This window comes from Pongo abelii, chromosome 12, assembly GCF_028885655.2.
Source record: "Pongo abelii isolate AG06213 chromosome 12, NHGRI_mPonAbe1-v2.0_pri, whole genome shotgun sequence".
NCBI classification, from domain to species: domain Eukaryota; kingdom Metazoa; phylum Chordata; class Mammalia; order Primates; family Hominidae; genus Pongo; species Pongo abelii.
This window is the reverse complement of record NC_071997.2, coordinates 66605066-66670728: the sequence shown is the minus strand read 5'-3', so window position 1 is coordinate 66670728 and position 65663 is coordinate 66605066. Positions and strand designations below refer to the sequence as shown.

At 40.7% G+C, this 65663-nt stretch overlaps 1 long non-coding RNA gene across 1 annotated transcript; it reads left to right on the top strand.

Moving 5' to 3' along the window:
• Window positions 1–23373: 23373 nt before the first annotated feature.
• On the top strand, window positions 23374–37748 carry LOC103889833 (uncharacterized). The gene is made up of 4 exons (XR_010136283.1): window positions 23374–23516; window positions 24435–24503; window positions 36769–36832; window positions 37362–37748. It is a non-coding gene; the product is annotated as an uncharacterized LOC103889833 (long non-coding RNA).
• Window positions 37749–65663: the final 27915 nt, after the last annotated feature.

Genomic DNA, 65663 nt, shown 5'->3' with positions numbered 1-65663 from the left:
GAAGCTCTTGTCTGTCATTTCTGAGCAAAGAGGTACAGCTCTTGGTACCTCCTGAGGGCCTCTGCTTCCAGGCCTGTCACATCACTTTGAGGGCACAGCTCCAGGCCAGACCACAGCGGAGTGCCTTTGTGGGTTTAAGGACAAACCTCATGCTTGCAGGACACGGGCAGGGCCTTGAACTGGGTTGTCTTGCAGGTTGGAATGTTGGTATCAAAGAACAAGAGTCATTAGCAGTTTGCTAATGTGGTTAAGAATATTGTCAGCATCATTTACGGATGATGGGAACAGTAGTCACTGGGGACTCCAAAAGGAGGGAGGGAGGGAGAGAGGAGGGGCAAGGGTTAAAAACTACGTGTCAGGTACTATGCTCACTACTTAGGTGACAGGATCATTCATACCCCAAATTTCAGCATCATGCAAGATACCCATGCAACAAACCTGCATATGTATTCTCTGCATCTAAAATAAAAAAATTGAAAAAGAATATTGTCAGCTTCATTTCAGAGTTATTCCCAATTGAATACCATAAGGGAGGGGTAGGTTAATCATGAAGGTGCATCTAAATGGTGCCTTCTGCCTCTTAGAATTCTGGGATAAGTAGTTTGTGGGTTATTAGACATCCTGCTTATCAGTTGAAGTTGTAGAAGGTCTTACCTGTTTTCCTAAAATCACTGCCCCTAGACATCACCTTGCCTAATGACTCTTCAACAGGCATTTCTGCCCCTGACCAGGGCTAATGAGACGTCAGATGAGACTCATTTAGAATGATTTTAGAATATCCAGAGAATACACCTCAAAAATATCTTCCTCAATGTTTTGTTGCTATGACAGAAATCATCCCAGTAGCAATCCTTTAGGTTATGTTAGAAGTTATGAACACCTTTAAGATGAATAACAGTATGGCCCAGAAGGTGTTCCTTGACCCTATCATAGGAGTGCTAGGCCATCAAGGATCAGATAAAATTAAATAAGACCCTCACATGTCCTTCCAGGTCCTGGATCCTGACACTTCTTGAGCTTCTTGGCTGGTTTCTGACTTCATTGTTGATTGAGACTCTGACTATTGGCTATTCCATTTGGCTTTTGACCTCTCCCAGCCTACTGGTTGGAATTAATTTTGGCTTTGCTTGATTGACTCATCTGCTGTCTCCTGGACTGACTTTGATGTGTGGCTGCATCTCTTCTGGCACCTACCTTCAGCAAGTCTCAGCCTTGGGTTTTACCACATCTTGCCTGTGCTCAGGGCCTTGGTGTAAAGTGCCAATAATCCTCAAGGGAGTCGCTCCCCTACTTTAAACCCTTTAAAGGGATTGGCTTCCAAAAGGCAAAGTATTAGATCATTGGGTAGAGAGTGGGACTGGGATGATAGATGGGGGAGAGGATATTGAATAGTTGGGGACTTCAACATTTCACTTTCAGCAATTGATAGAACTAGTAGACAGAAGATCAGCAAGGATACAGAAGAATTGAAAAATATCATCAAACAATAGGGTTGAATTGACATTTATAAAATAGCTCACCCAACAAGAGTAGAATTTGCATTCTTTTTAAGTACCCACAAAACAGTCACCAAGATAGACTATATCCTGGATCATAAAACCAGCTAAAATGTTTTAAAGGATTGAAATTGTACAGAATATATTCTTGGAGCATAATGAAATCAAACTAGAAATTGATAGTGGAAAGACAATGGGAATCTGTAGATCAGAGAAGAAACCTTAAAGGAAAAAAAAATACAACCAAATAAAAAGAAAAAAAAACAACATAATCAATATTTGTGAGATGCAGTGTTGAGAGGAAATTTATAACACCAACTATTTATATAAAAAAGATAAAGATTTCAAATCAATAACCTAAGTTCTCATTCCAAGAAACTGGAAAAAGAAGAGCAAAACAAGCCCAAAGCAAATCGAAGGAATGAAATAATAAAGAACAGAAATCAGTAACACTGAAAACTGGAAAACAATACAAAAAAGTAGTGAAACAAAAAACTAGTTATTCTAAAGAAATTAATAAAATTGATAAATCTCAAGCAAGATTGACAAAGATTATAAAAGAGAAAATATACAAATAACCAATATCAGGCATGAAACAGAGGCTATCACAACAGATCCTGTAGCTGTTGAAGGGATAATAGGGGAATATTATGAACAAATTTATGCTCAGAAATGAGAAACTTAGAAGAAATAGACCAATTCCTTAAAAACCACAAGTTACTGAAACTCAGCCAAGATTAAATGGGTAACATAAATTGTTGTATAACTATTTAAAAATTAAATTTGTAATTAAATAGCTACTGAAAAAAATTTCCAGGCCTAGATGGAAGGATTTTACTGAGGATTTTTATCAAATGTTCAAGGAAGAATTAATACCAATTTTATACAGTTCCCCACAGAAAATAGAAGAGGGGGGAACATCATTCAACTCATTTTATGAGGTGAGTATTACTGTTGTTCCAAAACCAGGCAAACACAACAGAGAAAAAGAAAACTATAGACTAATATCTCTCAGAAACTTAAATGCAAAAATATTCAAAATATTCAACATAATTTTAGCAAATCAAATCCAGCAATGATTAAAAATAGTAATAGACTATGACCAAGTGGGATTTATTCCAGGTATACAAGGTTGATTCAATATTTAAAAATGAATCAACATAATTTACTATTTCAACATCATTGATAATGTCACTTGGGGCAGAAAACAAATTTAACACAATTTTATTCCTATTTGTAACAAAGACTCTCAGTACATTATGAATAGATGAGAACTTCCTCAAGCTCATAAATGGCATCTAGAAAAAATGCAGCTAACATTGTATTTAATGGTGAAGAACTAAATGCTTTTCCTCTGAGACTGGGAACAAAGCAAGAATGTCTGCACTCACTGGTCTTATTAACATAGTATTAGTACTTCTAGCCACTGGAACAAGGCAAGAAAAAGAAAGAAAAGGCATTCAGATTGGAAAAGAAGAGAGAAAACTGTACACACACACACACACACACCCACAGACACAGACACATACAATGCAGGTATAACTGGCAAAATCTGAATAAGCTCTATGATTTGTGTTGTGTCAATTTCCTGGTTTTGATATTGCACTGTAGTACAATAGTTCAGGAAGATGTTAACATTGGAATGGCGGCATGGGGGCTAGGTGAAGGGTGCCCAAGACCTGCTTGTACATTTCTTCTATTTTCAGAAAACATAATTGTGTATATAGAAAAATCCCCCCAAATCTATGAAAACACTTCTAGAAATAAATTAGTTTAACAACGTTGAAGGATACAAGATCAACACACAAAACTCAATTGCATTGCTGTATACTGACAATGAACTAAAATTTTAAAAAGCTATTTACAAATGTTGCAAAAACAGAAATACTTAGGCACAAAATATGGGCAAGATCTGTACGCTGAAAATGACAAAATGCTGATGAAAGAAATGAAAGACCTAAATATTTGCAGAGACATGTCACAGATTAGAAGACTCAACATAGTAAAGATGTCAATTCTCTCTAAATTGATCTATAGGTATAATGTTATTTCTATTAAAGCCTGATAAAATTCACATGAAAAAGGAGAGGCACTGTAATAGCCAGAATAAATTTGAGACAGAAGAAGAAAGTGGGAGAAATTATAATTTTAATGTTAAGTTTTATTATATAGTTATAATAATCAAGGCAGTGTGGTATTTACAGAAGGATAGACACATGAATCAATGAAACAGAATAGGGAACTCACAAACAAATCCACACAAATACACCCAGTTAATTGCTGACAAAGGAGCCGAAGCAATTTAATGGAGGAGGAATAGCCTTTTCAGTAAATGGTGCTCGGGCAATTGGATATCCATAGGCAAAAAACTGGATGTCAACTAAAATCTCACACCTTGTGCAAAATTAACTCAAAATGGATCATGGATTTAAATGTGATACTCTGAACTATACAATTTCTAGAAAAAAAGAGGAAATCCTTCTGAACTCAGAGTAGACAAAAGGTTTATAGACTTGACACCAAAAGCATAGTCTATAAAATAAAATATTAATAAATTGAACCTCATTGAAATTTAAAACTTTTTGCTTCGCAAAAGACCATATTAAGAGGATAAAAAGGCAAATTACAGACTGGGAAGACCTTTGCAAATCATGTAAGTGACAAAGGGCTTGTATCTAGAATATATAAAGAACTCTCAAAATTGAACATTAAAAAACCAACAATCCATTTAGAAAATGGGGAAAAGGCATGAACAGACATTTTTGAAGAGGATGTACAGATGATAAGCCCATGAAAAAATGTTCGTCATCATTAGGCATTAGAGAAATGCAATTTTAAACCACAATGAGATACACCTCTCAGATGTCTAAAATAAAAAATAGTAATAACTTCAAATGCTGGCCAAGTTGTGGAGAAATGTAATCATTCATACATTGTTAATGGGAATGTAAGATTATACAATCATTCTGGAAAATAGTTTGGCAGTGGCTTAAGAAACTAAACATGCAACTACCATGCAACTCAGCAATTCTTCTCCTTGGGCATTTATCCCAGGGAAAGGAAACTTATGTTCGCTCAGAAACTTGTATAGTAATGTTCAAAGCAGCTTTATTAATAGCCCCAAATGGGAAACCACACAAATGTCCTTCAATAGGTGGTTGGTAAAACAAACTGTGGTACATTATACCATAGAATTCAACTTAAAAAGGAAAGAGCTATTGACACATGCCACAACTTGGATGAATCTCAAGGAAATTATGCTCAAGGAAAAAAGCCATTTGCAAAAGGATACATACTGCATAATTCCATTTATAAAACATTTGTGAAATAACATAATTATAGAGATGGAGTGGTTGCCAAGAATTAGAGATATAGTAGGGTCGGGGGGTGCAGTAGACACGGATATAAAGGGGTAGCACAAGGGAGTCTTGTGGTGATGCAATAATTCTGTATCTTCATTGCGTTGGTGGTTATATAAAGCTACCATGTGATAAAATTGCACAGAGCTACACACACACACACACACAGACACAGACAGACACAGACACATACAATGCAGGTATAACTGGTGAAATCTGAATAAGCTCTATGATTTGTGTTGTGTCAATTTCCTGGTTTTGATATTGCACTGTAGTACAATAGTTCAGCAAGGTGTTAACATTGGAATGGAGGCATGGGGGGCTAGGTGAAGGGTGGCCAAGACCTGCTTGTACATTTCTCTGCAACTTCCTGTGAATCTATAATTATCTCAAAATAAAAAATCATAAAAAAATCTAATAATCCTTGAAGGAGTGACTTCTAAGCCCTAGATGGGAAAGTACTGATTCTTGGGTGGAGGGTAAGGCTGTCATGGTAGGTAGGGGAGATAATATTGAAAAAGGAGAAGGCAGCAGAAGGGTTTCAAAGAAAAATCACATTTCCCATTTATTTGGGGGCCAGGGATTGCCAGGATGTTATACTGAAATAGTTTTGGGGTTGGGGTGGGTGGGAACAGAGCTTTGAAAGGCATAGGGCATGTTTTAAATCTGTATTTAAAAAATTATTTTTTGAACAACTGAAAAATACAGGAGACTAAAATGAAGAAAATTAAAGGCTATTCATATTCTTAGTACCCAGAATGATCCATTGTTAACAGATGGCATCTTCGTTTGTAGTCTTTTGTTTTTTTTCTGTTTGCATTTTAAAGAAAAATCACTCTTGTTTTTTCCAGGGAAGTTATATTTTATGGTGAGAAGCAAGGAAATGGGCTAGAGAGATGGGAGGAAGGAAAGAGATAACAAAAGCCAAAGAGACTTCTTGCATCTTCTTACTTTGTTTCTTCACGTTGATCTTTTCTTTTCTGCCTGAATAAGGGAGGCTGAATTACTTGAAGTGTTGAAGGGCTCCTTAACTGCACTCGGTATTCAAGGGGATGTTTTATGGCACCACGATGATCTGGTTTACTGCTAAGGAGCAGATGCCCATGGCACAAAACTCAGGTAATAACTGAGTTTGGAGGCTCAGGAAAGACAGATAATTTTGAATGAATGTAGTATTTAGAAATGATTAACCACCAGAAAGTCGGGAAATCGTTCATTGTGAGTATAGTCTGGGAGGTTAATTTTTCTCTGTTTTCTTCCTGGCTATTTAGATATTTTCCACTTCAGTAATTACTTTTTAATTCCAGTTAAGTGAATTTGGAATTCCAAACATTCCTGGAAATATAAACTTTTAGTATCTGAAAATCAAGTAAGAGTGAGTGTTGTACATTCTTTGTGCAACATACATTCCATCTGCGGCTGGGACATCTCTCTGTCTGGAACAAAAGTTGTAAGACGAAAGTTTGATCTCTAACCTTTTCATCCTGGTCCTTTTGGAAGCAGAATTGCTATCTATCCTTAAGATACTGTAATTTATAAAGGAAAGAGGTTTAATTGATTCACAGTTCCACATGACTGGGGAGGCCTCACAATCATGGTGGAAGGTGAGCAAGGAGCAAAGTCACGTCTTACATGGCTGCAGGTAAGAGAGCATGTGCAGGGGAACTCCCCTTTATAAAACCATCAGATTTCATGAGACTTATTCACTATCACAAGACCAGCATGGGAAAGACCCATCCCCATGATTCAATTACCTCCCACTGGGTCCCTCCCACTACACCTGGGAGTAATGAGAACTACAATTCAAGATGAGATTTGGGTGTGGACACAGCCAAACCATATCAGATACCAAAAAGTGATCTTGGAAAAAATGATGGAATTCTGGAAAATAAAATGTGTCTTAATGAGGAATGTTAGGGAGAACTGTGCATATACAGGGAATTTGAAAGACCAAAGGCACAAGGTTGCTGATGTGAGCTTGACCTGGAGGGTCAGACAGAGTTCTTTCTTGAAGGGAGAAGTGAATTCTTTCTTGAAAACGCACATTTCCGGGTCTGTCACTGACTCTTTGTCCACAGAACAAAGGTCACCTGTTAATGCCCCAGGCATGATGCTAGTTTCAGAAGGTGCTCACTCTATGGGAAGAGAGAGAGAGTAGAATAGACACATTGGATTTGGGAGGTATACCTGTGGTTGTTGGGATGGGGGTATTTTTGAGTGCATCGTGATAAATCTGAGTTCCTTCAGATGAATGTCAGAGACTTTGGGGAAAGAGAGCATAATGAATGGAGAGCAAATTAGAAATTACAGTACTAGGTGAAACTTGAGTCTTGAGAAAAAGCCAGGCTGTAAAAGACCAGGGGAAGAGTGTTCTAGGAAGAGGAAACAGTGTGTACAAAGCTCTTGAGGCAGAAATGAACTTTGTGTGTTCAAGGAACAGAAAGAATGTCAGTGTGCTGGAGAACAGTGAGCAAGGGGGATAACAACATACAATTAATTCAAAGACTGTAGTTGTTCATACTGTCTACTCTACGACCTACCAATTTTACTCTTAGGTATTTATCTAAGAGAGATGAGTGAATATGCCCATGAAAAGACCTGTACAAAAATGTTCACATCATTTTATTTATAATACCCCCAAGCTGGAAACTACCCAAATGTCCATTAACAATGGAATGAAAAAAATTAATGTGGTACATTCATACGATGGATACTATCTAGTACTGAAAAAGACTGAACTCATGCTATATGCAGTGATATGGATGAATCCCACAGGTATAATACTAAGAAAGAAGAGTCAGACATAAAAGACTACATACTGTGTAATTTCATTTATACGAAGTCCAAGGACAGGTAAAGTACTCTATAGTGATAGAAAGAATCATGGTATCTGTGGGGAGGTATTATCTGAGAAAGGACACCAGAGAGCCTTTTGGCATACAAAAAGTGTTTTATATCTTGATCTGGGTGGTGGTTATATAAGTGTATACATATAGATAAAAATTCAGCACGCTGAATACTTAAGACTTGTGCATTTTAAAAATGTATGTTATTCTTCAATTAAAAAAAGTAGAAAACATTTAAGTCATTGGTTAGGCAGACACCAGACTGTGTAGGACCTTGTAAGCCATGGCAAGAATTTGGGATTTCACTCTAAGTACAATGGGAATTCATTGGACGGTTTCAGCAGCGTAGGAACATGGCTGGATTGCGTTTTTAAAAGATACTCTGCTGCCATGTCCGGAGTGATAGCATGAAGAAAAGTTAGAGACCTTTGTGAAGTTCAGGCAAGAGAGGATGACATTGTGAACTAGCATCTCAGCACTAGAAATGGAAAGGAGTAGACAGATTTGAGATTTGATTTAAAGGTAGAGCTGACAGACCCACTGCTGGATTGTGGGTAGACAGAGGTGCTGAGTCCAATGTGACATGATGCTGGCAGCAATGGAAGGAGTCTGCTGGTGAGGAGCACAGACTGTTGCTTGGCTCCCAGCATCTGCTGTCCTGGGAAGCACATGGCATCTCTGGTAATGAGGACTGTACAGCATTTCTCTGACTTCCTTACAGCTAGGTACGAGCATGTGACTAAATTCTTGTTTGATCATGCCTTTAAAGGATAAGGGCATGGCTGTCCCTTCCTGGTGGCTGGAATGCTGCTCCATGGTAATGAGCCATCTGCAACAGGTGGACAAGGACGACACCTTAGGGATGATGATGCAGCAACATAGAAGGAGTCTGTACCCTTGACTTTACAGAGCTGAGCTCCCAAACAAGCTCAGACTTTTATGTGAGCAAGAAACAAATCTTGGCTAAGCCACTACAATTTTGGGTTTCTTTTGCATGCAGCCAAACCGACGGCAGATCAGGCATTCTCCCCAGGCCTGTAAGACATTGAAGTCTTTCAGCAGTTGGATAGGTGAGTCAGAGCCCAGGAAAGGGGGTGGAGATGGAAATCTGAGAATCATTAGCATGTGGTACCTAAAGTTCACCTACTTATCTACCTGCTTCTACAAACTTGACTTATTGCCTAGCGTTAGCTATTGGTGCCAGCATTTGTATCAAACTCATTGCTCTCAGGTCTCAGGCCCTTGAGGTCCACTGTAAAAACAGCTTGTGAAGAGTTTCTAGGTCCCCATGTTCCTCTCTCCTGTACTGAATGCCCTGTGCTCTACTGCCAGCTGGTCACACTCATGTTGGCTCTTAACTATGAACAGCTTCGAGTTGTTGTGAAATTGTTCCAAGTACCTATGCCTGTCTCCACCTAGTACAGAACTAGTCCCAAGAGGCAGGGAGGCATTTTTTGCTTTATTGTGTTCCTTCTGCAGACACCACACTATGCCTGTAGGCACAGCTCAAGAAACATCCCTAATTACGAAACAGATCTTAAAAAGTGCTTGCAGATAGATGAAAATATTTTCAAGGAATCTAGGCTAGGGAGCATCAAAATGATTTCTCTGCTTAATCTACCAACGCTAACCTCAGGAGACGTTAGTGGAAGCGTATTTGCTAGAGTGCAATTAGAGTAAGAGCTATTAAGGGCATAGATGAATACGGTAATGGGGTTATGGATTGGCGTGTGTGCAGGCCTGCACATGGGTGTGCACATGGGTGTGCTGGGAAAGAAGGGCAAAACATTAAAATATGTGGTATGAATGTCAGTTGCCTTCAGAGAGACAAATGCAACCCACCCATTTCTCCTCATGGGGGACACTCACTGATGGGGAGCAAGGATGCATTTAGTTAGGAATCCAAGTGTATGGCATAATTTCATCTTGGAGAAGCTGATTGGGTTGGGGTATCTGTACAACCAATTAACAGCTCGCCTAGCATCCAGCACCCAAGAAAACCACCTCGGAGGGAAGGAAGTCACTAGACAAACATGTGCTCTCAAAATATTTCCGGTTGTAAGTCCAGTTGAAAACATTTCATCTTATTGGTTCTATTGCCCCTGGATTTCAGCTTGTCTCTTTTCATGTGCCAGGCCCTTTGCTCAGACTCAACAACCCTCGAAATTCTAAGAGAGAGAGAAATAGCTACAAAACATTGGATTCTAGCCTGAACTTCCGAATAGAGAACAGAGGGAATAAATTTCAGAACCAGTATATCTCTCTGAGATAGAGACACTTGATTTTCTCCCAGATATTTATGTTTTTTATACTTTCTATGTTTTCTTTCTTTCTTTTTCCTTCCCCCTTCCTTCCTTCCTTCCTTCCTTCTTTCCCTTCACCTTTTTCCCCTTTCTCCCTTCCCTTCCCTTCCCTTCCCTTCCCTCCCCTCCCCTCCCCTCCCCTCCCCTCCTCTCCCCCTCCCCTCCCCTCCCCTCCCCCTCCCCCTCCCCCTTTTCTTTTTCTTTTTCTTTTCCTTTCCTTTCCTTTCTTTTCTTTTCTTTTCTCTTCTTTTCTTTTCTTTTCTTTTCTTTTCTTTCCTTTCCTTTCCTTTTCTTTTCTTCTTTTTCAGAGCCTCACCCTGTCACCCAGGCTGGAGTGCAATGGTGGAGTCTCAGCTCACTGCAACCTCTGCTTCCCGGGTTCAAGCTATTCTTGTGTCTCAGCCTCCTGAGTAGCTGGGATTACAGGTGTGCACCACCATGCCTGGCTAATTTTTGTATTTTTAGTAGAGACGGGGTTTCGCCATATTGACCAGGCTGGTCTGAAACTCCTAACCTCATGTGATCCGCCTTCCTTGACTTTCTATGTTTTCTTGAATAATAGCTTGGCCTCTCTTAACAGGCAAGGAACCAATGTTTTCGTATAATAGAGCAAACAGGGAATCTGGGGCAATAATGTGGGAGGAAGAGCTGATGGAACAAGCATGGAGGCTGCGTCCCCATTCTGCATTGTCACAGTTGGCAGTGTGACTTGAGTCACTATAACAATAGTGACGATGCTATTTTTCTAGAGCTTCCATAATAAAATTCTAGATGGCTTAAACAGCAGAAATTTATTTTCTCACAGTTCTGGAGGCTGCAAGTTCAAGATCAAGGTGTTGGCAGATTTGGTTTCTCCTGAAGCATTTCTCCTTGGCTCGTCTTTTTGCTGTGTCCTCACATGGCCTTTTCTCTGTGCACCAGCTTCCCTGGTGTCTCCTCCTCTTCTTGCAAGGACACCAGTCATTTTGGATTGGGGCTCTATCCTTATGACTTCACTTAACCTCAATTACCTCTTTAAAGGCCCTATCTCTAAATACAGTCACATTCTGAGGTATACTCGGGGTTAGGACTTTAACATATGAATTTTGGGGGACACAATTCAGTCCATAATGGTGACAGTAATAATAATAATATAATATTAATAGAAGGCTGCTGGAAATTCCAAGACATAAAAATGATAACTAATAATAACTAATAACTAGTAATAATAATATAATGACAGAAGCCTTCATTTATTGAGTTCTTACTTAGCTCAGACACTATTATAATTGCTGTCTATGAATTTTCTCACTTAATTCTGAAAGCAACCTATGAAATAGTTACTATTATTATCTTTCACAGGAGCACAAAAGCTGTCTGAAGAAACACATCCAGTGAATTATAGGGTTGGGATTTTGACTCCAGAGTCTCAGGTCTTATCTCCTAAGCTGTACTAACTCCAAACATCTGGGGGCTTCATGTTATCTGTGTGTACAATGGAATAGATATTGCTTAGAATCTTTTTCAGTTCTAACATTCAAGGCTTTATTTGACTACATTTTTCTTGTTTATTGAACATGCTACTTTGAAGGAAGGCCCGGTTTTAGGTGTTTTGGAAGATGATGAAGCAGGACTGGTTTTGTTCTAAATTTTCAAGGACTCGCCCTTTGCTTGGCCTCTTGCATTATTGCTTATGATCAGATCACCTGCTTGGATCCTGGTCTGTGTTTGGGCGTGACATTCCCCTTGCCTGAGTTTTGTTTTGTTTCCTTGTCTCACCATATACAATGTTTTCTAAGGGATTCGAGTTCTGTGTTGCTTTCAGCAGAGTTTCCAGGAACAGGGGACCTGTCCTTGCACCCAAGTCCCTAGTCCTAGTTCCAGGGTCTCTGTTGCCACCTGTCTGCCTGTGCCTCTACCATTCACTTGCCTTAGGCCCCAGAACCCCACTTTCTCAGATGGGGTACTAGTTGGTGACCTGCTTTTCTCTAGGAAGCCTATGCAATGCCTGACCCCCATTTCTCCTGGCCTGAGCCCTTCTTGGCAGCTGTATTGCCCCTTCCTGAGGCTTGTAAGAAATGAGAAAGAGAAACTTGGTAAGATGGGGACCAAATACTTAGCTTTAAACCCACAATACCCTGGGTCATGAAAGTAATGGTATTGTAATCTAACTTTCAGCTTGTTGCAGGATTACATTTCAGGAGGTGTCCCAGTTGCCTGCCAGTTACCATTTTTGTCTTGGGATTTCTAGCAGCCTTCAAGCACATGCTGGCATTTCAGATTCACTTGGTGCAATTAAAGAAATTGCATGACTGCTAGTTTCTCCTCTTTTTTTTCTCCCCTCAGATAAATTGTAGAATTCAACTTGATTAAAACATTTATTAAGTGAGATTTAATAGATTCCAGTAATGCTCTGTGTGTGTGTGTGTGTGTGCCCTCATTATCCATTTCTTCCACGTGTGCCAAGAATGGCCATGTGCATAGAGAATTGTTCATGGAACTCGCTTTATTCTGCAATTTACCAGCAATGTCAAATTACGGGGTTTAATGGATTCCTGCACAAAAATTCCTAGTGTGGTTGTATTAGCAGCAAGTTTCATTAAAAAGGGCTATTTTTCTCTACCGGGATTTCAGTAAAGAGACAATGTTTATTTTTTCAGTGGAAAATTGATTGTAACTAAGAGGATACTTGGCTTGAAAGTGGGGAATTATCATATCATATGATTAAATGAAAGCTTACCTTGTTATAAGGTAACTAGACATATCCCAGTAGAATTGAGACAATGTTTGATTAAGCCAGATTTTCCTACTTTATATTCAAGGAACAAATTAAAGAATAATTGAGATCCTTTTCAGATCTTTTATAAGCTGCATATATAAAGCTTCAGCTCCAGGTGGCAAAGCAATTAGCTGATGAATAAAATCAACCCCACTGTCATTTGTCAGATGTTTAAATTCTATAAACCAGATAAATTAATGTGTTCCTTAAGCCAAATAAACGGTCATGCTCTCCATGTTACCACTCAATTCCCTTGGGGAAAGGTTGGATGCATGCTCATGGAGAGGCTAGAATCTACTTAATCAGAAAGGTTGAAATTAAGTTGCCCATTTGATTTTCTGAAATAATGTCCATCTGGCACAAAATGTATTTTCCAGGCAAAGTTGTTAGACATGGTGGTTTGGTTTGTTTAGTAAACTAAGGATAAAGCTGGACTCAGTGCTGCATGCCGCTGGCTTCGTTAAAGATCTTTTCATTTCCTTATATTTGGCATTGAAGTTATTTATAAGCAACTGAAAGTGCTCTGGTTTCATTTATTCCTTGCTCCTGCATATTAATACAGAGAATTAGAATTTCTGTTGCCTTTCTGCTTCCAGATTTGTTTCTCTGAGGTGAGTTTCCTGGACAAGTACAACATACTGCCATTGCATGTTGACATGAGCTTTTCTGATGTTGACATCTAGATAAGGTAGACTTAAGTCTCAGAGGACATTATTTAATTAGCTGGTGACTAATTTTTGTTGGCTAGTTTTGCCCTGCTATTTTCATTATAAGCATTGCTTTTAGGGGCTGTTGACTGGGCTTTTACTCCTAGCCACCTGCTTTGGTTTGCGTGGCTTTGATATTTTGGTCACTGTGAATGGTCCTTTAGAGTCTTTCTACTCAAAGTGTGGTCCTGTGACAAGCAGCATTAGAATCACCTGGGAGCTTATTGGAAATGCAGAATCTCTGCTCCACTCTGACCTATTTAATGATTGCATGCATTTTGTCAGTGATATGGTTTGGCTCTGCCCCACCCAAATCTCACTTTAAACTGTAATTCCCATAATCCCTATGGGTCAAGAGCCAGACCAGGTGGAGGTAATTGAATCATGGGGGTGGTTTCCTCCATGCTGTTCTTGCGATAATGAGTGAGTCTCATGAGATCTGATGGTTTTATAAGCGTCTGGCATTTCCCCTACTTGCACTCATTCTCTCTCCTGCCGCCCTGGGAAGAGGTGCTTTCTGCCATGATTGTAAGTTTCCTGAGGCCTCCCCAGCCATGTGGAACTGTGAGTCAATTAAACCTCTTTTCTTTATAAATTACCCAGTCTCAGGCATTTCTTAATAGCAGCATGAGAACAGACTAATGCAGTCGCATTCATATAATAATCAAGTTTGAGAAGCACTGTGTTAGACTTTGACTGTGGCTAAGGTTGGAGTTACGAAGTAAAAGCATGTAGCCAGTGGGAATATCCAGTTTGTAGATTTTCTAAACCTCAAGGCGTCTTTTCTTTTTCATATTTTATTCCCGTTAGCCACTAGCACTTTAAAAAAGGATAACGAAAAAGAAGAGCTAGAACTCATTCATTATAATATTGATTATTGGAGCACAGCATTCTTTAGGAACTGTAACAAAAATTGGCAATTATTTATAGAAATTGAATTTAGATCTTGAAGTCATTATCAAGATGACTCTAGATGAATTTTCGTGTTGAACTGACAGCTTGCTATCTATTAAGTGCAAAATATTGGTCCCCTTGTAGCATAGTAGAGAGACAACTGGACTCAAGCACCAACTCATCATCTGATTATGGGCAAGCAGTTTCACTTTGAGCTTGATTCCTGTGTTTGTAAAATGAGGAATTTGGAAACAGATGATTCTAGGGTCTCCTCAAGATCTGAATGTTTATAATTTGATGTGACTATGCGGAAGTCTGAGCAAGACATTCTGAATACACCGACTAAGAACTATTCCAGTGTCTGGAAACCAACCTCACACATAGGTTCTCCTGATGCTGTTTGACTAGTATCATCCCTAGTATTCATTTTACAGCAGTTTGGAAATTAGCTCATCACATGAGTTCCCGGGGATCAAGAGGCTGATCTTTGGGTGTGATGCAGGCATGTGCGTGAATGCACATTTGTTGCCTATAGTCTAAGTTTTTATTCATGCTACACAGGGACTGGAGAGAATGAAGCAGCAGCATAAATAGTTTTTAATGTAAGGAAGAATATGAAACTCATGAATAGCAGAATGAAGCAAAACTCAACACAATCTTTGCTATAAATGAATATTTGAAATTTTTCCAACCCCTGGTGTGTTGTATGCTGTTATTGTTTTTTTTTTTTTTTTAAAACCACAATCTGTCTTTGATTTATTTCTTTTTCTTCCTCAGTGTGTTTTATTCTGGTTTTCATTCGAAGGTTCACTCTGGGTTGTATGTGTGTACTGAAAATGTTAACGTGATTATTTTTTGATGCAAATAGGCATGGTTTCAAGATTTAAAGAAGTGCTACTGAGAGAAGTCAGGCAGTTAAAGAAAAGCCTTTTCTGTTCTCTTATATTTGGAAAGCAATCCTGTTCAAGGGCTGTGTGGGGAAGAGATGGCCTGGGAAGCTCCTTCTTATTGGGCAAATAAATGATTTGCTCACTAATTCCTTCAAAGTTTCCTTTCCTGTTTTCTTCTTTCTTAACACAAAACTGGATTTATTACCTACAATAGGTTCAAAACTAGAGATACAGAGAGGAAAAAAGATATCATCCCAGCCCTTAAAGGCTCAGATCTAGCCAAGGAATGTGTAGTCTATAATTTCTGTCTCTACTGATAGCTCTCACTCCAAATGTTATTGTAATGTGAGCATATAAGAAAAGTCAGAATGGTTATTTGAGAGCAATTTCATTTTCTGGTTACACAGTGTTTACTCAAATTCTTGTAGGGATGTGTGTGTGCAGGAGCATGTGTGTTGAGGGCTTTGAGTAACAGCTTAAGTGATATTAATAAAGCAGATTTCCCGTCTCCCGAGGAAGGCAAATTCTCAAGGCAAAGTATGACATATTCTGGTAAGGAGTTTATGTCTAAAATTGAATACGTTAAATATCCAGGGATCTTTTAGGGACCTTCCTGGGAATCTTCTGGCTCTTAAAGTCGATCTTTGTAGTTTCTCTGTGTTGTAATTTTGGGGAGGCAAATTTTCTCTTGTCAAATTTTGCAGGCATAAGGCTGTGCTTTGTGGATACAAAAGTGTGCCAATTCTAAGGAAGTAGTTCTCAAGCCTTGGTGGGGAAAAAATCACCCAGGGAACTTGTTCACAATTCAGATGAGCCCCCTGGCTGCTTCTTCACACCCCAAATTCTGACATGGTAGGTATGAGATGGGACCCAGGAACCTGCATTTAGAAAAGCTTCCCTCAAGTGTGTTTGATTTAGGAGGGCTGAAGACACACTTTGAGAACACTGGCATGGAATTTCTTCATTTGAGTCACAGCTAGGCATAAGCCTGTATACGATATACTTTAAAAAGCATTTTAAAGTTCTTTTTTTAAAAAAAATTATTTATTTATTATTATTATACTTTAAGTTCTAGGGTACATGTGCACAAAGCGCAGGTTTGTTACATATGTATACATGTGCCGTGTTGGTGTGCTGCATCCATTAACTCATCATTTACATTAGGTATATCTCCTAATGCTATCCCTCCCCCTGCCCCCACCCCACGACAGGCCCTGGTGTGTGACGTTCCCCTTCTTGTGTCCAAGTGTTCTCATTGTTCAATTCCCACCTATGAGTGAGAATAAAAGCATTTTAAAATTCTTGATTGAAAGAATGTTATGCAAATTTATTCATTTCACGATCTGACAAATGAATAGAAGACCCATGAGGCTATCTTACATAATGTTCAAGAATTTAGGCACTGCTGTCATGCATTTTATTTCCCATTCCTGTGCTTGCTGGAAGCATGGCCTTGGGTAAGTCACTTAACCTGTCTAAGCCTCAGTTTCCTCAGCTGTAAAATCAGGATAATAACAACAATCTAATCAGGCTGTTGTGAGGATTAAATGAAATAATTTATATAAAATGCTTAGCGCAGGACCTGGCACAGAGTAAGTGCTCAATAAACTTTGGCTGACACTGCTATTAGTTTGTAACGGGAATAAAAAATTACGGTAAATAAGAGTGTATCCTTTTATTGCACAACTTTCTTCTTAGGTAACTGTGAGCACTTTACAGAGTCCCAAGTTAATCAGCACAGAATCCCCAGGAAACATTCCAGGATTCTGTAGTTACTTTACACTGGCCCCTTTGAACTGCTTATGCCATTTTTGTGTTTAAGTCCGGTTGGTAGTGGCTTTGCTTCATTGGTTAGATGTCTAAGCCTCTTCCAAGCCTCAGCACATAGACTGATTTTACTCAGAAATGAGTCTAAGAAAGTGTATCTTCGTCTTCCCAGGAGTGCACACATTTTCTTTTGATGTGATTGTCATTTACTTGATAAACTGTCATTTACTTGATAATCCTCTCCAACAAGATGGTCTCTTGCTGGAAAGGATTAATGCAATTGACAGTCATGGTTTGGAGACCATGGCTGGCATGGTCTCAGGTCAATAACTGCAGAGAACAGACGATTCTCGGGAGGAAAGGTGGTGCCTCCTCCAGAGACACTTAGCGTTTTGATTTTGTTTAGGTGTCCATATGCTCATATAATTCTCCGGGAAGTGCATCTAGGTTTCACTTCAACCTAAAGCTTGAGATTTGCCTGATTTAACATCGTGTGTTTCCCAGTGCTTTGCAAAATCCTAGCACAGTCTGGGCTTTTGGTTTTCTTATTGATTGAAATGCTAAAGTATTATCAGAATCATAAGAGAAAAACAGACTTATTGTTACTTCTCTCTCACACTAAGCTCTCCTGCAGTGGCCTGCAAACTGCTGCATACTGGAATCACCTGGAGAACTCTGCTCAAGCCCTAAGGTTCTAATTCAATTGGTCAGGGGGTTCACTTTGAGAATGGGACTTTGAAAGGCTCCTCAGGTGATTCTAAAACTCAGCCGAGATTGAGAACTTCTGCTTTGCAGGGTGATTTCACACGCTCTCATCTTTGGATTTTTTATATACATGTTCTCTGATACGTCAAATGCATCCCTCCAACTTCTGCATAATTTGTGAATTTTCACAAATAGAATTTCAGAATAACCCTTGAGTAGTGGTTCTCAACTAGGGGTGATTTTGCCCCTTCAAGGACATTTGGCAGTGTGTGGAGACATTTTTGATTGCCTCAGCCAGGGGTGTGCTACTGGCATCTAGTGGGTAGGGGCCAGGGATGCTGCTAAATATCCTACAACATATAGGATAACCCCTACAACAAGGAAGCATTCTACCGCAAATGTCAATAGCACTGAGGTTGAGAAGCACTGCCTTAGCTTAGCCACTCTCATTTTACAAGTGGGAAAATGTGGTCCAGAGATGATAGCTTGATTTGCTCAAGGATTCATGTGTAATTATCAGCAGAATAAAATTTCAAACAATTGTAACATTATAGTGGAACCCCGCCCTTATTCTCCAATCCTCTCCCTTTTAACCTACTGCCCTAGGGACATAGTTATTCATCTTGTTTCCTTTCCCTCCTCAAATATCCCTAGGCTCTCAACAGTAGTGATTTGTTTTCTGTATTTTAGTATTTCAAATTTCTTGACTAAAAAACAGAAGCCATGTCTACTTAAGCTAAATTGCATAGCCTAATAAGGATCACTTTTCTTTGCTCTAGGATGGCATTGTTGCAACTTGTTGCTAGGCCTGGTTTGTTTTGTGCTGATCAGCACCTCTGATTGGAAGTTATATAAATCTTTGGTTAATTTAAAAAATGGGCAAATGAGGTAAGTGTTACTTCATAAATCTAGTTTGGCGAGCAAAATGTTTCTAATTTAAGGACCCACAAAATTAAATCATAAAGGGGCTTCTTGCTGATGAAAGGAACGTCAGAGTCTCCCCAGGCCTTCTCTAGTGCAGTGTGTGTGTGTGTGTGTGTGTGTCCAAGCCCCAGCTGCATGGACAGGGTTTAGGAAGGTGATGGAGATTTTGAATTAAAGACCTGTGAGTCCACCTTTCTTCATTTACATGTTCACTGAATACCTCTCATCTTAACCCCAGGAAAGTAATTAACTGGTTATTTCTGGAAGGTAGGATTTGGGATCATGCATGGCTAAAATGTATTTTTTTTTTTAACTTCTTTATTCTCTGTGTTTTTTTTTTTCCTGTGAACACATTTTTGTAATAAAATGAAGCCATTTAATCAAATAATATAATTTTATTCTCAACATTTCGTGCACCATAATCTCTTGGGAGCTTAACAAATCGCTTGGGTACCATCTCCAGAGACTGATTGAGTTGGTTTGGGGGTGGGGTGGGGGCATGGGGATGGGTAGCGTTTAGTGACTTCCCAGCTGATTCTTACGTGTGGCTAGAATTAAAAACTCCCGTCTCAGAGAGCAGTTCTCAAACTTGTCTGCATATTGCAATGCCCCGAAGAACTTCAGAACACCTGTGCCTGGGACCACCATCGAGGTTCTGATTTAATTGGTCTGGGGGTGCTGACTGGGTTTTGGGAGTGTTAAGATTTCCCCAGGTGATTCTGAAATTGGAAGGGCTGGGTAGTATCTCTGAAGAGTCTTTTTGGGGAGTTCTTAATGTTGCTGTCTTACTAAGGAGGTGTACCAACCTGTCCCTGCTTTCTGTTAAATGAGAGTTAATAAGGTGGGATTGCTCTAAACCTTAAGCACAACTGATCATAATGCTAGAAACAATAGTCCCTCTTCAGGGTGAAATAACAATGTTACAGGAACACCAATTATAAAGATAGGTTGTGCTTTTAATTGTTGAGAAAATGATGAGCTTGAAGGAGATTTTGCTTATTAAGACTGCTTTACCTTTATAAATGACTGTAAGTAGATTCATCAAGAATTGGGAGCTGCCTTGAGCTACAAACAAGCCTGTGCAATAGGTACTAATAATTGTTTTTAGCCTCCAGTTATTTTTGTCTTTTCTTTTTGCCTTTTTAAAAAGAGGGTGGGAGTGAAGAGGGCTCCCTATACTTCTGTCTTAACAGACTCTTACTATGATGATGTCCAAGTTGAATTCTGAATTTTCTTTGGTTAGACTAGCCCTGTAGCTTTTTAGAATTATTTAAAAGGGCTGCCTTCTTTGTTACAACAAAAAGTCTTCTTGGAGGTGTGAGCGGTTGAGCTCCCCCAGCGTGGTGGGCGCTAGGAAGGGCCTCTGGGGCGAGGTCTGCAGGTGGGCTTCTTAGCAGTGAGGCTGCAGCGAGACAGGACCCTGGGTCTGGAGAGCATTCCAGCTCCAGCCATGTCTGGCTTCCTACTTCTCCACAGAAGCCACTTGGGAGCAGTGTGGCCTTGCCTATGAGGGAGGCTCAGGGAACCTTCCTGGAACTGACCGGCACAGCCGGGGAGCCTGGAGCCCCTGGCTGATGACAAGTGAAATATTTCACAGAATATAAATCTTTCCTCTTGCAAATGCTCCTTTGGTGAGAAATCAGACAGCGGGTAAGAATTGGGCAGAATCCTTGTCCCAGCAAATAAAATGAAAGGATAGAGCCTCCCATCTTTGTTCTGTGATATGATAGTATGAAGTTTGTGGAAAAGAAGATTTCCTGCTTATGATGGGTCCACTGACATAATGGGCTCCTGAATGGGAGACAATGGTGTCTCCCTTTATCTCACTGACAATAGAGGTGCAGGGAGAGGGGGAAGGACAGAGAGAGAGAGAGAGAGAGGCTCCCATCAGCCTGATGTGATGATATTTCACCCTGTGACTGTTTCCAGGTTGTAAGCTCTTCTGACAAAAGTCAAACAGAAGAACAAATGACTAAGGGCTTTTCAGTCTAGTTCTTGTAAGCAACTGTATGGACTTTGCAATGTTATGCTTATTCTGGGTCTTTGAATTAGACCCTTTACCATGCACACTTCTCACATCAAAGAAGACCATATATAAAGTATTATTTTGCAGTATTATTATGACATGTCTGTGACTGTGCGATTAGCATTGTATCCACATTTTTGGCCCTCTTTACTTTTTCAGGCTTTTAAGATTTACTTAGGGAGAGAAGAAAGGATATACAGGGAGCTGGGGGTAAAAGTCAAGGGAGCAGTTGGGAAGAGACGCAGGAAAGGGAGAAGAATGAGATGACTAGAGGATTCTCCTCCAATTTGCCAAGGTCATAGGGAAGCAGGAGTTGAAGTGTAAGCCTTGTAACTTGATTTTTTGGCTAGCTGTGAGCTACCTCTTGGGTAACACCCTTTTCCAGCTATTATCTAATGACAACATTTGCTCATTTCCATTGCAGTCATCAATCCCTTGCTGAGAATAAACTCAACTTTGGGAGGAGAGTAGGAGGAGTTGTCAGATGGGAGAACAAACAGATCCCACTGGAAGCTTCAGCTTCTCCCTAAAAGCAGGAGGAGGTAAGGACCCCTCACTGCCATTTTTACTGTCCTGCATCTGGGGTGGATTTCCAGAGTTTTTGAGATGCACCCAGATCCTGGCAATTCGAGGCTCATGGCCAGCTTGGACCCAGCACACAAGCTTGCCTATCTCCTCTGCTGTCCCTCCCTCTGAAGATTAGAACCAGCCAGTGCCAGGTGTGCCAACTGAGATGTGTCCTTTCTTGGTGCTCTTGGGAGCTTCCCACACCCCAGGCTAGAGGGTACCCTTTTGGTCCTAGGGGTGATATGGTATCTCTCTTGCTTTTGGGATTCTGAGGGGTCCTGACCTCTCTGGGGCAAAATGGAGATTTCTAATCATGTGCTATCTGAATTTAACCTAAAAGTCAGTAAGCCACCACCCCAGCTGTTTCTTCAATGAATCCCTAGGGAGACATGGAAGCAAACAAACTTGGGCTCCATAACTTTGACTAATAAAGGTCAAAAGTCAACTGAAACCAGACTTACAAGAAAGCGCTTCATCATAGGGGTGAGGTTCAGGACTTCCATGACAAACTGTTAGGGGCTCTACAAAAACCATGAAACAAGAGCTTGTCCTGGGAACACAGGTTATACATAAATAACCTATTATATATTATGACACAGAAAGTTCTTCAGGTAAACAGACGGAAGCCAGTAGTGTTGGCACAGTGTCTTTGTCCATCGCTTGGTATGGCAGGATTTATAGCGATTCCATCCTTGAGCATGGAGTGATAACGGAGCCCATGATAAATATGCAAGGCACAGTGCTAAGTGCCTTAGGTATATTTTCCCATTTAATCCTCACAACAACCTTATGAAGTAGGCACTATTACAACTCTATTACGCAGAAAACACTTTGCTCAGAGAGGTTAAGTCATGTGTGCAGGCTCGGCCGGATGGAAGGTAGAGGAGCCTCTAGAGCTCATATTCTTACTGTTCTCCCCTTTAGAGGTTCTTTGCTGCTACTGTGGGGGTGGAGGGGATGTTCCAAGGTGTTGAGCCTCATGGATTTTCCTACTACAGGTTAATGGATGTGAGAATAAAATCCTCCCTTTCATTTAGATTAACTGTGCCAACAAATTAATTATGAGACCATGAGGCTGAGAGACTCCAGCTCTTCAAATGTGCTAGGTGAAATGAACGACTCCTTCTTGACTTCATTGTAGTTGCTTTAAATAGCAATGTTGAATCTTCACGTAGGACTTTCAGTCATGGCTTTGGACCAACTTCCTCTTGAAAGTAAGTTGAGAAATCTACAATTCCTAGGTAGATGAACAAACAAAATATCCCCTGTACTCTGACAAACAATCATTTACAAAACCAACAAAACTGCAGTAGGGTTTTCTCATTTTGTAGGGGAATATTTTAAGGACTGTTTCTCTACTTACCTTGAAAATTATGGGCATCTTCACCTGGGACTTGGGCAACAAGGTCCTCAGTGGCACCATCGCTGAATGACCAGACTTGATGGCAGGGCAGTTTGAAGGTGGTGTAGGGAACAGCACAGTGGTGTGGAAAATCTGGCTCTGGCTGTGACACCAATCCATCCCATGACTTGAACTAGCCCCCATCACCTTCCCTCAGCTTGCTTCACTGGCTTGGGATGGGAAGAAGAACACCTGCCCTCCCCACCTTGCTGGTCATAGGCATTCCTGGAGAACATGTCAAATAATGAAGGTCCACATGCAACTTGTATATTGTGTGACTCATTTTGCTCATTGTAAATACTTGACTCACATTTTCTAGATGCCAGGTACTGTGCTTTATTTTAACTTATTTAATTCTTACAACAGTCCCACAAGGAGATATTACTTTTATCTGGATTTTGCAGATGAGAAGATGAACGCACATAGGAAGCAATTTGCTCAGGGTCACTTACGACTAGCACATTGTGTGATATTGTAATATAATGAGAAATATATTTTAAGTCTTTGTCTCTAGTTCCTGGCAGAGAGCTCCAGAAACTCTTGTGCTTTCCTGAGTGACAGGGGTGAAAGGAGCATCTTTTGTTATTAATCATAAGCCATTTTCAAACATACCTGAGTTATATAATGTTAATAATGCTAATAAGGTAACTGTTGGTGAGCCTCAAGATAGTCTCGGAATGGGAGCTGGTTGCTAGAGGAACCAATCACTTGATTAGAGAATTGGAATTTTTAGTCCCTCACCCTGACTTCTGGAGAGGGAGAAGGATGGAGATTGAATTCAATCACCAATGGCCAATGATTTAATCAACCATGCCTATGTGATGGAACACAGGAACCCTAAACAACATAAAAATCCTTAACAACAGGGTTTGGTGAGCTTCTGGATTGGTGAACACATTGAGGTGGTAGAAGGCTAGAGTTCAGGAGATGACATGGGAAGACATGGAAGCTTTGTGTCCCTTCCCATATACCTTGCTTTCTGCATCTCTTCCATTTGGCTCCTCCTGAGTTGTATCCTTGTGTAAAAAACCAGTATTAGTCACTAAACTGTTTTCCTGAATCCTATGAGCTGTTCTTTCAGTTTATCAAACCTGAGAAGGGTTCAGAAAAACCCCCAGCTTATAGCTGGTTGGTCAGAAGTATGGGAAGCTTGGGACTTGTGATTAGCATCTGATATGGGGGCTGTCTTATGGGACTGAGCCCTTGTGGGATCTGAGGCTAACTCCACATAAACAGCTTTAGAAAATTGAATTAAATTGTAGGACACCTAGTTGGTATCTGGAGAGTTGAAAATTAGTTGTTGGTGTGGAAAAACCCACACACTTGGTGTCAGAAGTGTTGTGAGTATAAACAGATTGTGGTAACACGGTACAGCCAGACTAAAACCCAGGCTGTCTGAACGTAGTATGTTTCTAATAACTGCTATAGTCCTCTATCTGACCTCCTTCAAAGTGTATTCAGTTTTGACCTATCTTTTTTTTTCCGGTGGTAGTGAGGGTTCTCATATTTCTGAATAAAGAGGTAATGTGTTTGTGCAGCCTAAAGGAGGCCAGAACTACAGCTTAACTGTTGTGAGACCTTGTGGCCTTCAGATTTCAGAATCTTGCCTTGTGGAAGATCATGGTTCAGTTTGAGGACTCTGATGTTTTTATTTTATTAGGTATTCCAAATGCACTACCGTTTTTTTCCCCTAGAGAATATTAAATTGTGTCCATATTGTATTTTTGTAAATTGTAAAATTACTTCTGTAGACACCTCATTCATTTATATCATTAATATGTGACTTACAGTTGAGTTAGTGCCTCCTTGACAACAGTGATTATTGGTGTGCCTCTCAACATCCAGCAGAATGTGGGAATGTAAGTCACTCAGCACAAATCTATTGATTTTATTTGTTTTTATTAATTTTAAAAATTACAACAACCTGCATTCAGTGTGGAACAAATAAAATAATGCCAAAATGCCAATGAAAAGAAAGATAAAACCTCCTATAATCACACCACTCTGTGATAGTTATATAAAAGCAATATCTGTAGAGTTTTGTTTATAAAAGGCTGTGATTCAAGAATTTTATACCCAGCCAGGTTGTCTTTTATGTGTGAAAGTGACAGAAATATATTCTCTGTAGACCACGTTTCAAAAAAATTATATGATAGGCAATTTTCCTGGGCAAGATTTAACATGAGTCTCTGTTGAAAAAAGTGCTTGAAGATAAATTCCAGGTGACCAAGGGTGATAGACGCTAGAGTGAATGATTAAAATAGGAAAGCTAGAGTATAAAAAAGGTTGGGAGCAAACACTGAAGCCAGTTAATGTACATTTATTTATATATCTAGATAATTATAAATATTAGAGACTATATATAAATGCTTTAATTATATTTCTCTTTATAAAATAAAAGCAAATATAAAAATATCACCTAGAAGATAATATAGTACAATAATAATTATGTGGTAATCTGAATCTATACCTCCAACTAGTATCATCAAAATCTAAGATGGAAGCTCTGGGAATGGGTGGAGTGAAGGAATGGGTGGAAACAGTATGAGTGGAAATCAGGGCTGGGGTGGATTTCAAGGCATCTGACTTGGACTACTAATCATTTGAAACTGGGTTTTCTTTATGCCCTGAAAATGAAATGTTATTAGTCAAGTGAGGATGATTATTATTTTAAGTAATGCTATTCCTTAAAATATTTAGCTAAGTGACTTCATGGCTTTTAGGCAATTACATAATTTCTGCATTTTGTTTTTGAGCCTGGTTTTCTCTGAGTTCCTGTTTTGCTGCTAATCTTCAGTGTGTGTTTCTGAAAATAACCATGATGATAGGAAGCATATTTTTCTGTATGCCTATGACTGGTGTCTGACTACCCTACTGGTACTAGAAATTAAAAAGACACTTTCCTGTAATTAATATTTTCCCCTGTGTTTTGTCTGAAAGTCGTTAAGTTGAAGCTGGAATTATAGATGTGTGTACATCTCTCTTTAAGGAAACACACAAAACAAATGAGAATTTACCAAATGATATCATTCTCCACTGACTGAATTTATATATGACACTTCTTGAATGTAGTTTTCTCATAATGTGGGGGCACACCTGCATTGGAAATAGCTTCTTTGAGAAATGTTGGATGTTGCAATTTGGTAATATCTTAAGTGTGAGTTTGTGTGTGTGGGGGTTGGGGGGAAGGGAGGGTAAGGAAGGATTCACAGTGTTCAGAAGAGGACCGATGAGGCTCCCTCCACGAGCAGGCTAGTAGCGCAAAGCCTAATCAACACTTCAGCGAGGAAGTTAGCAGCCTTCCTCCTGACCTGACTGCTTGCACTTCTGGTGGTGGCAACGCTGTCAAGCCTCATTACTGGAAAGTTCATCTTGTTAAATTTCCACTTAGAGCAGGGGATGTGTTAAGAGATAGCTCAGACTCTGTGGCCATTATGACATCAAACTCAGACTGACATTCCAAGTGGTAGTCAAGGAGTTTTTTTTATAGCTTCATCGAAAAATGTGAACATTGGCTGGGCACGGTGGCTCACACCTGTAATCCCAGCACTTTGGGAGGCCAAGATGGCTGGATCATTTGAGGTCAGGAGTTTGAGACCAGCCTGGCCAACATGGTAAAACCCTGTTTCCACTAAAAATAACAAAAACAATTTAGCTGGGCATGGTGGTACATGCCTGTATCCCAGCTACTTGGGAGGCTGAGGCAGGAGAATTGCTTGAACCTGGAAGGTGGAGGTTGAAGTGAGCTGAGATCACACCACTGTACTCTAGCCTGGGCAATGGAGTGAGACTCCTTCTCAAAAAAAGAAAAAAAAAGAAAGAAATGTGAACATTAATAAATGACTTAAGTCACCGTATCTGCATACTACTGGATTAGATTTAACAGACGCAATCTTGGCTGAATAATGAAAGGAGTTTGGCATGAGTTCCAGGGTCAAAGCAGAAGTAAAAGCAAAACCAGTGATGGGCATAGGCTTGAAATATATATTAATACACTCACCAGGTAGTGCTGCATTAATAAATAAACTCAGAAATCTTAGGGGGTGAAGGCAACAAAGGCTTATTTCTTGCTTGCATAAAGTCCTATATGGGTTAGGCGATTCTCTGGGCAGCACTCCCTCTGCCTTGTTATGCTGCTGTCTCAACAGGTGGCCTCCAGGGTTGCCAAGGCAAAGGACTAGAGGTCACTTCCTTATGCTGTGGCCCAGGAGAAACACATATGACTTCTGCATACATTTCACCAGCTATGACTAGTCACATGGTCGTACCTAACTGCAAGAGAGCTGGGGAGTAGAGACTTCCTGAGTGACAGGAGGAGAGACAGGTATAGGTGAGCACTAGAAGCCTCTACCACACATAGGAAGCGAGTGTTTATGGTCAGCATGGAATCGGGAATGGCTAGAGTCTGATGTTATGAATATTCAGCATGGGATTAATTTATATTGAAACTAATAATATCTTAATACATTTTAAAAAATAAATCAGCCTCTTTGGATACCTTCCTCGGCCACTGGCCATGCCTTAGTAGGATTATCTACTATTAACATCTGGGTTCCTTACTCCAGTCTGGCCCATCTGCCTAACGTCCTGGCATCCTCCCTGCCTTGCAAGGGTCATCCCTCACTCTGTTTGTGAAACCCATAGCTGCATGGCACAGGCAGTAAGGGTGTGGTGAGACCTTACCAGGGCATGCTTCTCAACACCTCGAAGTACTTTCTTGCTGTCATTGTTCCAGACATGCTGACACAGGCCCTACATAAGCAGAGAGGGCCCCCACCTTCCTCTCTGGTGAACGTCTATTGCTTCTCTATACAGTGTGGTTGGTTGAAAGAGTGATTTTAGGAGTCCAAATCTCATCTCTGTCATTAGCAAAGAATGAGACCCTGAGCAAGGGACTTAACTTCACTGTGCCTCAGTTTCCTCATCTGTGGATATAATAATAACACCTTCCTGTTAGAGTTGTTGTGATGATTAAGTGAGTTAATACATGAAAAGTGCTTAGAATAGTGCCTGGTGAGTGGAAAGTGATTAGAAAACATTAGCTATGATCACTGTTCTTCAAGACTCAGTTCAAATGTAACTGAAACTTCCCTAAACTTGCTTCTTTTCTGGGTGCCTTCAGCACTCTGCAAATGTCTCTGTTATAACATTTATCATGATATATAATAATTATTAATTTACCCATTCTTCTCTCTCGTTAGACTGTGATTACTCAAGGGCAATGTACTGCTCACCATTTACTCTAGTCCTTGACAGAGTGTCTGACATACAAAATAGATTACCAAGTGTTTTCTGAATTGATGGGCGGAGCCAGGGTGATAGAAATTGCTACAATTCACCAATATACAGTTCTTCTGTCCTTCCTGTGCACAAAGCAAAGATATGTTTCCCAGCTCCCTATGCATCTAGATGAACCACATAACTGAGTTCTGGAATGTGAGAAGAAATGATGTGTGCCACTTTTCAGGCTTGTCATAAACTCAATGCACAAAATTCCATGAGCTCCTTCTTTCCCTTTCCTTCAATTGGCTGGATATGGTAGCATTTTAAGATAGAACGCGCCCAAATCTCTGAGTCACCACTTGGAAGAGAGGGACCTAGACTTTAAAATTGTGTCAAGCTTTTGAAATCTGAACCTGTTTGTTATAGCAGTGAGTGTATTTACCTGGCTAATAAAACAAGAATCTGGACACAATAACATTTTTTTCTGCAGGTTTCATGGCATGATATGGCTTAATCCACAGACAAAGGCTGCTGAGCCCAGAACAGCTTATTGGACCAGCCCCTATGAGAAGCAGTAATGTATAGAAGCAAACTGAACCCAAGGAAAGATTGGTGATACTTTGGGAGGGATGACAGAGGAAGGGGAAACACACTGTCCATCCCTGTCCCAGCAAGGAGCCAGCTCCCATTCAGCAGTCTCTGTGAACATCTAGGTAGCTTCCCCATTCTTTCTCTCCAGTTGTGAGCAGCCACCAACTATGATGCCCCTCTTCCAGCAGGCTTTGCTTTCACATCACAAAGCATCATCCTGAGAAACAATTACAGTTCTTTTTAGAGTTCTGGTTCCTTCATAGGTACCTATTGTCCTAATAAATGGAATTCCTTGGAACACAAAAGCATTTATTTCCTCTTTTAGCTAATTTAATTTTTACAGCTCTGGTGAAAAAATATTTTATGTTTTTACTCAACGTGATTTTAAGATAGCTTATTCTTGGATTCAATTTTGTTTTCATTTTCTAGAAAATCAATTTAATTCACAGAAGTTTCATTCATTTAGTGGCTTTCCTTGCACATGGTTAATGCTTAAGCATTTGATAAGCATTCCTCTTAGCAATATCTTTACAAGGTTCAACCAGAGAAGGTGTTAGATGGGGGAAATCCTCTACATTTGGGCAAAGCCTCTTTCCTCTGGACTAATTGAAATGGAAAATCAGTCTGAATTGGTGAAATTGAATTGCAAACTATTTTTCAAGGAGATTCCTGTGTGATTTCAAGTTGCTCAACTTAGAAAAGGGCACACTAACAAAGCTTTTTAAGTTATCTCCATCTAGCTTCCTGGTGAAGAGGCTACATTGTCTGGGTAAATACCTGGGGTTCGTCATCTCATGCCAAGAAAATTTAGGACATGGACCCACATGAGGCGTTTAGGAAGGGAGATTTAATAGGCGAAAGAAAGGGAAAGGAAAACAGCTTGTTCTCTAGAGTGAGAGAGAGGAGACTTCTGAGAGGAAAAGGCCAGCTGGCGGCAGATGCGCCAGATTTTATAGTCCAGCTTGAGGAAGCATCATTTGATTTATGTAAGGCTCACACTTTGGTTCAATCAGGTGTGGCGTTTACAAAGCACGTGGGGAAGGCTGGTCACCCCACCCTAATCTTATTATGCAAATGAACATTCCCCTTGGCTGGTGGCTTCATTTTGTCTGCTCCTTAGTGTACACGTGGCTGGCAGAGACGGGAAGATGGAGCGGCCATTTTCTTTTTTTTTTTTTTTTTTATTATTATACTTTAGGTTTTATGGTACATGTGCGCAATGTGCAGGTAAGTTACATATGTATACATGTGCCATGCTGGTGCGCTGCACCCACTAACTCGTCATCTAGCATTAGGTATATCTCCCAGTGCTATCCCTCCCCCCTCCTCCCACCCCACAACAGTCCCTGAAGTGTGATGTTCCCCTTCCTGTGTCCATGTGTTCTCATTGTTCAGTTCCCACATATGAGTGAGAATATGCGGTGTTTGGTTTTTTGTTCTTGTGATAGTTTACTGAGAATGATGATTTCCAATTTCATCCATGTCCCTACAAAGGACATGAACTCATCATTTTTTATGGCTGCGTAGTATTCCATGGTGTATATGTGCCACATTTTCTTAATCCAGTCTATCATTGTTGGAAATTTGGCTTGGTTCCAAGTCTTTGCTATTGTGAATAATGCCGCAATAAACATACGTGTGCATGTGTCTTTATAGCAGCATGATTTATAGTCCTTTGGGTATATACCCAGTAATGGGATGGCTGGGTCGAATGGAATTTCTAGTTCTAGATCCCTGAGGAATCGCCACACTGACTTCCACAATGGTTGAACTAGTTTACAGTCCCACCAACAGTGTAAAAGTGTTCCTATTTCTCCACATCCTCTCCAGCACCTGTTGTTTCCTGACTTTTTAATGATTGCCATTCTAACTGGTGTGAGATGGTATCTCATTGTGGTTTTGATTTGCATTTCTCTCATGGCCAGTGATGGTGAGCGTTTTTTTCATGTGTTTTTTGGCTGCATAAATGTCTTCTTTTGAGAAGTGTCTGTTCATGTCCTTTGCCCACTTTTTGATGGGGTTGTTTGTTTTTTTCTTGTAAATTTGTTGGTGTTCATTGTAGATTCTGGATATTAGCCCTTTGTCAGATGAGTAGGTTGCGAAAATTTTCTCCCATTTTGTAGGTTGCCTGTTCACTCTGATGGTAGTTTCCTTTGCTGTGCAGAAGCTCTTGAGTTTAATTAGATCCCATTTGTCAATTTTGGCTTTTGTTGCCATTGCTTTTGGTGTTTTAGACATGAAGTCCTTGCCCATGCCTATGTCCTGAATGGTAATGCCTAGGTTTTCTTCTAGGGTTTTTATAGTTTTAGGTCTAACATTTAAGTCTTTAATCCATCTTGAATTAATTTTTGTATAAGGTGTAAGGAAGGGATCCAGTTTCAGCTTTCTACATATGGCTAGCCAGTTTTCCCAGCACCACTTATTAAATAGGGAATCCTTTCCCCATTGCTTGTTTTTCTCAGGTTTGTCAAAGATCAGATAGTTGTAGATATGTGGCATTATTTCTGATGGCTCTGTTCTGTTCCATTGATCTATATCTCTGTTTTGGTACCAGTACCATGCTGTTTTGGTTACTGTAGCCTTGTAGTATAGTTTGAAGTCAGGTAGTGTGATGCCTCCAGCTTTGTTCTTTTGGCTTAGGATTGACTTGGCGATGTGGGCTCTTTTTTGGTTCCATATGAACTTTAAAGTAGTTTTTTCCAATTCTGTGAAGAAAGTCATTGGTAGCTTGATGGGGATGGCATTGAATCTATAAATTACCTTGGGAAGGATGGCCATTTTCACGATATTGATTCTTCCTACCCATGAGCATGGAATGTTCTTCCATTTCTTTGTATCCTCTTTTATTTCCTTGAGCAGTGGTTTGTAGTTCTCCTTGAAGAGGTCCTTCACATCCCTTGTAAGTTGGATTCCTAGGTATTTTATTCTCTTTGAAGCAATTGTGAATGGGAGTTCACTCATGATTTGGCTCTCTGTCTGTCTGTTATTGATGTGTAAGAATGCTTGTGATTTTTGTACATTGATTTTGTATCCTGAGACTTTGCTGAAGTTGCTTATCAGCTTAAGGAGATTTTGGGCTGAGACAATAGGGTTTTCTAGATATACAATCATGTCATCTGCAAACAGGGACAATTTGACTTCCTCTTTTCCTAATTGAATACACTTGATTTCCTTCTCCTGCCTAATTGCCCTGGCCAGAACTTCCAACACTATGTTGAATAGAAGTGGTGAGAGAGGGCATCCCTGTCTTGTGCCAGTTTTCAAAGGGAATGCTTCCAGTTTTTGCCCATTCAATATGATATTGGCTGTGGGTTTGTCATAGATAGCTCCTATTATTTTGAGATACTTCCCATCAATACTTAATTTATTGAGAGTTTTTAGCATGAAGGGTTGTTGAATTTTGTCAAAGGCCTTTTCTGCATCTATTGAGATAATCATGTGGTTTTTGTCTTTGGTTCTGTTTATATGCTGGATTACATTTATTGATTTGCATATATTGAACCAGCCTTGCATCCCAGGGATGAAGCCCACTTGATCATGGTGGATAAGCTTTTTGATGTGCTGCTGGATTCTGTTTGCCAGTATTTTATTGAGGATTTTTGCATCAATGTTCATCAAGGATATTGGTCTAAAATTCTCTTTTTTTGTTGTGTCTCTGCCAGGCTTTGGTATCAGGATGATGCTGGCCTCATAAAATGAGTTAGGGAGGATTCCCTCTTTTTCTATTGATTGGAATAGTTTCAGAAGGAATGGTACCAGCTCCTCCTTGTACCTCTGGTAGAATTTGGCTGTGAACCCATCTGGTCCTGGACTTTTTTTGGTTGGTAAGCTATTGATTATTGCCACAATTTCAGCTCCTGTTATTGGTCTATTCAGAGATTCAACTTCTTCCTGGTTTAGTCTTGGGAGGGTGTATGTGTTGAGGAATTTATCCATTTCTTCTAGATTTTCTAGTTGATTTGCGTAGAGGTGTTTGTAATATTCTCTGATGGTAGTTTGTATTTCTGTGGGATTGGTGGTGATATCCCCTTTGTCATTTTTTATTGCATCTATTTGATTCTTCTCTCTTTTTTTCTTTATTAATCTTGCTAGTGGTCTATCAATTTTGTTGATCCTTTCAAAAAACCAGCTCCTGGATTCATTAATTTTTTGAAGGGTTTTTTGTGTCTCTATTTCCTTCAGTTCTGCTCTGATTTTAGTTATTTCTTGCCTTCTGCTAGCTTTTGAATGTGTTTGCTCTTGCTTTTCTAGTTCTTTTAATTGTGATGTTAGGGTGTCAATTTTGGATCTTTCCTGCTTTCTCTTGTGGGCATTTAGTGCTATAAATTTCCCTCTACACACTGCTTTGAATGCATCCCAGAGAGTCTGGTATGTTGTGTCTTGGTTCTTGTTGGTTTCAAAGAACATCTTTATTTCTGCCTTCATTTCGTTATGTACCCAGTAGTCATTCAGGAGCAGGTTGTTCAGTTTCCATGTAATTGAGCAGTTTTGAGTGAGATTCTTAATCCTGAGTTCTAGCTTGATTGCACTGTGATCTGAGAGATAGTTTGTTATAATTTCTGTTCTTTTACATTTATTGAGGAGAGCTTTACTTCCAAGTATGTGGTGAATTTTGGAATAGGTGTGGTGTGGTGCTGAAAAAAATGTATATTCTGTTGATTTGGGGTGGAGAGTTCTGTAGATGTCTATTAGGTCCGCTTGGTGCAGAGCTGAGTTCAGTTCCTGGGTATCCTTGTTGACTTTCTGTCTCGTTGATCTGTCTAATGTTGACAGTGGGGTGTTAAAGTCTCCCATTATTAATGTGTGGGAGTCTAAGTCTCTTTGTAGGTCACTCAGGACTTGCTTTATGAATCTGGGTGCTCCTGTATTGGGTGCATATATATTTAGGATAGTTAGCTCTTCTTGTTGAATTAATCCCTTTACCATTATGTAATGGCCTTCTTTGTCTCTTTTGCTCTTTGTTGGTTTAAAGTCTGTTTTATCAGAGACTAGGATTGCAACCCCTGCCTTTTTTTGTTTTCCATTTGCTTGGTAGATCTTCCTCCATCCTTTTATTTTGAGCCTATGTGTGTCTCTGCACGTGAGATGGGTTTCCTGAATACAGCACACTGATGGGTCTTGAGTCTTTATCCAATTTGCCAGTCTGTGTCTTTTAATTGGAGCATTTAGTCCATTTACATTTAAAGTTAATATTGTTATGTGTGAATTTGATCCTGTCATTATGATGTTAGCTGGTTATTTTGCTCGTTAGTTGATGCAGTCTCTTCCTAGTCTCGATGGTCTTTACATTTTGGCATGATTTTGCAGCGGCTGGTACCGGTTGTGCCTTTCCATGTTTAGAGCTTCCTTCAGGAGCTCTTTTAGGGCAGGCCTGGTGGTGACAAAATCTCTCAGCATTTGCTTGTCTGTAAAGTATTTTATTTCTCCTTCACTTATGAAGCTTAGTTTGGCAGGATATGAAATTCTGGGTTGAAGATTCTTTTCTTTAAGAATGTTGAATATTGGCCCCCACTCTCTTCTGGCTTGTAGGGTTTCTGCCGAGAGATCAGCTGTTAGTCTGATGGGCTTCCCTTTGATGGTAACCCAACCTTTCTCTCTGGCTGCCCTTAACATTTTTTCCTTCATTTCAACTTTGGTGAATCTGACAATTATGTGTCTTGGAGTTGCTCTTCTCGAGGAGTATCTTTGTGGTGTTCTCTGTATTTCCTGAATCTGAATGTTGGCCTGCCTTGCTAGATTGGGGAAGTTCTCCTGGATAACATCCTGCAGAGTGTTTTCCAACTTGTTTCCATTCTCCCCGTCACTTTCAGGTACACCAATCAGACGTAGATTTGGTCTTTTCACATAGTCCCACGTTTCTTGGAGGATTTGCTCGTTTCTTTTTATTCTTTTTTCTCTAAACTTCCCTTCTCACTTCATTTCATTCATTTCATCTTCCAGGGCTGACACCCTTTCTTCCATTTGATTGCATTGGCTCCTGAGGCTTCTGCATTCTTCACGTAGTTCTCGAGCCTTGGTTTTCAGCTCCATCAGCTCCTTTAAGCACTTCTCTGTATTGGTTATTCCAGTTATACAATCTTCTAAATTTTTTTCAAAGTTTTCAACTTCTTTGCCTTTGGTTTGAATATCCTCCCGTAGCTCAGAGTAATTTGATCGTCTGAAGCCTTCTTCTCTCAGCTCGTCAAAGTCATTCTCCGTCCAGCTTTGTTCCATTGCTGGTGAGGAACTGCGTTCCTTTGGAGGAGGAGAAGTACTCTGGTTTTTAGAGTTTCCAGTTTTTCTGCTCTGTTTTTTCCCCATCTTTGTGGTTTTATCTACTTTTGGTCTTTGATGATGCTGATGTACAGATGGGTTTTTGGTGTGGATGTCCTTTCTGTTAGTTTTCCTTCTAACAGACAGGACCTTCAGCTGCAGGTCTGTTGGAGTACCTGGCCGGCCGTGTGAGGTGTCAGTCTGCCCCTGCTGGGGGGTGCCTCCCAGTTAAGCTGCTCGGGGGTCAGGGGTCAGGGACCCACTTGAGGAGGCAGTCTGCCCGTTCTCAGATCTCCAGCTGCGTGCTGGGAGAACCACTGCTCTCCTCAAAGCTGTCAGACAGGGACATTTAAGTCTGCAGAGGTTACTGCTGTCTTTTTGTTTGTCTGTGCCCTGCCCCCAGAGGTGGAGCCTACAGAGGCAGGCAGGCCTCCTTGAGCTGTGGTGGGCTCCACCCAGTTCAAGCTTCCAGGCTGCTTTGTTTACCTAAGCGAGCCTGGGCAATGGCGGGCGCCCCTCCCCCAGCCTCGCTGCCGACTTGCTGTTTGATCTCAGACTGCTGTGCTGGCAAACAGCGAGACTCCGTGGGCATAGGACCCTCTGAGCCAGGTGCGGGCTATAATCTCCTGGGGCACCGTTTCCTAAGCCTGTCGGAAAAGCACAGTATTCGGGTGGGAGTGGCCCGATTTTCCAGGTGCCATCTGTCACCCCTGGAAAGGGAACTCCCTGACCCCTTGTGCTTCCCGAGTGAGGCAATGCCTCACCCCTGCTTCGGCTGGCGCACGGTGCACTCACCCACTGACCTGCGCCCACTGTCTGGCACTCCCTAGTGAGATGAACACGGTACCTCAGATGGAAATGCAGAAATCACCCGTCTTCTGCGTCGCTCACGCTGGGAGCTGTAGACCGGAGCTGTTCCTATTCGGCCATCTTCGGAGCGGCCATTTTCTAGCCACCATGTCTAGTCCCAGGTAGTTCTTTCCTGCCGGCATTCACCATGAAAGCTCCCAGTGTGCTTGTCTATGTCTGCAGCTCGACTTCACAGGCTGCTCTTTGTTAGACAATGATTTGGGGCAGCTTTTCATCAAAAGAAAAACCTTACCAAGGACTTCTGGACTATCTGCCTAAGTAATTTCTTCTTAACTCCTGTATCACTAGTACTTAGAATCTGTATCTGTACCTATATATATCTTACAAAATTCTCCTGGGTTCTTGAAAACTCTTTGCTCTCAAGTCCTTTAAACATTCCTCTTGTACTTTCGTTTACTAAATTATGAAGAAAGACTATTAGCAAAAGGAAGTCCCTGTCTGTATAATAGTAATTTGTGAATTGTAGGCTTTTATATTTAAAGTCCGGTGACAATTCATGCTTGGAAAGAAATTTCTTGACTAATTGATCATGGGTTTTTTTTTGAGACAGGGTCTCACTCTGCCACCCAGGCTGGAGTGCAGCTGTGCGATCTCAGCTCACTGCAGCCTCTGCCTCCCGGGTTCAAGCAATTCTCCCACCTCAGCCTTCTGAGTAGCTGGGACTACAGGCGCACACCACCATGCCTAAGTTTTGTATTTTTTGGTAGAGACGGAGTTTTGCCATGTTGGCCAGGCTGGTATCAAACTCCTGACCTCAAGTGATCCTCCCACCTCAGCCTCCCAAAGTGCTGGGATTACAGGCATGAGCCAGTGCATCTGGCCTAATCGACCATGTTTTTAGTGTTATAACTAAGGGATTTTTGGATTGAATGATAGGTGTTTTTGATTTGTTGGTGTGGCTTTGGAAAGGAAAACTGGCCCTTCTGAAGACATCAGTTCTTCCCTGGAAAGCGAAGTCAGAGATAGCTATAAGGCAAGACTTGTGCTTTTCAGTGTCAGACATTGTTCCTTTATGTTTAGGGCACTGCTTGTGCTATAGCACAGAGGAGGCATATTCTGGAAGGACATGTTTCTCTGAAGTGAACTTTAAAGTTCAATGAATAGATTTTACTTACACATAGGAAAGTAGATGGTGGTCATGTAAAATGGAAATATGCCACTCTTGATGTTTTCTTCTTTGTGTTACAGATCTATGCCCTGATAGGTCTTCAGTTACTCATGGTGAAACATATAAGCCTTGAAAAACTTTTTGGTGAGCTCATAGATTATCTATAAGATGGTTTATGGCCATGTGTCTTATAGGGTAACAACATAATTTATCCTCCAAGTTTGGACGCTTTTGAGAGTAAAAAGGGGAGTTATCAATCATTATGTCAAGCAAATAAGCAAAAATGGGACTTTTCTAAGCAACTTAGACATATGGTCATTCTACTTATGAGAAATATATGTCTTTTATAGGTTAGATATTAGGTCCCATAAGAGCATGTGGCCAAGATGGCCAGCTCCACCAAAGATTCATACTTCCCCTTCCATAGTATGGAGTTGTGCTGGGAAGCAGTTTTTCTACCAGGGACAACATCTTCTAGTCCCTTTACATCTAAGTAGTACCATGCCAAAGAAATGTTTTTTTCTTTGTAAAAAAACAAAAAATGTAAGTAGTATCATGCCAAAGAAATGTTTTGGAAGTGAGATGTTTCACTTTGGAACCAAGGAACTGAAAAAACAGGTATGCCTCCACCTTCCTCACCTTCCCCTCCACTCATCTCTATCTCCATCTGTAGGCTGAATGCAGAAGTCTCCAGGACCCTAATGGAGGGAAGATCTACAAGACAGAATGATTCCGGGTCCCAAATGAACATGTGAAAAGCTGCCTGCTGGTCAGAAACATCCATATTGCAGTCTTTACGGCACACAAAATTAAAATATATTAAGCCTCTTAGGTTGTCACATTTGTTATAGCAGCTAGCATTACCATAGCTAATACTGAATACTTTAATTCAATACATCCAACCACTATTGAGAATCTACTATCTTTCCATTGGGAATACAAAGACATGTAAGATCTGGTCACTGTCCTCAAGAAGCTTAGAGTCTGGGGGAAGTACAGATGTGTATATGTTATGGTAATTTAAAGTTCTTAATAAAAGGAGATGAATTTTGAATGCTGATTTGAGTTGTCTGCAGCATATTCAAATGGCACTATCTTCTGTGTAGATAGAGGGAGCCCGAGCCAAGAAGAGAGGTCTGGTATCAAAGATTTGCTGAATTCACAATTGCAGAGGCTTATGTCAGCCCCTTAGAAAGAATTTGAGGACTCCTTGGAAAGTAAGAAAACTTTCCTCCACATTCCTAAGGATTTTTTATTTATTTTTATTTAAAAATGTTTTTTCTTACTTTATTTTTTTTTAAACTTTTAAGTTTGGGGTACATGTGCAAGTTTGTTACATAGGTAAACCTGTGTCATGGGGTTTGTTGTGCAGATTATTTTATCACCCAGGTATTAAGCCTAGTACCCATTAGATATTTCTCCTGATCCTCTTCCTTCTTCCACCCTCCACCCTCCGATAGGCCCCAGTGTGTGTTGTTTCCCTCTATGTGTACATGTGTTCTCATCATTTAGTTCCCACTTATAAGTGAGAACATGCGGTATTTGGTTTTCTGTTCCTATGTTAGTTTGCTAAGGATAATCGCCTCCAGCTGCATCCATGTCCCTGCAAAAAACATGATCTCATTCTTTTTAATGGCTGCCTAGTATTCTGTGGTGTGTGTTTACCACATTTTCTTTATCCAGTCTATCATTGATGGGCATTTAGGTTGATTCCATGTCTTTGCGATGGTGAATAGTGCTGCGATGAACATGTGGGCATGTGTCTTTATGGTAGAATGATTTATATACCTTTGAGTATATACCCAGTAATGGGATTGCTGGGTTGAATGGCATTTCTGTCTTTAGGTCTTTGAGGAATCGCCATACTGTCTCCCAAATAGTTGAACTAATTTACACTCCCACTACAGGACATAAGCATTCCTTTTTCTCCACAACCACACCAATATCTATTTAAAAAAAAAATTTTTTTTTTAATAATAGCTATTCTGACGGGTGTTAGATGGGATCTCATTGTGGTTTTGATTTGCATCTCTCAAATGATAATTGCTGTTGAGCTTTTTTTCTTATGATTGTTGGCTGCATGTATGTCTTCTTTTGAAAAGTGTCTGTTCATGTCCTTTGTCCACTTTTTAAAGGGGTTGTTTGTTTTTTTTTCTTGTAAATTTGTTTACATTCCTTACAGATGCTGGATATTAGAACTTTGTCAGAGGCATAGTTTGTAAAAATTTTCTCCCCTTCTGTAGGTTGTCTGTTTACTCTGTTGATAGTTTCTTTTGCTGTGCAGAAGCTCTTTAGTTTAATTAGATCCCATTGATCAATTTTTGCTTTTGTTGCAATTGCTTTTGTTGTCTTTGTCATGAAATCTTTGCCTGTGCCTGTGTCCTGAATGGTATTGCCTAGATTGTCTGCCAGGGTTTTTATAGTTTTGGGTTTTACATTTAAGTCTTTAACCCATCTTGTGTTAGTTTTTGTGTATGGTGTAGGGAAGAGGTCCAGTTTTAATCATCTGCATATGGCTAGCCAGGTAGGTATTCCAGCACCATCTATTGAATAGTAGGGAATCCTTTCCCCATTGCTTGTTTTTGTCAGGTTGTCAAAGATCAGATAGTTGTAGGTGTGCGGTCTTATTTCCAGGTTCTCTATTCTGTTCCATTGGTCTATATGTCTGTTGTTTTATCAGTACCGTGCTGTTTTGGTTACTGGAGACCTGTAGTATAGTTTGAAATCAGGTAGTGTGATGTCTGCAGCTTTGTTCTTTTTACTTAAGATTGCCTTGGCTATTTAGACTCTTTTTTGGTTCCATGTGAACTTTAAAAATAGTTTTATCTTGTTATGTGAAGAATGTCAATGGCAGTTTAATGGGAATAGCATTGAATCTATAAATTGCTTTGGGCAGTATGGCCATTTTAACGATATTGATTCTTCCTATCTATGAGCATGGAATGTTTTTCCATTTGTTTGTATGATAAAGATGCTTTTAGATGCAGCTGCACTGTACCCTATTAGGGCTCACTCCACCAGTGGGATTTGTGCTCTAAAGATCTCTTGGCCACTGACTTCATATTGAGAAAGAAAAGGAAGCCGGCACTTCCTTGTATCTCTAGATCCATTTTGTAGTTTACACATTACTTTCACGAACATTACTTAGTTTGAATCTCATATTCACCCTGTGGTGTTGGCAGGGGAGTTCCCTTTCCCATTGAATGTCCCCAGGTCTTGCCCACCATCAAGTAGGGGAAATATTTCATATGGCCTAATGGCTCAACTCTGAAGGCACTCAGCCCATTCTTCACCTAACTGTGGGACCTCTTGAGCTCTGTTTGGGATTCCTCTGTTGTTTCTGGGGTCCCCCAAGGATGCTTCACTTGGACTCAGGAGCCAGGACTCACATATTCTGTCACATTGTGCCGGCAAATAGTTTTCCACCCATATTCAGGCTGATGATGGGGCTGCTTCCAGTGAGACTAAAGGAACCTTCTACTCTTCTATTCCTTCTATCAGACCCATGTTCACCAACTCCTACTTTTCTAGCAAAGGAACATCTATTGACACCTGCAAATAGATGTCTGGAGGCATGGGTGTCACCCCCCACACTAGATGTGTCAAGCCTCAGTTTTGGAGGTACTAGTTTACCCTTGTATGTACACATAATACACACACACACGCACACACATGCATAAATGCACACAGTCTGAGACTCAGAGGCATGAACTAACACATTCTAGGCCATCCCATTTTTTTTCATAAACTGGTTATAGAAACCCAGGACTTTTTACTCCAAATCTAATGTTCTTCCCTTTGCCTATCCTGATTTAAAGAAAAAACGTTCTATAAAAAAGTTGCTCAGATATGCAGAATTATCTGCTAGAAGCTTGAACCAGTGCCACAGTGGAAACTCTGCTTTTTGCCTCATTCTGTAGAACTTAGGGAGGCTGCTGTGCCCATCCCTGGGAACTCTCAGGAGAGATGGGTGAATAATGGGGGCTTTGTCATAGGCGCACCCTGAAATCTTCCCCCAGTGTGAGTGGTGTCAATGTTTTCATTATTTTTGACTGTGGTTTGTAACTTGTCATAAGAATTAGTTCCAGCTTAATTGAGGGCCTCATGTTGGGGTGAGAGAAGGAAGTGTTGTGGCCTCTCAAAATGCCTTTTATAAGATCCTGACACTCTAGGGCAGATACAGCTGGGAGCAGTAGCACGTGGAAAGGGATGATCCCCCAAGCATTCGCAGTCCAGCCCCCTCTCGGTTTCTGACTTGGAGATTGCTTAAAGGTCTCTTGGGGAGTAGAAACAGTCATTTGTTCCAGCTTCTTTTCTTTACCTCTTAAAAAAATCTCTTTATTCTGGGGTTGTACTGCTTGAAAGCAAGAAGGCCTCTGGACAGCATGTGATATGTTTCTTCCCCAATTCCCTTGGAAAAGGGTATTCAGTCCTCGGGTGAATTCTAAGCTCTGCTTTGGACCTTTCAAGTCTCTTTGATCAAATCATGCTAATCTTATGTCCATTCTTTCTTCTCTATGCTAATGAGATGCACTAATTCATACTGAACTGTTAGTAGGTTAAAGTGTGATGCTACATCAATATGCTAAAAATATTCTCACATTTTTCCAGGGACTTTTATTGTCTCAATGTAAAGCTTTCTCCAACCAAGCCATGGAATCCTCCCTTTCCTCTGATTCCCTGGGCAGATTCTCAAACTTTAGTGAGCAGCAGAACCGCCTTGGCAGATTGCTAGGCCTGCCCCAGAGACACTAGCCCACACATAGGTGAAGCCGTTGAAACATGCCACGGTATCACATGAGAAGTAAGTAGTGAACTATGCAGATCTTTCTCAATTCCCCTCCCACCATGCCTGGAAATCTCCCTATTAATGCCTTCAAAAAATATGAACTTCATACTTGCTATGTGGAAGGCTGTAGGCTTGGGGCCAGGAGCCAGTCCTGTACTTTAGTGGAGGAATCAGGACACACATTTACAACACACTCTAATAATTACCAATAGGAGGCAGCTGAGAAGGGAAGTGCGAAGAAGAACCCTAGGGCGGTGTCACTCTAAGTGTGGTTCCTGCACTGACAGCAGCAGCATTACCTAGAAGCTAGTTAGAAATGCAAATTCTTAGGTCCCACCCCAGAGACTTTTGCCTGTGGAAGTCAAGTTAACCTGTGAACACCCTCCATCCTTTGCTTATACCTCAGGTTGCCCCTTTCTGTCTTGGGCACTGACAGGTCACAGCTTGCTGGTGATGACATAAAGAGAAAATGAATGACCTGTAATTCTGTCATCCAGAGATAACCACTCTCACTATTTAGTGTATACCTTTTCAGACTTATTTCCATGCAATGTAGATACACATAATGAAAAACAACATAGAAACAAAATTCTATTATATCACAATACTGCTTTTTGAATTTCTTTTTACCGCAATTAACACTATGGCGGACTATCTTTCCATGTAAGTAAAGTTATGTTTGCCACCTTAATTTTAATAACAGCATAGTATTTCCTTGTATGGACATATTATAAATCATTTAGCTATTCCCTGTGGTGCAAGTCTTTCCACATTTTTAGAATCTCTAAACAACTTTCAGAAGAATATCCATGCACATACATCTTTGTGCATATCTGAAATAATTCCATTAAAATTAAGTAGGTTCTTTTCTGTAATATGTACTTCAGATGTAATTTGCAGAACATTTGTGTCAGAGAGACTCATTTAAGAGATGAAGACTTCTCGTTTAATAAGTACTATTAATCATGATGCCAGTCTTCCATTTTATAATCAAAAGTACACGAAGATAGAACAAGTTGTGCTGAAGTATTTTTATTTTACATAATTAATGGACTTAAGGCCATTGGTAAAGGACCTTGTCAGTTATCATGGGACAAATACACTCCAGCAAATGTAAGCAGTGAGATAAGACTCTAATGTGTGTTTTTCAGATTGCTGCTTGCTGAAATGCATCTTGAATTTTTGGAAACAAAAGTGAGTTTCTAAAATAAGTGGAAGATCTGCTTATACAACTCTGATTTTAAAATAAGTCTATACACAGTATCAGCAGATTGATTAAGAAGTCTGCTGGTGTTCTATGTCTTGATCTAGCTGTGGTTACACAGATGTTTGCTTTACATGTATTCATTAAAAATATGTTTTATCTACATATTTGTAACATCCTTAATAATACAAATAAAAATGGAAAACATGTTGATATAATTTTCAGAAAAAAAAGTCTGCTGGTGGTGATATTAAAAAGGTTGGCAGATTTTCAATTCAAATTGACACTGTTCAAGACAGAGGCATAGCTGATGTTTATTCAAGAATCCTAAGACATATCACAGATTCTGTGGAGAACATCTGATATCTATAGAGAGCTTGAAGTAAAGTCCTGGGAAAAATATGTTCCAGACGGTTACAGATGTTCTCATATCAAATCATATTTCTATGAAAAGTTATGTAGCATGTTCAACTGATGGCACAGCCAATGTGAAGGAACAATTTAAGGTTTTCTTGCTGTTAAAAAATAATTGATTCTATCAACTTTATGGGTAGTGTTAGTCACATATTTTGAGTGTTGCAATGGTAGATTTAGAAGATGTCTGAACCTCCAGTTAATTCCACAAAAATTTGAGTCTGTGGTATCCACTTAGAACAATTTGCATGCTGCAAGCCGTGTAGAAACTCCCTGAATCTTAACTGAATGTTTTACCAAATTAAGCATATTTCGTAAGTCCTCAGGTATCACATCACACCAGTGCATACATGATTGTTTCAGATGTTGGTTCTGAGGCATTAGACATGGTGGAAGGCTACAAAGAGGGCCCTGAAAAGGATTAAAAGGGCTTTGTCATTCCCTTGTGGGAACTAATGGAAACTCAGGAGAACATATTCCCACATTGGAGATTTTGGTGTAAACACCAGACCAATGACAAAGACATCCAAAGAATTATCACGGAGGCTCCTTTTTAGATTAACTTGTCTGCAGAAAAATTTGACCTGGAAATGCCACAGTTCAGAATATGGATTCTGAAACCATCCAAATGAGATGAAGTCAAGAAGACAGAAAAGGTCTAAGTATTTTATGAGTAAGAGGGACTCTTAAAGGCAGATGCAAACTATAGATAATACTCTAGAAGGTTCTTCACCTCAACTGTGTTTGTATGTGATTTGAGGATGAATTGAGAAAATAAGTTGCCATTCAATGATATTTTCAGGGTATTTACAGAATCTCAGTGTAGTTACCCACCTGCCTTATGTTTTGCTGAAGCAAACATCTTTTTAAGAAGTATTCCTAATCTGCTGAAATAATTTCTACCAAGATCTAAAACATCCACTTTGCAAAGTAGAGCTCAATTTGGCACTGAGAAATTTAAGGAATTATCCAAGTTTGCTGTGGCTTAGGCTATGATAAATTGATGTGTTTACCCTGTGACTGTGCTGGTGAATGGAGAATGGACAGTGATTTAAGGAGCCAGGAAAGGGAGACAAGGAGGTGGCTTTAGTGCTAAAATTAAACCTGGTGCTAGGGTGATCAACCATCCAGGTTTGCATGGGATTGGGGGTGGAGGGTTTCCTAGGATGCACAACTTTCAGTGCTAGAACCAGGTCAGTGCAACAATAATCTCTCTGTGGGTCATCGAGACTGTGACTTTGTGGGAATGGACCCACCTCTCTGTTTCTTTTAATACCTGTTTCCCCTTCTGAAATGCCACTGAGACCCATTTAAACATAACTTCATCTGGATATCACTGTGGGAGGCAGGTACATGCATGTGTCTGCACACAAAAAACATGCCTACCTCTCTCTCTCTCTCTGTCTGTGATTGTGTTTGCCTCAGGCTCCGCCTTCAACATCCATGTTAGGAATCACAGAAAAACAGAGAGACTCAAGAAAGTTTCTTATAATAAGGGCTTGCTCTGTATAAGGCACTCCAGTGGTTTCTGAGGGCACGTGAGATAATGTAATACAGAGATTAGGAGACTAAGCCTACCCTCAAGGAGTTTGTCCTATATATATATACATATTTTTCTTTCTTTTTTTCTTTCTTTCTTTTCTTTTTTTTTTTTTGGACAGAGTCTCGCTCTGTTGCCCAGGCTGGAGTCCCGTGGCGCCATCTCGGCTCACTGCAAGCTCCGCTTCCCGGATTCACGCCATTCTCCTGCCTCAGCCTCCCACGTAGCCGGGACTACAAACGCCCGCCACCATGCCAGGCTAATTTTTTTTTTTTTTGTATTTTTAGTAGAGACGGGGTTTCACTGTGCTAGCCAGGATGGTCTCGATCTCCTGACCTCGTGATCCACCCGGCTCAGCCTCCCAAAGTGTTGGGATTACAGGCGTGAGCCACCACGCCCGGCTGAGTTTGTCCTATGTTAAGAAAAATAAAACACACTGGCAAACAGTTACATCAGCAGAAAGAATGTGATAAATGCCCTAAGAAAGATACCAACAAAGTGCTATAGGAGTTCATAGTCATTAGGGTTTTCATTTATTTAGTTCACAGGTGGGTGGTATTTGTATTGAGTCTTGAAGAGGGTGGCGATGGGCAAAGATTAGGGAAGGCAGGCTTCTGGGGCATGCAAATTGCTTAAGATTTGGGGGGTCCCTGCTCTCAAATCACTTACCTTCTAAGTGGGAGACGGAACAGTGAACAGTAGAGCCATGGGAGTTCAGGGAAAGGAAAACATTGATCTGTGTCAGGTAGAGAGGAAAGATGTAATGGTAGGTGGTGCTGTGAAAAAGGACTAGGTTTTTAGTGAGCAGAGGCAAGCTGGAGGACACCCAGGTAGAGTCTTGGAATGTAAGCAGAAGGCCAGAGGAAGGAGTGAGCACCGCCATATTTTCTGACATTAGGAGGTGCCTGGGGCATGGTACGTGTGTCTGGGAGTATGGGAAGAGTTGGGCTAAGAGGATGGCCCAGATGACTGAGCTCTAGAAGGCCACACTGGTAGTATGGGAGCTTGGCTTTAAAGAAATGAAGCCAATAGGAAATTGTAGAGACTTCTTTGGGATGGTTGGGATGACTTGTTAAAAGTACTTGCTTAGAGATTTTTCTGTCAGTTGTGCACAAGATAGCTCAAAATGTGGGAGGGGGAGAACCTTCTTCAAAGGTTCTTTCAACAATCCCAGAATGAGTAAGTGAGCATGCACTGGGTGTAGGGTTCATATGGATGGAGAGGCAGGAGGAGATCTGGTAGACGTTTTGAAGGAGGATATGACAAGTGGATTTGTTGACAAATTGAGTCAAGGGGATGAAAGAAGAGTCAATTTACTGATCTTTAAAGGTTTTTCAAGATGATCTATAACATTCCTTTCTGTACTGGGAATTCATGACTTCCAGGTTTTTAGACTTAGGTACTGGAAAAATGCCAATACCTTCCTTCCTACCTCTTTTCCATCACTTAAACCCTTTTATTCAGTACCAGATATTGTAGGGCATAAGGATGTAGACCTGTCTATGGAATCTATGGAACACTTTTTAGTTTAGGAGGAGCTATGGACATGTAAACAGATAACTATAATTTGATATGATGGGTACTATTGTGGAGTTATAGTCAAAGGACTAGGAGAAAACCAAGGAAGCACAACCAACTCTGCCTGGAAAAGTGGAGACAAGTTGACAAGGGTGATTAAGGGTTTGTTAGGCTGTATATGGGGGTTGGGGACAGAGTGGAAAGAAAAAATACAATGGGAGAAGCATGAATGACACTGATGTGCAGGACCCTACCGGTGACTTGTCTGGCTGGAACCTAGGGTGGATTGAAGTGAGATACGAAGGGAGGAGGGAAATGGGAGATTTGTTAGCAGAGTTAGATTGTGGTCAAATGAAAGAGGACCTCATTCCGTGAAAGGAATTTGGACCTGATCTTCTTGCTAATTATGAGTTAGTAGAGATCTTTAAGGACAGTAGTAAATGATCCAACTTGTGTCTTAGGAATTAACTCTGATGACCCTGGAGAGGGTGGACTACAATGGGGAGAGGTTGGAGACAAGGAGGCCAATAAAAGGTTATTAGAATTCAGGCAAAAGACAATGCATAAATGGGTTACTTGGGAAGGTATTTGGGGAAAGTTGAGTTCAATTTTGAAACTATGTTTTAAGAGGTGGCTGGGCATTCATTTATGGATTCATTTTTTCCCTTGTGCTCAAATCTTTATTAACTTTGCCAGGTACTGAGGATAAGAAGATAAATAGACCACTTCGTGACCTCCTTCAGCTCATTTGTAATGATTCTCACTTTTTTTTCTGTGCCAACACTCTTAAGAGACGTGACACCCAATTTTGGGAGTAGGATGGCAGGGGATGAGAAGGGGATAGGAAAGGAGTAAGAATATGGAGGAGGGAGTATGTCCTTAATGGAGAAATAGCAGAATGTGGGGCGGCATGATGTGCAGATATCCCCCTTCCCCAGGGGGATGAAACACCTGAGCCTGTTTCATTTAGGAGACTTTCAGCTTTCAGTAATAGAATACCCTACTCAAAATGGCTTAAACAATAATGGCACTTATTATGATATATAACAAGAAATTCATGGATGGCCATCTTAGTTGCTCAGTAATGTCGCCGAGAAACCAGATTCCTTATGCCTTTCTAATCTGCCATCCTTAGCATGTTCCTCTCAGCCTATTTCCTCTCATGGTTACAAGATGGCTGCTGCAGTTCCACGCATCACAGGCAGAGGTGACTATGTCTAGCAGAAGAAAGAGGCCTCTTTCTTCCTTGTGCATCTTTTTGTTTTCTTATGAGCAAAGAATCCTATCCCAGAATCCCCAGCAGGCTTCTCATATCTCAGTAGCCAGAACTGGGTTGGAGGCCCACCCTTGAACCTATCACTGGCAAAAGAAAGGGGGAGGCAGGAAACACTGGAAACAAAATTATGGCTATTAGCAGAGAAGAAAGTGAAAATGGCTTTTGAGTAGACAAACATTCCTTCTGCTGAAATTTGCTGGCTGTGGGAAAGAATTTCTTTGCATTTGGAGATAGAGCCTTTGTTACAGATAAGCAGTTTGGGATTAAAGAGATAGATTTGAAATATACTAGAAAAGAGATAGAGTGTTTTTGTTTGTTTTTTTGTTTTATTTTTTTTTTAAACTAACCTGACATAAGTTTTGTGCTTCATACATCTTAATTCATGGAACCTCATCAGGACACTAACAGGCAGGCCATTTTCACTGAGGAAAATGAAGCTCAGAGAGGTTGAGGAACTAGGGATGGTCACACAGCTAGTAGATGGCAAAGCTGGCAATGGATATGCTCACTTTCATCTAATTATGGAGAATTTTGAACATACACAAAAGTAGACAGAATGGCATGATGAGTGTCCCATGTATCTGTACTTAGTTCCAACCAACAACAACCCTTTGCTAATCTTCCTGTCACCCCCCTCATCCCCTCTTCTGTCTGTTATTATTTTGGAGCAAATTCCCCACCATTGTATCATTTCATCACCAATTATTTCAGCATGAATCTCTACAAGATAAGGTCTTTTTTCTTTTAAAGATAATGACAACCATTATACCCAAAATATTTAACAACACTTTTTTAATAATAAATTTTTAGGTAGTGTTTAATTTTCAAATTATCTCATAAATATCATCATTTTTTACAGTTTATTTGAATTAAGATCCAAATAAGGTCCACACATTGCAATTGGTTAATAATGTTTTAATTCTCAATCTATAAATTCTTCCTCCATGTATTCCTGTCTCTCTCTCTCTCCCTCTTTCTTTTTATAATTAATCTTTGGAAGAAATCAAATTATTTGACCGGCAGAGTTTCTTACAGTCTGGATTTTGCTGGTTGTATCCCCATGATGTAGTTTGACATATTCCTCTGTCCTCTATATTTCCTATAAATTGGAGTGACAGGTTTGGTCAGATTCAGGTTGAAGTTTTTTGCAAGGATACTTTGTAAGTGGTGCCATCTTCTTCCATGATGAGGTTCTCTTTCTCTTGGTGATGTAGCAGCCACTGATGCTCAATGCCTGGATCCCTTAATTTACTTGAGGTTACACAATGGCGATTTCATCGTACAATAGTTTCTTCTTTATGGATTTGCCAGAAGAGCTGAGATTTAAAAGCCTGTCTGACTCAAGAAGGTGCCACTACTATTGGAGAGGAAGTGTCATGCCAGGGGAGGAAAGCAGGAGAAGGGAGGACAATTTCAAAGCAATTGAGACACTACAGAAGTACACCCTGAAAAAGAAGGTTGTCTGGGTTGTTTATACCCACAAATTAACTAGTCACAAACACATAACCTGGTTAGAATTGTGGAGTATCATACATCAATCACAGTGATCATATCATGGCATAACCCCAAAACACATGTTGATTATTTACATTTTAGTGTGCTGTGCTTGAATAACATTTTTCCCTTGAAATCTACAAGTCTCTCTGTCAGAGGGACAGAGAGAACACAAGTGATGATGTTTTAGTGTGCCTAAAGCATGATGAAATAATAGAAGGCATTGCACCAAGAGCAGGACAGTTTGAAGTCAGTGAGCGTCTCCGTGTAATCTACAAAATTTATTTTGCAGTCACAAAATTACAAAGCACTCTAGCAGGCATTGTGAGCCTCATGAAGGAAACAGAAAACTCACAAACCAAGGAGGGGATGGGGCCGATGAAATATACCTCAAGACAACAGTGGCAGAAACATAAATGGGTATAAACACAATCTGCTCTATTGTACCTCATGGCTAGAGCAGGGCTTTCAGAAGGGTAAGAATGAAAGAATTGAGGGAGGTTAGCAGACTTCTTGTAGGAATTGAGGCAGGTGTGGAAGCTCCCCAGACAGGAGAACCCAGAACCTGTGTGAGGGAGGAGAAGGAACACCTGAGATAGTCTGGAGTTGGGATATTCCTGAGGGTAATGTCAGCGAGGGAAGAAGCACTCGCTCCATCCATAGATGAAAACACATTTCTGAATTATATTTACAAAAATTATACTTCTGTGGAAGAGGAAAGAGGGTGTTTTTTCCCCCCAGAATTGCATAATGTTGAAATTATTGATTTGATTTCTCCATTAGATTTACTGCCAATTCTTGTTATTCATGGTAGTTTTGTTATATAAAGTCACAAGAACACTGAAATAGCAAATACTGAGCTATTGCTCCTAGGCAAAATATAGGTTTAGGTTTCTGCCAGCCTCTGGTCACAATTTTCTCAACTGATCAATACATAACCTTGCTTTATGTGTGTTTCTGTTTAAAAACATTTAATATATATTGTTGATTCATTAACATTGAATGATGGTCAACAGAACTATAACTCATGCCTGAGTGAAACTTATCTGACACACTTCTGTTCTGTGTAAGGCACCTCAGAGCCATCCTGAACTTAGGAACACTGGGCAGAACTTCAGCCCTACACTTGAGGGGCATTGTAAAGAGCAAAATCACTAATGAAAAGCACAAAAATGCAAAAAAAAAAAAAATTGTGGTACTAAATAGACTGCAAAAAGCGCGTTTGTTTACAATATGAGAGCTGAAATAAGAAGGTAGAGCATTGTCTTGTTCAAACCTCAGCTGGGCATATGTGCGTGGGCCAGGTTAAATTTTTTGCTGTTCTGCCCATGTCTGCAAATAACCTCAAGAGTGCCCACTTGGGGATTACAAACACAGTTTAGTGAGTTGGTGGATTTGTAAATATGGAATCCATGAGACTCAACTATAATTTGAAAACCAGTATTGAAAGATAAACTCGGGTTGGGGGTGCGGTGGAGAATTGCAACAGGTTTTCTGGGCTTCTCCAGCACAGTCAGGTTGTATCACTCAGCTAGGCGTGCAAATCCTATTGATAAAGGCCTTTTTGTTGGAGAGGGAAGAAGAGGAAGAAAGGAGGTGTGGCATTCAGAGAAGTAAGGAGAAACTGAAGGAGTTGTGTGAGGGCTTAGGAATCCAGGAAGTGGGGGCGTAAGAGTAATGGGGGAAGTCTCTGGAATCAGGACAACTGAGTACAAAAAGCTTGGACAGGGGAGAGAAGGAGCAGGAAGAAGGAGACCACCATGAATGCCAGAACCACACTGTGATTTGGGTCAGTGTAGCAAAAGCTCAGTAAGTCATATTGGTTTTTTGGCATAGGGCCGCCGTACTTATCTTTGCTCCGAGCTCTGTGACCGAGTTTTTTAACTTTTCAACCAATTGTAGTACCCCCTATGGACTGCTGGAGAGGGAGGGACAGCCATGGGTTCTGATTCTGCCTTTGCTGGCCACATTAGAGATGGCTTGGGTGGAAGCCTTATGCCACAGAGTTACTTGTGGATGATTTAAAGAAGGATGCAGAACTGTTTTTCACTCGCAAAGAGAAAATTAATGCTAGAGATTTGATCCTTTAAGAGGTCTTTGAACTTGTAAACCCAGACACATATGTGTCAAGAATGGAAACTGGCAAAGACTGTATTCCATAGTTTGAACTTAATTTCTTTTGGTATGTACTTGAAAAGATAAAATATCCCAAGACGTTTAACTTTAGAAAGTCATTCTCTTGTGCTGCACAGTAAGTCATTTTCACAAGGATCTGGCCGAGATATTCAGTATCAATATGCAGGAATGGTTTCAATATGTGGTAGGCCAATAAAAACAAAGTCACTCTGACCCACACTTTGCAGATCTAAGAGGGACAGAGGAGCAAGTAGTGATAATTAGTTCCAGTTTCAGGGAAATACTGTAACTCTGCAGCCACATGCCTCTGTCCTGCCCGCTGCGCCGTGTGTCTCTCAGGGAGGGGGGCTTAACGTCCCAATCTGTGCTTCTCAGGTGGGCACTGCACATGACGTGGTTATGCAGCGAGGCCTGAAAGTGGGTCCTGTGGAGATAGGGAGTGTTGGTTTGATCTGAAGTCATGGGACTCACACAATTGGCCACTGGGTTTGGAAAACCCTCTGTAGGAGCAAGCCTCAGTGAGAGGAAATAGGACCATCCCACTCCCCCTTGCTTTGCTGCTGGCTAGCACAGGCAGGAATGCTGCCCAGAGCCTTTGACCCACTTCCTTGCTTCTAGGACAGTCAGATCCAAGCAGTGGGGGGTCTGCTTACTCTTCACCCTGGCCTTAATTCATCAGTGTTCCCTTTATCCTCTCAGCCTGGGGTTGGAGGGGTGGTGGAAAAGAGGGTCTTTCCTTCCCAGTGTTAAAAGTGGATTGAAGCATATGTGTGGGGCAGGGGAGGGAGGAAGGAAGGGTGGGACCTCTGGAATCATACCCATCGTACTCAAATAGTCCGCAACGTTTTTGCCGTTCTGCTTATATCTGCAAATGACCTCAAGAGTGCCTGTTTGGGGATTTGTAAATATGGAATCCATAGTCTCCAAAATGGAGACTTTATTTATTTATTTATTTGTTTAGTAATTGACATGATCTTGCTGTGGGTTTGCTGTTCATACGGAGTAACCCAAAAGAAGTTAAACTTGCCTGTTTAAATAAATTGATCTATTCTGGTTTGAAGCAATATTTTTCAGGCAAGCTCAGATTCTGTAGGCTTAAGCCTTTTCTCCTTCTCTCAACCCCTCCTCTTCTCCCTGGGTGACATCTGGGCACAGGAAAAAGCTTATGTAACATTGTCATGGTTGGGGTGGGATGTTTGCTTTCTTTCTTTCTTTCTTTTCTTTTCTTTTTTTTTTTAAATATATCTTGAGACAGAGTCTTGCTCTGTCACCCAGGCTGGAGTGCAGTGGCACAATCTCAGCTCACTGCAACCTCCGCCTCCCCGGTTCAAAGGATCTCCTGCTTCGGCCACCGGAGTAGCTGGGATTACAGGCATGTGCCACCACGCCTGACTAATTTTTGTGTTTTTAGTAGAGACAGGGTTTCACCATGTTGGCCAATCTGGTCTTGAACCCCTGGCCTCAAGTGATCCGCCTGCCTCGGCCTCCCGAAGTGCTGGGATTACAGGCATGAGCCACTGCACCCTGCGGGATGTTTTCTGCTTGTGTTGTCCTTCTCTTCTGGCTTCTGTTGACTTCTTTTTGAGGTGCAGCTGATTTTGTCTCCTCTTTGGGAGTTAGCTTCAGCTACCAAGGTGTCTTTGGTTAGTGTGTCTTGTGATTGTCAGCTGGGTGTGGCTGCCCCTAGGTTTAGCATCCTCTGCTTTGCCTCTTGCTGCTGTAGACCCTCTGGGCCTTAGCCAGGAACTTCTACTGGAAACTGGCTTTATGTGGCCTACTTCCCAGCTTCTGCTATAGGATTCTCTTGCCACACACCAGGCAACTTCTTAGCAAATACTCTTTTACTTTTCAGCTCCCTTCTTCCATGTCTACCACAGGGCTATTTGGGAGCTTCTAGATGTCCCCAGGCCAGGTATATCTGGGAACAAGAGAAGGTTATTTTTGGCCCATCTGCTTGGCATTTCTCTCTGCAAATGATGTTCTAGGGCTCCTGAACTCCAGGGGCCACATGTGTGTGCATGTGAAGCACAGGAGGGTAGGACACATTAAAGCACCAGCCTAAGTAGTTTTGTATTCTCCCTCAACCTATCTGGAATTTTTGTCTTCTTGCTCTCTTTCTTCCAGGGCCATCCCCCGGTAGGTGAGGAGATAGATGGGTAGAAAGTCTTGCCCCTTCTTCTGTTCAACAGGAGTTGCCCCCACATCCCATCCTCTGTCCTCTCTACACAGTAACTCATAGTAAAACTCTGTGCTTAGTCCCCTGGGCTTTGTTCTTAATATGTGCAAAGATAATTTTTGAATAGAAATAACATATTTTTCTCTTTCACAAAACTCACTTCTAATACAATAGTTTCTCTCTGACTTGAGAAATCTAATATAAAACACGAGGTAAAAAAAAAAGAATTCTTGGTTCAGGGTTGTGCCTCTTCTTTCCCTGAAACAACAAAGGCCATTGATTCAGTGGGCAGAGAGCTGCAGGGCAACATGATTTATGGGTAATGAAAAATACATTAGTGTAATAATTTCAAAAATATGGTAGAAAGAGTTGGGAACTTCTGGATTAGAAGAAATGGATCAAATGAGGCTGCTTACATGCTGGGGTGGCTGACTCAAAGGAAAATGTAGCTGGATCGCCACAACTGGATATCCTTGGGTTATGTGGTTGCCTTTCTCAGCCTCACTGAGCAGGGTCAGAAGACGTGAGTCACAAAACCAACTGCAGCAGGAAAGACGAACATGGCCTCTCATCTCATGGCGGCACAGAGGGGCAACAGAAGCTCCTGTGAGCTTGTGAATTCTTCTTGCTCAGAAATCCTTTTCTTCTGGTTTACATGGGGCTACCCCATGAGTCTTCAGGGGTCAGCAAACTTTCTGTAAAGAGCCTTATGATAAATATTTTTGACCTTTCATGCTATGGGGTGTATGTCACAACTACTCATCTCTGCCACTGTGATGGGAAGGCAGACATAGGTAATATATAATGGGAAAGTGGGCTGGAGTTTCAATAAAACTTTATTTAGAAAACCAGGCGGTGGGCCAGATTTGGCCTGAGGGTGGTAGTTTACTGATTCTTAATCTGGAATAAAGTGCTAGGTCAATGTAGAGAAAGAACTGCCTGAACTGACTCCTCTATCCTGTGTCTACCTGTTTGATCCCCTCCCTACCTCTGGTTCCCCCCACCACCCCATGCACATCTTCCTCCAATTGCACATACAGACCAGACCAGGTTTTTAACATTATTGTGACCCAGCCTTTGGCTTCACTCACCAAGTCTCCAGGATGGAGAAACAGAGGTCCTGAATTTTTTATTTTTTTTAAAACACTTGTCAAGCTTAATGACTGTTATTTACAGAGGTAGTTTAAATGTTTTTTATTGTATTGTTATCTTTTGCCCCTAGGAAATTTCCAGATTGGGTCACATTTTGATTTCCAGGCTTTCTGGGCAGGGCTGGATGCTTAAGAGGTCAATATGCTGATGAGCAGAGTAGACAAAAGGGCCAAGTGAGCAGATGCTCCTAACTGACCACAAACTGCAGGACAAGTAAGGCATTCCGCCTCTATCTGAGAGCATATAGTAATTTTCTATGGTTGCCATAACAGATTACCACACACTTAGTGGGTTGAAACAAGGCAAATATATTATCTTACAGTGCTGGAAGATAGAAGTCTGGCATAGGTTTTATGGAGCTAAAATCAAGATGTTCATAAGGCTGTGATTCTTTCCAGAGACTGTAGGAGAGGATCCATTTCTTTGCCTTTTCTGGCTTCTAGAGGCTGCCTACATTCCTTGGTTCATAGCCTCCACCTCCATCTTCAGAGCCAGCAACATTGTGTCTCTCTGGCCATTTTTTCAATAGTCCTGTCTCTCTCTGACTACAGCTGGAAAAGTTTTCAAAGATTCAGATGATTAGATTGGGCTCGCTTGAATAATCCAGGATAATCTCCCTATCTCAGCATCCTTAACCTTAATCCCATCTGTAAAGTCTCTTTTGTCATGTAATATATTCACAGCTTCCAGGGATTAAGACAAGATCTTTGGGGCACCATTATTTTGCCCACCACAGAGCAGGATCCTGCCTTGTGTTTTTCTCATAGATACTTTCTGGGCACGTAGAGGTGCTGAATAAATTACTTGCATTTACTGGGATCTAAGCCCCTAGGCTAAGGGGAGCTGTTGAGGAGAGGCCCCAGTCTGCTGCGTGAGGAGGGCATGGCCTTCCTTGGGGAAGGGAGGCTGAGTGGTGTAGGACAAGCACTGAGCTCACAGGCTGAGGACTTGGGCTCTTGTCCCAACTCTGCTGCACATCTCACTTGCTATCTCTGGTCCCTCGTGTTATCTTCTATAGCATGAGGAATGTAGATTAGGCAGTGGTTTTCCAAAGCTTTTTAAGCACCAGGGGCCTTTCTTCAAGTCAAGCCTATAGAATTCCAGGTCAGAGTGGAGCTATAGTGTTTGAAGAAGGGGTAAGGCCCAGAGCCTTCCCTGCAGGCCTTTCCCAAGAGCTGCCTGGCAGCTGCAGAGATACAGTTTCTTTCCAGGTCTCCTGGAACGCTATTTGGAGATCACTGGACTAGATCAGGGTTGGCTAATTGCAGCCAGCAGGCTAAATCAGGTCTGAGGCCTGGTGTTGTTTCATTCCTGAACTAATAATTGTATACATATATATAGTTTATTATGGTAAAATACATATAACAAAAATTTACCATCTTAACCATTTTTAAGTGTGCAGTTTAGTGACATTACATACATTTACTTTGCTGTGTATCCATCACCACCATCCACCTCCAGAACTCTTTTCATGTTGCCTAAGACTCTGTATCCATTAAATAATAATTCTCTATTTCTCCTTTCCCCAGTCCCTGGAAATCACCATTCTATTTACTGTCTCTGTGAATTTGACAGAGCTGGGACCTCCTATGTGTGTATCAAATTACACCCAGCACAATGTGTCCTAAGGAAATAGTGGAGGCTGTGAACTACGGTGGCAGTATTACTTATTTCAGATAAAAATTGGAATCAAAAGTCCAACAAAAGGAGATTCTTTGAATCATTTATGCTGTGTCTATAACATGGAATGCTACAAGGCTATTGAAAAAGCATCATAGATAAATATTTGTCGACATCAGAAGATGGATGTGATTTATTAAGAAAGAAAAATAGATCGTAAAGCGTATGTCTATATGTGGGTTTTTAAGTTGTTACATATTTGTTTTAATATGTAGCTTTAATTAAAATATATACATATAATTCAAAAAAAGATATACATGAAAATATTAATACTGATTGGCCCTGGGTAGTAGGATCATGGTTGGTTTTCATTTTCTTTTTGCTGACTGAGTTCATTTCTTTCTCTTGCAGACTTTGGGCCTTTCCTCTGGGTGTGGGTCTGCTAATCAGAGTTGGGAATCATCTTTCTTTTTTAAACCAAACCCATCAAGCATTTTCTTCATTTTCTACTTTTGGGTCCTTTAAAGTAGAACAAGGATGTTAAGTATCCTTTTTTTAAGACTTTTACAACATTTTTAATTTTTAACAGTTGTTTAGCCTACCCCTAATTCCACAGAAACTACTTAAAGCAACTCATTTGATTGTATCATCTCAATGCAATTTAGTTTTCATAGAAACAACTCTGTTTTGGTTCTCCTATTTCATCATTTTTATGCGTCTAAGCAAATTGCATACTTACAACAGCAGGTACACTTGGTATAGACAATTTGGGCCCTTTGTGAGTAAAACTGGTAGAAGTGGAGGTGCTCAGGAATGATAAGAGCAGCCTGCTAGCTATAGGCATTCAGTGTGTCCTGGCATTCGTCTGTAGTTTTCAGAGAGGGAATGGGGAGTATTTATTGATCTAATGAGTTGGTTAAATGACAGTCAGTTGAGAGGATTTCTACCACATATATTTTCTCTTTTTTTCTAATTGTTATTATACTTTAAGTTCTAGGGTACATGTGCACAACATGCAGGTTTGTTACATATGTATACATGTGCTGTGTTGGTGTGCTGCACCCATTAACTTATCATTTATATTAGGTATATCTCCTAATGCTATCCCTCCCTCCTCCCCCCACCCCATGACAGGCCCCGGTGTGTGATGTTCCCCTTCCTGTGTCCAAGTGCTCTCATTGTTCAATTCCCACCTATGAGTGAGAACATGCGGTGTTTGGTTTTTTGTCCTTGTGATAGTTTGCTGAGAATGATGGTTTCCAGCTTCATCCATGTCCCTACAAAGGACATGAACTCATCCTTTTTTGCAGCTGCAAACTCATCCTTTTTTACGGCTGCATAGTATTCCATGGTGTATATGTGCCACATTTTCTTAATCCGATCTATCATTGATGGACATTTGGGTTGCTTCCAAGTCTTTGCTATTGTGAATAGTGCTGCAATAAATATACATGTGCATGTGTCTTTACAGCAGCATGATTTATAATCCTTTGGGTATATACCCAGTAATGGGATGGCTGGGTCAAATGGTATTTCTAGTTCTAGATCCTTGAGGAATCACCACACTGTCTTCCACAATGGTTGAACTAGTTTACAGTCCCACCAACAGTGTAAAAGTGTTCCTATTTCTCCACATCCTCTCTAGCACCTGTTATTTTCTGACTTTTTAATGATCGCCATTCTAACTGGTATGAGATGGTATCTCATTGTCTACCACATATATTTTCTACCACATTGCCTTCATCATATCCTCTACTTCTGCTCAGATCTGCCACCTTCCCTAGGTGACCTGACTCTGCAGTTTGGGGAACTGATACCCTCAGGCTCATTTGTAATGCACAAGGGTCTCCTCTCCAAATATGTAGAGGATCTCATGCCAGCCATACTCCTGAAGCAAAAATAAGGAGTACGACAAAGGATGAGCTTGTTTGGATAGACTCAGACTTTGGGTTTTTAAGGCCTATCACTCTTGATCCTACTGACTTTCTCCCAGCAGCCAATGTTAAGGACCCTGCATTTAGGGGCTGGATGCAGCCATTCCTGCCTGATCCCTGCTGCTATCTCATGGCCTCATGCAGCCTTGTTTTGCCTGGGTTTGCCTTTGAGTCTGGGTTTTCTACATAGGATACTACATAATAGGCCTTCAATAAATAGTGATGGACTATGGTATGTCTGGGATATTTCCAGAGTGACCTGCAGTTCCACTGATGATCGTGGAATAAAATCTCTTTCTTAATGTTTTAATTAGTTGTTTATGCATTATTATTATTATTATTATTATTATTTATTCCAGATTTCTTGGCACTTTATATCTTTCTGCCAGCTGGGTTGTTGACCTCTTCAAAACCAGCACTGTGATTACATTTTGTGGACCAGTTTATGAGTCAGTTGGCAGCTGATCAGTTCCTCACTGCCAAATTCACACATTTTCTTTGTTATCACTTGGATGACCCACTGAATTGGATTACATGGGGCTTCAAAAACAGAATCTTACTAGGAATTCTAAGAGGAGTGGCTCTTGCGTGAGAGAAAATATCTTGGGTTTGATCAGTGGAAACTGTGAATACAAATTCCAAAAATGCCAACACCTGTGTAGGGTTTAGGTGTTGCATTATAAAAGGTCTTCAGTCTCAGGTTGGAATTCAGGGACTCAACTGAACAACTGCAGAGTTACTGATTATTTACAGTTATATTATTTATACTTACTCATCTCCTTATAACTGCATATTGTTTCTTTTTCATATTGCTGAGTTGAGTAAATATTTCCTTCCATAAAGGTAAATGAGCATCTCAAGAGCAAGTTACTACATTTTGTATTTCCCTGTTTTCTTTTCTGTAAAATTGTGCAACCAAGAATTATGACCTACTGATATTAGAATAAAATTTGCAGAAGTTTGACTACATGAGCCAGATGGGTACTTACACCAATGATTCCTGAGTGTTCACCAGTTAACCAGGGCCTTGCTTGCTGCTTCTTAAGAGACAGGAACATTTGTGTTAAAATAATGTATTGCTAGGTGTGACTCCGAGATACCCTAATTTGTATCATCAGAGGTGTGACATAGGAGTTTTCATTTGAAAGATGCCCTTCAAGTGATTCTGAAGTGCTCTGTACTTGCTTGTTTTGGTGAAAATTATTTAATTCATGTTTTAGTATGTTCTTGCATTGCCATGAAGAAATACCTGAGGCTGGGTAATTTATATAAAAAAAGAGGTTTAATTGACTCACACTTCTGCAGGCTGTACAGGAACTGTAACAGCTTCTGCTTCTGGGGAGGCCTCAGGAAGCTTCCAATCATGGCAGAAGACAAAGGGGGAGTGAAGTGTCCCACATAAGGGGAGCAAGAGAGAAGCAGGAGGTGCTACACACTTTTAAACAACCACATCTCGAGAGGGCTCTATCACAAAAACAGCACCAAGGGAATGGTGCTGGATATGGTTTTGCTGTGTCCCCACCCAAAATTTCATCCTGAATTGTAATCCAAATTGTAATCCCTACACGTTGGGGGAGGGACCTTGTGGGAGGTGATAGATCATGGGGACGATTCCCATGCACTTCTCTTTTTTGCTGCCATGTGAAGAAGGATGTGTTTGCTTCCCCTTCTACCATGAGTGTAAGTTTCCTGAGGCCTCCCCAGTCATGTGGAACTGTGAGTCAATTAAACCTCTTTCCTTCATAAGTTACCCAGTCTCAGGCAGTTCTTTATAGCAGCATGAGAACATACTAATACAGTACTAAACCATTCATGAAGGATCCGCCCCCATGATCCAGTCATCTCCCATCAGGCCCCACTTCCAACACTGGGGATTACAATTTGACAGGAGATTTGATGGGGACACAGATACAAACCATATCATTCTGCCCCTGGCCCCTCAAATCTCCTGTCCTTCTCACATTGCAAAATACAGTCTTGCCTACCCCACAGTCCCCTGAATTCATAACTCATTTAGAGCATTAACTCAAAAGTCCTAAATGTCTAAGTCTCATCTGAGACAAGGTTAGTTCCTTCAACCTATGAGCCTGTAAAATCAAAACCAAGTTAGTTATTTCTAAGATACAACGGGGGCACAAACATTGGATAAATATTCCCCTCCCAAAAGGGAGAAATTAGCCAAAAGAAAGGGGCAATAGGCCCCACAAAAGGGGGGCTGCCAACCCTACAGCAGGGCTATTATGAAATCTAAAGCTTCAGAATAGTTTCTTTTTTTTTGGAGATGGAGTCTTGCTCTGTCACCCAGGCTGGAGTGCACTGGTGTGATCTTGGTTCACTGCAACCTCTGCCTCCCAGGTTCAAGAGATTTTCTTGCCTCAGCCTCTTGAGTAGCTGGGATTACAGGCACCCACCACCATGCCTGATTAATTTTTCTATTGTTTTTGTAGAGACAGGGTTTCTCCATGTTGGCTAGGCTGGTCTCAAACTCCTGACCTCAAGTGATCCACCTGCCTTGGCCTCCCAAAGTGCAGGGATTACAGGTATAAGCCACTGTGCACAGCCAAAAATAGTTTCTTTTGACTCTATGTCTTACATCCAGGGCACACTGGTGCAAGGAGTGAGCTCATAAAGCCTTGGGCAGCTCCGCCCCTGTGGGCTTTTCAGGGTTCAGCCCCTGTGGCTTCTCTCATGGGCTGGTGTTGAGTGCTTGTGGCTTTTCCAGGCTGAAGGTACAAGCTGGTGGTGGATCTATTATTCCAGGGTCTGGAGGACAGTGGCCCTTTTCTCAAGTTCTACTAGGCTGTGCCCCAGTGGGGACTCTGTGTGGGGGCTCCAACCCCATATTACCCCTGCACACTGCCCTAGTAGATGTCCTCCATGAGGGCACCACCCCTGCAACAGGCTTCTGCCTAGACACCCAGGCTTTTCTATACATCTTCTGAAATCTAGGTGGAAGCTCCCAAGCCTCAACTCTTATACTCTGTGCACCTGCAGATGTAACATCATGTGGAAGCTGCCAAGGCTTATGGCTTGGACTCTCTGAAGCAGCAGCCTGAACTGTATTTGGGTCCCTTTGAGCCATGGCTGGAGCTGGAGCAGCTGGGATGCAGGGACCAGTGTCCCAAGGCTATGCAAGGCAGCAGGGCCTTGGGCCTGGCCCTTGAAATCAGTCAGTCCTCCTAAGCTTCTGGGCCTGTGATGAAAGGGGCTGTTGCAAAGTTCCCTGAAATGCCTTTTCCTCACTGTCTTGGCTATTAGCACCTGGCTGTTTTTTACTTATCCAAATTTCTGCAGTCTGCTTGAATTTCTCCCCTGAAATTGGCCTTTTCTTTTTTACCACTTGGCCAGGCTGCAAGTATTCCAAACTTTTATGCTCTGCTTCCTCTTTAAATGTAAGTTCCAATTTTAGGTCATTTCCTTGCTCATGCATATGAGCCTAGGTTGTTAGAAGCAGCCAGGCTACATCTTGAATGCTTTGCTGCTTAGAAATTTCTTTTGCCAGCTACCCTAAATCATCACTCTCAAGTTCAAAGTTCCACAAATCCAGAGGGCAGGGGCACAATGCTGCCAAGTTCTTTGCTAAGGCATAACAAAAGTGACCTTTGCTTCAGTTCTCAATAAGTTTCCATCTCCATCTGTGACCTCATCAGACTGGCCTTTTCTGTCCATATCACTATCAGCATTTTGGTCACAATCACTTAACCAGTCTGTAGGAAATTCCAAACTCTCCCTTATCTTCCTGTCTTCTTCTGAGTCCTCCAAACTCTTCCAACCTCCACCTGTTACCCATTTCCAAAGTCGCTTCCACATTTTCAGGTATGTTTATGGCAGTGCCCCACTCCTTGGTACCAATTTTCTGTATTATTCCATTCTTGCATTGCTATTAAGAAATACCTAAGACTGAGTATTGTATAAGAAAGGAGGTTTAATTGGCTCATGGTTCCACAGGCTGTACCAGACACATAATGTTGGCATCTGCTTGGCTTCCGAGGAGCCCTCCAGAAACTAAAAATCATGGTGGAAGGCAAAGGAGTAGAAAGGCATTTCATATTGGGGAGCAGGAGCAAGAGAGAGCAAGGGGGAGGTGTTATATACTTTTAAACAACCAGATCTTGTGGAAACTCTATCACAAGAACAGCATCAAGGGGATAGTACTAAACCATTCATTGAGGATCCACCCCATGATCCAGTCATCTCCCACCAGGCCTCACCTGCAATATTGGGGTTTGCAATTTGACATGAGATTTGGTGGGGACACAGATCCAAATCATATCAATTCATATACATTTTTACTTTTTCTTCATCATCACAATGTTCTAGTTTCCTTTTTGAGATCATTTTTTACTATATACAAATTTATCTTTTAAAGTTATAGAGTTAACTATGTAGTTGAAGACTAGAAACTAGAAAATAAATTGAAATGGGCATGCTAAAGTGTCAGCTAGGTTTCCTTATTAGCTAAATAAGTTCTATTCACCTACTGGTCTTTTAATACCCAAAATTCAAATTCATGGAACAGCATACTTGAGAATTACCAAATAGGTTGATAAGGAATAATTGAAACTAAGATTGTTAAATCCACAAATGCCAAATATTTGTATCATTTAGTTATATGTTCTGCCAGTTTCTTTTTTTTTAAAAATATGAATCTATTGAGTTGTATAGAGATGACAATATGATTACAGAGTAGAACAAGTAGATGAGAATAATACTAGGTACTACACTGAGCCAACAGCTTCTTGAGGCATTAATTGATTTCCAATCTGTAAATGATATTCTTGTGAAAAAAACTGGAGAAATTGGAAGTGTGGGATTGTTCAGCTAGGCAGATGTATAGAAGGTAGAAGAATCTGAAAGATAGATGGCAGATCGATTAATATAATAAATGAAGCCTCCAGAGGCATACTGCAGAAATTAGACCAGACCTTCCCATGTTTTTGTATGAATTCCATATTTGAGCATGAAACAAAACTGGGAAGACTAGCAGATATTTAAGATGATAGAATCTGGGACAAATGCTCTTAACAGGCTGGATCCAGGAGTTGAATGTTAAAAAAAATCACATTGATAGTAATAAAGGGAAAGTCCTACATTTACATTATCAAAGCCAACCAACCAACCAGCCAACCAACCGATCAACAAATGATATGAGCATGGAGTGTGGAGGAGTGGCTTAACAGAATTTCTTTTGGAAAGGATTTAGAAAGGAAAGGATTTAATTCACTCATTCATTCAGCCAATACTTATTCACCACTTCCTATGTGTCAGACACTATTCTAGTGGTGCATTCTCCAATAAGGGAGTCACTGTTGAACATTTGAAATGCTATAGAACAGTTAAAATGTGGCTAGTTCAAATTGTAGGTGCTGTAAGTATAAAATACACATTGCATTTCTGAGGCTTGATATGAAGAGAACATAGAATATATCATTTTTTTATAATTACATGTTGAAATAATATTTTGAATATATTGGCTATAATAAAATAGTGAAATATATTTAATGTGTTTCTCTTTTTCTTTAATGTGCCTGCTAGGAAATTTAAAATTGCATATGTAGCTCACATTATATTTCTATTGAGCAGTGCTCCTCTAGACTCTGAGTACACATAATTGAATAAAACAGACAAGGTTTCTGTCTTCTTTCATTCATTCAGCTAATATTTACTGAGCACCTATTATGTGCCAGGCACCATTCTTTTAGGGTGATATATTCCATCAGGAGGAAGATAAATCATAACAAGTAGCCAAATAAATAAAAAAGATCTTTTCACTTAGTATGCGGTGAAGTGATAAAATACAACAGAGTGGTTGTGGGGAGGGACAGTCATTTATATTGTGAAGTTGGGGAAAGTCTCACTGTAAAGGTGCCATTTCAGCCGAGACCTGAGTCACCAAGGAGCCACACATTAAGAAAACTGGGGTGAGAGCCTTACACTCACAGGAAACACCAAGTACAAAGGTCCTAAGGTAGGAACAGTGACAGGGCCAGTAGTACGGGGGCCTTACAGGCTGTAGCAAGGAGTTTGGCTTTTATTTTAAGGCAATGTGAAGTCACTGGAGGCTATAAATCAGGTGAGTGACAGGATCAAATGTAAATTTTTATAAGATTATTCTGTTTAAAGGGGGGAAAAGTAGAAGCAAGGTGCCAATAATTTAGGCAAGAAGTGATGGTGACCTGGAGTAGGATGACATTAACGAAGTTGGAAAGAACCCAAGGACTCATAGTGTTTTGGGAGGTAGGGGCACTGAGCTTTATTGAAGGTTTGATATGGTGTGTGGGGAATGAAGGAATCAGGTGCAAATGCAGCATTCCTCAGAGTGTGATGTCCTTGCCAGAAACAAAGAAAAAGCCACCCAACTCCAAAGGCCAATGTGATCTGATGCTGTTCTGGTAGGGTTACCCTTCCCCAGGGTTGGGGACTTCATATCATGCATAGGAGCAATAGCTAAAGAAAAGACATATTAACCAAGGGAGTGCATACCGAAGGATGCATGTGGGGCTCTGCATTTCATTTTTGGTGAGAACCCAAAGGAAGAAGGAGTAGGAAGGCAGATTTGCTCTTTTTCCCTATTCAAATATGATTGGGCTGACTCCTGGGGTGAGCTCTATGTCACAGGAGGCATTCAAACAAGAACCAGATTAGAGGCCACCAACTGGAGGTCTGTGAGCTACATCTGGCTCATCAATTGTTTTCTTTGACTGTCACATTTTCCCCCCTCCTTAATTATTCAACAAACTGTCAGCCTTTCAAAAACTCAGCTTAAGAATTCCAGGATTCTTTTTTCTGTTGAGCAAGAGGGAAGGTCTGACGGCTTCAGACCCACCTTCCTGCACTGTACCGGTTGGTCAGGTGTGAGAAGCGTCGTGCCCTGTCGGGGAGAAAAACCTTCAGTTTTCCTCTGTTCTTGCCTGGTCCCATTCATTCTCTTGACCCTGTAGGCATTGAGTTTATGACTCCTAGACTTTTTAGGAATGTCACAGAGGATATTCTAATTGTCTCTGGAAACTGGACAAGAAAGTCAGGATTTTTATTGCTAAAATTGAGATTTTTTATTTTCTTGACTGATACTTCCAGAACGGAAGCTCTCATTTACTCTAGGATCTTTCCTCCACCAGCCTCTTCTGGGGTCATGCATGCTATGGTATGGATGGTGGCTTTGAATGCAAGCTTTGAAGTTAGCTTTATCTTAGTTCCAATCCCAACACCAGACAGTTACTGTATGACCTATGTGGGCCTTGTTATTACCATCTGTAAAAGTGATTTAAACATTTTAGTGCCTCCCCCAGAGAGTTGCTGTGATTATTAAATGAAATAATGTATTTAAAAAACCTAGCTCATAGGCAGGGTAGTGGGGATGAGGATGTGGGGATGGTTAATGGGTACAAAAAAATAGAATGAACAAGACCTAGTATTTGTTAGCACAACAGGGCAACTATAGTCAAAAATAATTTTTATATTTTATCTTCAAAATAATTTTATAGTCAAAAATAATTTAATTATACATTTAAAAGTAAAAGAGTACATAATTGGATTGTTTATAACACAATGGATAAATGCTTGAGGGGATGAATGCCCCATTTACCCTGATGTGATTATTACACATTGCATGCCTGTATCAAAATATCTCATGTAACCCATAAATATATACACTTACTATGTATCCACAGAAATTAAAAATTTTTAAAAATCAAAAAATAAAAGACATAGCCCAAAGCAAGG